The sequence below is a fragment of the Schistocerca nitens genome, chromosome 5, assembly GCF_023898315.1.
Source record: "Schistocerca nitens isolate TAMUIC-IGC-003100 chromosome 5, iqSchNite1.1, whole genome shotgun sequence".
In the NCBI taxonomy this organism is placed as follows: Eukaryota; Metazoa; Arthropoda; class Insecta; order Orthoptera; family Acrididae; genus Schistocerca; species Schistocerca nitens.
Genome location: NC_064618.1, coordinates 116,684,006 through 116,756,094, shown reverse-complemented (window position 1 = coordinate 116,756,094; position 72,089 = coordinate 116,684,006).

Here is a 72,089-nt window from a genome sequence, read left to right as displayed (position 1 = left end):
TAACTATCCCTATCAGTAGTTAGTGCCTTCCATAGTTTGAATCTTTTATTTAGCTGGCAGTAGTGGCGCTTGCTATATTGCAGTAGTGGGAGTAACCAAGATTTTTGTGAGGTAAGTGATTTGTGAAAAGTACAGGTTAATGTTAGTCAGGGCCATTCTCTTGTAGAGATTATTGAAAGTCAGATTGCGTTGCGCTAAAAATGTTGTGCGTCAGTTTAAGCACAGTCTCGTAAAATTGTTCAAATGGGGACGTTTCATATGTCGACCCTTAGCCGAGGATACCTCACTGGAATCTCCTGATTTTTTTCTTGTAGTTTGTGTAATTAGTGTAGCTTTTGTTTATTGGCAGCGCGTAATTATAGAGAGAATTTCCATTGTAGTTGTAGTTTTTCATTGTTGTACAGTAAAACAGTTGTGGCATGCATGTAGATTTGCACCAAGTATTTCGCAGCTGCAATTAACTAGATATTATTTTCAGTGTTATGTTAATGTGTTCTCTTATTTTTGCTCTTCAAATTGTGTTTTTCTGTGTTGTCGTGTGAAATTCTGTGACAATAATGGCGTGTGAAAAACGTAATACTAGGCTCCGAAGTAAACTGCGAAATGACAGTGAAAACGAAAGCAGTGTGTTAGCGCCACCGAGTAATGAATTAACTGATGTTCAAAGTAGTAATTTGGTAATTGTGCATAGGGAAATGGAGCGGGCGGCAAACAATGGCGTAGACAGTGAAACAAATAGTGAACAGGGAAGGATTATAGATCGATCGGTCGGCAACAGCTCGCCTCAGGAATCGGGAATGACAGGACACAATCTTGCAAATACTGTAGATTCAGGTTTTGCGTCCTCGCCGTTTTCTCAAATAAGTCAAGACACATTTTCTGCTTGTCAAAATGTGAATGTTGCCGGTGAAAATGCACTGCCAAAAAGCATAGAGAAACAGATTCCAGACACTAATACATTATTATTGCAATTAATGCAACAAATGGAACAAAATCAGAGACAAATGGGACAAAATCTCAAAAAGTTAGACACAGTGGAACAAAATCTCAAAAAGTTAGACACAATGGAACAAAATCAGAGACAAACACAGCAACAGTTAGACACAATGGAACAAAATCAGAGACAAACACAGCAACAGTTAGACACAATGGAACAAAATCAGAGACAAACACAGCAAAAGCTTCAAAAGTTAGACTCATTGGAACAAACTCTTGAACAAACACGTGAAGATTTAACTACTGAGTTACATAACATTGAATCGAAATGTCAAAAAGTCTGTAATGACGTAAAAACACAAATTTGTGAGCATTTCCAACCTATTTTTTCGCGGCATGAAAATGCACTGCAGAATCACGAAGCAGCCATAAAAGAACTGCAAACTACTGTTCACGAAAATCATGAGACCTTGCAAGCTAAATTTGACTCAGTTGCATCTACCGATTCGGTTACGCAACTTACGAAAACTCAGGAAAACTTAAAGGACACAGTAGATACTCTGAAACTAGGTTCAGAAAAACACACTGAGGAAATGTGTTCACTATCGGAGAAAGTAGCCGAACTTTCGGATCAGTTCACTAACTTATCTACGAAGGTAGATGATAATCTGAATGACACAAAACCGGTAGTCTTTAATGACACAGAAGAGAGCGAACAAATTAGGAAACTGAAACAAAATCTGAATCAAATTAATACGCAACACCAAAGGGAAATCCGCGAAGTACAAGATCAGCTGACACAGGTAATACAAGAATTACGTATTTCAGAGGACACTTGCGCCCCAACACGGGAAGAGGGACTTAGAAATACGGAAAAGACGCAAAATAATAACACAGGGCATTTCGGAAGTTATGAAAGAAACTGGCAATGTGCACCGAATTTTGAGATGCAACGGCCGACACGACCTAACAATGACCGATATTCGACTCGCCGACATGATGATTTTGACTATAAGCTGTTCGTTACTACACGTAAATTCAAAACGTTTAAGAATTCTGCCAACGACATTCATCCACAAGCGTGGCTCCGTCAATTCTCTCATTGTTTTCCTCCCAACTGGTCGTTAGAACACAGATTAGAATTTATGTGTGGCTACTTAGAGAATGAACCAGCTGTAAGAATGCGATCGGTCATTCACGATTGCCACAGTGAAGGAGAATTTTACCATGCCTTCCTCTCAGCATATTGGTCTCAAGCCACGCAAGACCGAGTAAAACACAGCATCATAATGATGAAACATTTGGAACAATCTGAATTCTCCAGTCTTGTGAAATATTTTGAAGACATGTTGCACAAGAATCAGTACCTGTCAAACCCATACAGCCCCTCAGAACTCATCCGCATTTGCTTAATCAAATTACCTGAACATTTACGACACATTATTTTGGCAGGACGTTGCAAAGACGACATTGAAGCTTTTCAGGGACTGTTGCAAGAACTGGAAATTGACACTGACAATCGCGGAATGCGAGAACAGGAGCACAACAATTACAGGTCACATCTGTCACAATTTCGCGATGACAGAAATAATACACGACAAGGCTGTACTTATAACCTAAATCGTGACCAAAACAGACACCACCCGTATGACAACCGTTGGCAGAGTAGTAATAATTACAGGGAAAGATCACCTCTCCGCGGTAGTGACTATCACAGAGCTAATCGGAGAAATAGACAATATGGGAACCAAAACAACTATTATCACGGGAGACAGAATAACTTTAGACGCAACGGTCCAGCGCGCAGTTACGATTCAGGGAGAAATTCTCCACCACTTAACCGACAAGAAAGAACCTACAGGAACTACCAACATGACGACAGACGATGTGATCGTAACGACAGACCTAAATTGCATCAGAACTGGCGGGATTTAAACAGGGCAGGGCCCTCTCGTCACGGTGAATTTGTAGAAGTTAGGTCTCCAAATCCCAATAACGACGCGCGCCAACAAAGAGACAGTAGGCAATGACTCATACCGCAGGCAGCCACAAAACGTTCGTATGAGACTAACGACGCAGCTGCCGTAGCTAGTAATTACGTAAAAATGGAAGACATTAGGGACATCTTACTCCAAGAACACGACGTAAAACATAACAACATTGCATATCCTGTGATTCACATTACAGTAAATGACGTAAAATTTACGGCAGTACTTGACTCTGGCAGTCCCATTTCAGTAATTAGTGAAACAGCCTTTAGCAAATGCAACAAATCGAACGATTGCCCCACACTTCCGTTACGTAAGATTAAATTACGAGGTGCAATCTTTGGAAAAAGTGTAGATGTACGCCAACAAACCAACTTAGAATTCTTTTGTCAAAGCCACAGTTTCTCTACGAACTTTCTTATTGTTCCATTATTGTCGACGGAAATTATACTGGGAGTAGACTTTTTGAATGAATACAAAGCAATCTTAAGCTTTCACGATGCTGAAATAAGTTTAGAAAAAGAAGTCACTAGCTTTGAAATTTGAAGATTGGCTCTCAAACCATGACGAAGAAATTAATCGGCTTTACCTCCTGTTAGACAACAGTTCGGAATTTTCGACGGAACTTGACACTAACAATCTCTTTGCAAGTACTGACAGGGGTGATATCGACGGCGCATTTGATACTAATGAGTTAATTCAGAATAAAATTCAAACAATTGAGAATTGTAATGACACTGATAGGCAGGACCTTTTTGAGATTTTACAAGCACATTGCACAGTTTTTACTCATAAAACAGGAACAATCAAGGGATTTCAATACCAATTTCGTGTTCGTGAGCATACTAAATTTTGTGTTAGACCATACGTAATTCCGGCGCATTGTAGGGACCGTGTTAGAACAGAAGTACAATCTATGCTTGACGAGGGCATTATTGAACCTGCAGTAAGCTCATACAACAATCCATTACATGTTGTTGAGAAGAAAAATGGATCGATCAGGCTTGTCTTAGATTCGAGACAAATCAATACTATCATTATTCCTGAAACAGACAGGCCGCAAACGTTGGAAGAACTTCTTCAAAATTTTAATGGTGTAAACGTGTTGTCTTCCATTGATCTCAGATCCAGCTTTTATCAGATCGAACTTCATCCAGAATGTAGAAAATACACAGCTTTCCTTTGCTTCGTCGTTTGTTATCAGTTTCGGAAACTTCCTTTTGGTTTGAACATTTCTTCAGCAGCATTCATTCGCGGGCTAAATTCCATATTACCTGAGTTCTTAAAACGTCACATCACCTTATATGTGGACGATATTCTAATAGCAGAAGCTTCATGGGAACAACATAATCGCATCCTCAACAGTTTGTTACGTATTTTTGCAGAATCTGGAATTACAGTTAACTTGGAGAAGTCTGAATTCGGTAGGTCAAAGGTGAGATTTTTGGGACATATTATTTCTTCTGAAGGCATTCAGCCGGATCCTGAAAAGTTAGAAGCTATCAGAGCCATTCCAGTTCCATCCACAAAAAGACAAGTCCGCAGTTTTCTAGGTCTCGTAAATTTTTACCGTCGTTTTCTGAATATGCAAATTCTTGTTACACCAAAACTTTGTTCTCTCACTGGAAAAAATACTATTTGGAACTGGGACGAAGAAGCACAGTTGGAATTCAATTCTTTGAAAGAATCTCTACTTAACGCGCCAATACTAGCTCATCCAGATCTGTCACAAGATTTCTGCCTTAGCACGGATTCTTCTAAAGTCGGACTTGGTGCCCATTTATTTCAAGAAGCCATAGAAAATGACACTACTGTTCAGAAAACCATTGCTTTTGCTAGCCGAGTGCTAACGAAATCTGAAAAAAATTATTCCGTTACTGAATTAGAAGCTTTAGCTATCGTTTGGGCATTTAACAAATTCCGTTTCTTTCTTTCTGGTAAGCACGTAAAAGTATACAGTGATCATCGTGCATTACAATTTCTTATGTCTTCAAAATTAAATCATGACAGGTTAAAACGTTGGGCATTGTTTCTGCAAGAATTCCGCTTCACAATAGTCTACATTCCCGCCAAGGAGAACATTGTTGAGGACGCGCTGTCACGCGCACCGGCTGAGCTTGAGAAAAGTAACACAGAAGGCAACATTGAGAAAAATTTCAGTATTCTTTACATTCAGAAAGTCGCCTTTGAAAACTTCATCACCACATCTTTAAATGACATTGCTCATGAACAAGATAAAGATCCGATTTGGAAAGACATCAAAAGCAAATGGCATGAAAACACACACACACAGATTCGGCATTATTATCTGGTTAGAAACAACATACTGTTCAAACGCTGCACTGTTGATGACAAGCTATGGGTACTTTGCATTCCTGACGATTTTGTTAATAAGCTCATTTGGTACATTCATTTCAGCTACGCACATTTTGGCCCACGAAAATGTTATCATATTCTTCGAACGACTTGTTATTTTAACAATATGGAAAAGAGAATTCGAAGAGTCTTGTCTATTTGTAAACTTTGTCAAAAGGCGAAACCATCTACTATCTCCCATCGTGCTCCGTTGTTTCCTATCATTCCTTCTAAATTAAAAGAATTTGCTGCTGTTGATCTCTAGGGACCCCTTTTCAGAACATGTAATGGATTTTCGTACGTTCTAGTCGCTGTTGAACTTACTTCAAAATTTGTTTTTTTCACGCCGTTACGTAAAGCCACTGGACGGTCTGTATCCAACGCCTTCGTTAATAATTTCTTACGTGCAGTTGGACACGTTAGTAAAGTCATTTCAGATAACGGACCGCAATTCAGATCTGCTGTTTGGTCACGCATGCTTCGCAACCATAAAATCAAACCTGTTTTTATTTCATTGTACTTACCACATTGTAACCCCTCCGAACGGATTATGAAAGAAATCAATAAGCTTTGCAGACTTTATTGTCACAGAAAGCATCAGCATTGGGACAGATATTTACACTTATTTCAAAACGTGCTGAATGAAATGCCTCATGATTCCACGGCTTTACCACCTACTCTTGTACTGAAGAATAAAAAACCACCGAACAGAATCAGAGAGCTTGTACCTTTCCCGAATACACGTAAACTTCGACACAAAGACATAATTGATTTGGCTCTTAAAAATATAAAATCTGCAGCAGACAAAAGGAGAAAACTACACGGTAAAGCAAATGCAAAGAAATTGTATATTGGTCGGAAAGTTCTCATTAAAGCTCATTCATTGTCACATAAGAAGAAACACTTGAGTCACAAATTCTTTCTAGTTTACAATGGACCTTACAGAATCCGACGTATACCACATGAAAATTGCGTTGAAGTTGAAACTCTGCGTACTAGGAAGAGTAAAGGTTTACACCACATTTCACATGTAAAACCGTTTATTGAAAGATAATCTGCTTCTTAACTTTGTCTTTGCCATATAACTTTTCACTTTACATTGCTAGTAAGCTTTGTCAGACTTAAGAAACTGTTAACATGCAACAATGTTTTGAAGTTAAATATCCAGTCAAGAATCAAGAGAACTTATTTAAACAGAAATTAAGAATGCATTGTTATTGTGAACAGGCGACACACTGTTGTATTTGTACATTCTTGCTTGTTAGTTGCACGATTACGTAACGACTATAAGACTTACTTGCTTAGAACATATACTGGTACTGCTAATGAGATTTTAATGCAACATTTTGATTTACTTGAATATACATTCTGGATTTAAAGTACTTTATGTGAGATACCAGATGACACAGTGATTAGTTTATGTAACAGCTACACGATTTTATCACGATGCTACTAATGAGTGACAATTTACAATGTTGCTTTTGCGGTGTTTCTGTTTTATGTCTGCACAGTTTTATGTATTATTCTGGAAAGGAAAACATGTTTTAGTAGTAACTTTTGTGGTATAGCAACAATGAGACAGCCTTTTTCGTGGCACAACAAACGTTACAGTACAGTACTTTCTTCATCACAACAATAAGTGTAATAACTAAGATATCTATACACAAAGCATTTCACTTTTGTTTATCATCAGGTAAGTACATTGACTTCTGCAGAACTTAGCTTTCGGAGGACTATAACTACGAGACTTCCACAGAGGTTATCTTACAACATGACGCACAGTTTAGCGCTACAGTACACGTATTTGAGTGATTAATTTTGCACTTAAAACATTTATTTTTTAAGATATTTGAAGTACAATGATACAAAGTTCTTCCGTGATACATTTCATTCCATTGCTGTAATCTGTAACACCTGAGGGTATAATTACATTAATCCTCAGGGGGGTACATGCCTACTTTGTGTACCATGTGTTTGGAAAGCACAAGGAGCCCTAGCTATTATGGTATTTGCTTATACAACTTTACACATCGGTACCATATTTCTCTAACACATAAATTACACAGCTATCTGATTATTTAACAAAGAAACAAACATTTTCTTACTAATTAGTGACATATGTTTACGTAATTACACAGTTGACTAACTTCACACTTATGAAATGGCATTTTGTCAGTACTTTGTGAACTGTTCATATTTTTTTCGGAACCATTGTGATACTATGAGAGCTTTGAATGATGTATTTGGTATGGGATCATGATTTTTTAAGTACGTTTGAGGTAGATGACACTATTGAAATGAGCAGAGAATATTTTTTTAGGGTTTGAAATTATTGCAGAAAGCTACGACGTTTTTGAGATTTGACTGAGGTGTTATGATGTTATTTTTACGACGACGATGTGTATTATGCTGTTGAGGTATGTTTATGATCAATAAGCTGATGCTATATAAGGAATGTGATTACGTGTTTATATGTATATGAATAATGAATAGAAGTTAGGGACTATGGTTTGTGAAAAAGGTTGTTGGAAACCAAGAATCGTACTTTAAGAGTTATGAAATGTGTGTATATGCGTGAATGTATCACAATGCTGGCGAAAATTTTTTGGACACTGTTATATTTATAGGATTTTGTTTCTACAGATTTGTAACCCAAATTCTTGACCTGTGAAATATTTTTATATGAGACTGTCACTGTAGCGGAAACTGGTGTCGTAAATATTTCGGTAAGAAAGTTCAGTGACCACCTGCACGTAATGCGTCGTGGGCACCCAGCTGAGCGGCCAGGTGTGCCAGATGCCTGGAGAAAAAGCCATTATTGCGAGCCCTTTTCAGCGGCACAGGTAGAAAAAAAAAGGGAGGCCATTATCCTCGCTATTGACATTCCTTTGTAGAAAGCATCGTAATTACGACATGCTAATAATAACTTGGAAACATTCTTACATCTGCACACCTGATTAGGACAAGTGTCTATCTACGAGAATTGAGAGAATTTCTACTAACTTATGAAATGCCTCATGACTACTGAATGATTATTTTATGCTTTACTTTGTACATAGTTGCTTATTTCATTTGATATCTGGTTTCCAGCTGTCTTGCAGCACTGGTTTCATAAAATAAAATTAAATGCATTTGCTAATGTGAACACTTTCTGTCAACAGATCTATTAAATTATTACTTTATGATCCACATTCTTCGAAAAAGGAGCTCTTGGAATGGAAAGAACAATAAGAAGGGGCTAGTAACAGGAACTGCATACATAATTTTCTTTTCAACTACTTGGTAATTTTTTTGGTAGAGTAAGTTATTGTGATGCATCACTCTAGTGTTAAGATGTGACATAGGTATTAGACATGGCCATTTTTAGTGTAATATTTTTTCTGCTTGAGCTATGTCATGTTTAGAGATAAGTTTTTTTTGCTGCTGCTGTTTGCCATGCATAGTGCTACTAAATTTCACTTTTTATTATTCTGTTAAGCTAGTTTTACGACTGATTTATTTTTTTTTTGTTTGCTGCTCATTGCCTTATATTAGTTGTAATTTATGCTGCTTGCTTTGCCTTTTGTATTTTTTATCATTGCTGTTTGTGTTAATTGTTTTCTGCTGCTGCATTGCCTCGTTCCTTAGTTTAGCATCTGAGCTCAGTAGATTTAAGTTAGCTTAAGAGGGGGTAGACTATATAAGAGAACAAGTTGTGATGAATTGGAAGAAATACATTGAAAATCTATAAGAAAATGGTTTGGCCAAAACAGTATTTTGAAAGAGGATATGAACCAAAAAAAAGTAGGGTTTAGGGACAACAGGTTTAGGTAGGATTTTCTTGGAAATAAATGATGAAGTATGATAATGGAAAATAAATAATGAGGTAAGAAATATGTGAACATATATATATACAGAAAGCATGCTTGAATAGGATTTTTTGGTGGAAACAAATGTTGAAATAAGACGAAAGATCTATGGAATGAAGTTTTGGGTTGGACTGCAGTACCAAATGCTACACTGAAAACAAACCCTGTCCTTTCCTTTTTTGTTATCCCACTATGTGTTTGTGTACCCTTGTGTATTTGTTTTCTTCCTGTCTGTGTAGTTCCATAGAATTTTTTCTTCTTCTAATACTAAGCTACATTCACTATGTTGAGGAATACTGTTATCCTCAAATATAATTGGTATTAATAATATGTTATTTACTTTGTAAAGACGTTTAGACATTATTTATTCTGTTTTGTTTTAATGCTCATGTGTGAAGTTGATGTTTCATTAATTATTCTGATCTTTTATGTATCTAATTATCTCATAATTCCTGTAACATTGATGTGTATGTTTATTTCGATTCTTTTGTAAAGCCTGTATTTAAAATGTTCTCTGTATTGTTATGTTCTTTAATGATGTATTTTGTACCTTTGTAATTGTATTCTCATGTTATAAAATTGTAATTGACACCAGTTTATCAAACTAAGTAACTTGTAAGCATTCATTTCACTGCACACATTTCTGTTGGTCATAGTATATGGACAATATGTGAGAAGTAGGGACTGTTAGTGTTTGCACGTGTGTTAATAATTCAGCAAGGGACTGGTTAACAGCATTGCTGGTTCTCAGGACAATTCAAAAACTTTGTGAGTGCACAAGTGGTGGTTATGGACTTGATATATTATCCGCAAGACTCTTCAATGGTGATTGTGCACCTGCACAGTCACAACAGATGGCTGCTGGCCATCTCTACAAGGACTACTGTGGGTCTGCATCTTTGATGACCCACCAGTACCATTATCTCTACAAGGACAACAGAGGGTCTACTGATGATCCATCAATACCATTATTTCTACAAGGACTGCAGTGGGTCTGCACCTCTGGTGGCCCACCAATACCGTAATCTCTACCAGGACTACAGTGGGTCTGCTCTGTGATGACCTACCCACCAATACTCTTCAAAACTTCGACTGACTCCACTGTGGGTTTGCTCTGTTGTGGCCCATTACCTGTCAGCATGTCAAGAGTCAGCACTGTCTTTCCGTTGGAAGGACAACGCTACTTCTTCAAGACTGCATGGAAATCCACTACTTCCGTGTGCATTTTCTTTTACTGCTCAGACTTTGAGAAAAACACTGCAATATGATGAATGATCAGGACTGTCTTTATGGACTGTGAGAAAATTTTAGCTTTTGACCAACATTGTATCAATAAGTGTGTGCATTTGATTTCTTTGTTATTGTAATTACGATTATGAAAAATTTTAACAAATATGTATTGCCCAGTGCCCAAACCAATTTGTAAAATTTTTTGTGGGGAGCATGGGGGCTATGTAAGTAGGCTGTTCAGGTTTTTTTGGTAACGCCACCTCTGTATGAAAATCACTGGCTGTGCTGTGTGCAGTCTGTGGCTGCTTTGCATTGTTGTAATACTCGCCATTGTAGTGTTAGGCAGTTGGCTGTGAACAGCGCATAGCGTTGCGCAGTTGGAGGTGAGCCGCCAGCAGTGGTGGATGTGGGGAGAGAGATGGCGGAGTTTTGAAATTTGTCATAAACTGCTATATATATACATATATACATATACATATACATATACATATATATGTGTATATATATATATATATATATATATATATATATATGATGATATCAAGGTAAATACATTGTTTGTTCTCTATTAATATCTTTCATTTGCTAACTATCCCTATCAGTAGTTAGTGCCTTCCATAGTTTGAATCTTTTATGTAGCTGGCAGTAGTGGCGCCTGCTGTATTGCAGTAGTGGGAGTAACCAAGATTTTTGTGAGGTAAGTGATTTGTGAAAAGTACAGGTTAATGTTAGTCAGGGCCATTCTCTTGTAGATATTGAAAGTCAGATTGCGTTGCGCTAAAAATATTGTGCGTCAGTTTAAGCACAGTCTCGTAAAATTGTTAAAAAAGGGGACGTTTCAAGAGATAAAAATTGACACACATGCTTGGAATGACATGGGGTTTTATTAGAAGCAAAAAAAAGAAAGTGTTGCTAGACGCGTGAAAGATCTCTTGCGCGCGTCGTTTGGTGATGATCGTGTGCTCAGCCGCCACTTTCGTCATGCTTGGCCTCCCAGGTCCCCAGATTATTGGCTTTGGGGTTACTTGAAGTCGCAAGTGTATCGTGATTCACCGACATCTCTAGGGGTGCTGAAAGATAACATCCGACGCCCAATGCCTCACCATAACAGCGGACATGCTTTACAGTGCTCTTCACAACATTATTCCGCGACTACAGCTATTGTTGAGGAATGATGGTGGACATATTGAGCACTTCCTGTAAAGAAAATCTTTGCTTTGTTATTCTAATTATTGCTATACTGATCAGATGAAGCGCCATCTACATCTACATCTATACTACGCGAGCCACCTTACGGTGTGTGGCGGAGGGTACTTATGTACCACTATCTGTTCCCCCCTTCCCTGTTCCATTCACGAATTGTGCGTGGGAAGAACGACTGCTTGTAAGTCTCCGTATTTGCTCTAATTTCTCGGATATTTTCGTTGTGATCATTACGCGAGATATATGTGGGCGGTAGTAATATGTTGCCCATCTCTTCCCGGAATGTGCTCTCTCGTAATTTCGATAATAAACCTCTCCGTATTGCGTAACGCCTTTCTTGAAGTGTCCGCCACTGGAGCTTGTTCAGCATCTCCGTAACGCTCTCGCGCTGACTAAATGTCCCCATGACGAATCGCGCTGCTTTTCGCTGGATCATGTCTATCTCTTCTATTAATCCAACCTGGTAAGGGTCCCATACTGATGAGCAATACTCAAGAATCGGACGAACAAGCGATTTGTAAGCTACTTCTTTCGTCGATGAGTCACATTTTCTTAGAATTCTTCCTATGAATCTCAACCTGGCGCCTGCTTTTCCCACTATTTGTTTTATGTGATCATTCCACTTCAGATCGCTCCGGATAGTAACTCCTAAGTATTTTACGGTCGTTACCGCTTCCAATGATTTACCACCTATGGCATAATCGTACTGGAATGGATTTCTGCCCCTATGTATGCGCATTATTTTACATTTATCTACGTTTAGGGAAAGCTGCCAGCTGTCGCACCATTCATTAATCCTCTGCAGGTCTTCCTGGAGTATGTACGAGTCTTCTGATGTTGCTACTTTCTTGTAGACAACCGTGTCATCTGCAAATAGCCTCACGGAGCTACCGATGTTGTCAACTAAGTCATTTATGTATATTGTAAACAATAAAGGTCCTATCACGCTTCCTTGCGGTACTCCCGAAATTACCTCTACATCTGCAGATTTTGAACCGTTAAGAATGACATGTTGTGTTCTTTCTTCTAGGAAATCCTGAATCCAATCACAAACCTGGTCCGATATTCCGTAAGCTCGTATTTTTTTCACTAAACGTAAGTGCGGAACCGTATCAAATGCCTTCCTGAAGTCCAGGAATACGGCATCAATCTGCTCGCCAGTGTCTACGGCACTGTGAATTTCTTGGGCAAATAGGGCGAGCTGAGTTTCACATGATCTCTGTTTGCGGAATCCATGTTGGTTATGATGAAGGAGATTTGTATTATCTAAGAACGTCATAATACGAGAGCACAAAACATGTTCCATTATTCTACAACAGATTGACGTAAGCGAAATAGGCCTATAATTATTCGCATCTGATTTATGACCCTTCTTGAAAATGGGAACGACCTGCGCTTTCTTCCAGTCGCTAGGTACTTTACGTTCTTCCAGAGATCTACGATAAATTGCTGATAGAAAGGGGGCAAGTTCTTTAGCATAATCACTGTAGAATCTTAAGGGTATCTCGTCTGGTCCGGATGCTTTTCCGCCATCTGGCGGAAATTTTTTTAACGTTTGTATTTTTTTGGTTCTAATAAAACCCCATGTCATTCCAAGCATGTGTGTCAATTTGTACCTCTCTATCTATATTATCACGTGATTTACTCAGTTTTCAGATTGATACTGACTTTTTGATCACCCGGTACATTCGACCTGGAGAGAAAATACTTATAGCAGATTGAACTGAGGAAACGAAACACTTGTCTTCATCGCAATTTCAGAGACTTTTGTTATTGACACAATTCTAAATACATAATCTTCAAATAGAAAACAGAAAGAAAAAGCTATAAAATTAGCAGAGGAGATATCTACTTGAACGAAGATATGAAACATAAGTGTTGTATTGCAAACGCTTCGCATTGCTGTATCCTTTCCGTTCCTTTTCTTTATTCCCCAATATAAATAAATAAAAATAATTTGGACATTTCTCTTGTGCTCTTATAATTACGTGATTTTAAATTATAATTACAGTACTTATACATTCCTTATTACATCTCAACAGCACACAATTAAACCAAGAGGAAAAAACCTAAATAAATCCAAACATTTGCTATCGCTTGTGTTAAGAACGAAATATGTTTCCATTGCTTTCCACTTGTCTGTCAGTAGGCTTGTGTTCATCATAAATCTCACTTTCGTGTTCGTCTTTTTCTTCTACTTCTTCACCTCCTTCTTCTGCGTCTTTCCTCTCCTTCAAATGATAATGGAAGCGATCTTTCAGGTACATACAGTTGTTGTGCAGTGCTGCGCACGTTACTACAGCTCTTTTCTGGTATGTGTCAAATTTAATCGTCGCTAATCAACGTTTCTTACTGGCTTCAATGGAGTGTCTAACCATGGAGAGGTTACCATACACTAAATTATCAGAAAGGAAGCATGCCCGTTGTGTACTGAAATTATATTTATAATTGGGCTATGTCTCCATATGCCAGCGTCAAGGACGCTTCCATACATTCTGCACTTACGCCAGTAAATTTATCACCAGCGTACGGTGAACTGCACAATAATACGGACTTAGTCCTTGCGACCTATGTATTCATCGTCATGTAATGCTCGTCTTCTGCTTTCTGTTTGGGTACAATCCAAATACCGTATAAAAGTTGACAGTAGAAATGTTTTTCGCCATTCTAACTTAGCCGCATTAATTTCCATCATTGGAAACGGGAAATGAATCCGGTTGTAAGCTTTTATAACTATCTGAGCCATCACATCGTTCACTTTTTTACATACTGTTGTCCAGTCAACCCTAAAAGCCTCGGCCATATCAGTCTAAAATGCATACAACGAAAAAGTATCTCCATCCGTTTTCGGAAAATGAAGGTTCTCCGCGTGTTTAATCACATCCTAGCATAAATCCAGAAATTGAAAAGTCTGTATTTTCAGTTTCAAATCGTAACACTTCTTTACATTAATTAACATCCCTCTGAAACTGGTAACGTTTCTCCTGTCTGACCGGCAGCAACATCGCCATGGCGCGAAGAGTGCCCCAGTACCGTCTAACGAGTAATCTAGAAATATCTCAGTGTGAAAACTAGATTCTAATCTTGAGTCACAGCTTATATCTGGCCCACCAGAAAAAGACAAGACATATCTTGGCATATTAGAATCTACAACGATTATTCACAAACAACTTAGATACAACTCGTTTTTATTCATATCAGTCAACAGACAGCTGACGGAGGAAATATTAGTCGATCTGTGGAACTACTTATTCCGCTTCAGATGGACCAGAGTGGAGGGGATGCTATAAACAGATTCTATTTTCAGATATGTAACGTAATATCTTTGATTGTAGAAGTAATAATATAGCTATAACAATATACATGTGGTGACGTATGCACGAATCCACGATGTATGACAAGGATACATACGTATTCTAATTAGACTATTTCAAAGTGTCTGTTACATCCTTAGCTTACTTTGGTATAAGACTACGACGAGGGCTATTCGAAAAGTGATTTGACCGGCGCGAAGTCGAAACCACAGTGAAAATCCGATGAGGCTTCGCACAGATGTGTTGGGCAGTGTCTCTACTATGGCTGTCGATCGCGTCTCGTCGTTCTTTTCAGTTCTGAGCGCATGGTGAGCACTTAAAAATGCTTACATAAATATTGTCTGCCGCTAAGTGTGAGGGCCTCCTGAGAGGTTTCGCCTTATGTCATTCAGCCCACATAACGTGACTGTTAGGCGTTTCCTTCTATGTACCAGTTGTCGGCGCCACATTGAAAGGGTAATGAGGAAACTCCTGCAACGTTCGCAATGCGAACTGTTTGATGAACCACAAAACAGCAGGTAATTGGCTTCCCTTTAGTTTCATCTCGGCTCACGTGAACCACTGGCCATGAAGACCACATTCTCGCACAGACAACACACTGTGGAACAGCGTAGAGAATTACCGGAAAGCACAACCAAATGCATTCTGTCACGAGGATATTGGAAAGTTGGTAGAACGCTAATTCGAAGCGGTGACTCTGTAGAGAAGTAGGTGGAATGTGTAGCTAACTGTTGGAAAAAAATTCAAATTGGTTACCATTTCACGACCGCTCGGGTCTTACTTTCCGAATAGCCCTCGTATAACCAGGTGCATGCAATATTTATTTTGTCTTTCTTAATGTATCTCAAGATCAATACGAATTTGTCGCTAGTGTCTACTCTAAGACAGGAGTCTTTTTAAGAGAACTTAATACATCAGCTAGAAGGAAACTTTGGTCGCAGAAGAAGTACTACAAGTCACAAACAGAAAAGGAAAATATAGAAATCTTCGTGGAGAGCTAGAAACAGAGCAATGTAAGTCACTCAGACATAAAGTAAAAATTCGAAACTTACCTACAATGAGTGCCTGATCGCGCCAAACAAATGAAAACTACACATGCAGATAACATCACATTTCGAGTCATGAATGTGCCTTCAGCCACTCACGAAAAACGTAAGATTTATGAAACCCACTTGAACTGAATGACACGACTACATGTGTGATCAAAAGTAGCCGGACACCTGGCTGAAAATAACTTACGAGTTTGTGGCGCCCGCCATCAGTAATGCTAGAATTCAATAGGGTGTTGGTCTATCCTTAGCCTGATGACAGCTTCCACTCTCACAGGCATACGTTCAGTCAGGTGCTGGAAGGTTTCTTGGGAAATGGCAGCCCATTCTTCACTGAGTGCTGCACTGAGGAGAGGTATCGATGTCGGTCGGTGAGATCTGGCACGAAGTCGGCATTCCAAAACATGCCAAAGGTGTTCTCTAGGATTCAGGTAAGGTTTCTGTGCAGGCCAGTCCATTACAGGGATGCAGTGTGTTTGCATTAGGAGGGCCTGAAGATAGGCGAAAGTATCACACTTGACAATAACGCTGGAGGTAAGCCTTCAAATCTGTCTTGGTTTCTGGCTTCAGCTACAGAATCTCCTATGATTTGCGATGTAATAGAATAGAGGGTTATCAGATTACGGTTTTTATTTCAGTGAGTGAAGTAGAAAAGTGTGTTTCTTGTTAAAAGAGGAGTATTTCCATTAATATGGGAAAAGACAGTATTTAGTAATGGGAATAACAGCTGCTAATAAATAATTTGATTTGGAAGTTGTAGAATTTCAACTGGCAAATTAAGCGTGAGGGATAGTTGTACTGTGAATACGTTTTTCTGCAAACCTTTCAATGAGGCTCTTTAGTTATTACAACTGGAAAGTCACTCAAGGCTTTGGTTTTGAGTATAAGTGATAATCATCATTGATAGTCATTGGCGTTTAAGACACAGTAGGGCACAGTCTGACGGTTGCCTTCACTGAAACAATACTTACGGTCCGAATATCACATCTCAACGTGAACAATTAATGACTGAATGCCATATCGACCACTCAAGCCAATAATGAAATATAGCATTCCTACGTAATTCCACCTGTAAGTGTCCCATTTGTTTCCAAGTAGTAACTAATATTCAAGACAATGACCCCTAAGAAACTATTGATAGCATGAGTTTACTCTTTTCTTCTGAATCATTCTGTAGCAGCAGTGTAAACTGCGATTAGTTGTGCTGTGGTTTTGTTCAAATAAAAATTATAATTGATGTGTCGACAGAAGTGCCGACACAGTGTGGTTTTAGGAGACCGATATGCACGCTATAAACACACGAAGGATGGTGTGAGGCCTGAAAACGGATACGTAATGAATGCTATAAAGAAAAGTATGTGTCTTCTGGAATACTTAACTTTAATCCATCCTTGTTGTATACATCGTTCTTGATGAGACAAATGAGACTCTGTAGATACATGAAGTTAGTAATGGCGCCTTGCTAGGTCGTAGCCATTAACTTAGATGAAGGCTATTCTATCTGCTCTGCAAATGAGCGAGGCTTCGTCAGTGTGCATCGCTAGCGACGTCGTCCGTACAACTGGGGCGAGTGCTAGTAAGTCTCTCGAGACCTGCCGTGTGGTGGCGCTCGGTCTGCGATCACTGATAGTGGCGACACGCGGGTCCGACATGTACTAATGGACCGCGGCCGATTTACGCTACCACCTAGCAAGTGTGGTGTCTGGTGGTGACACCACATTCCTCCCCCGCAAATAGGCGAACGGTCGTGGGATAAGGCTTCCGCCCGCCGTGGGGAGGACCCCATGTTGACGTATTCGATGAGGTGGGGAGCCTAACAACAGGCGAGGCTGTGCCACCCGCACCCGGCCATTCGGTCCGAGGGGAGCTAGGAAACGCCTGGAAACCTAGTCCAGGGTGCACGTCAACGTGCGGAGTATGCGCCCGTAGAGAGACAGGAGGGGCCGAAGGGTCGACCTCCATGTGGACGGGGTACCCGACGGGCGAAGACGACATCTGCTCCGGAGCGGGCAAGAGTTCCATGGCGGAGGACATCTGGTCACGGGAAGCGATCGGCGGCGCGTGACCCAGGGAGGCGCCATGCGGTTGCAGCGACGCGTCCTCTGCGGGCGGCGCCGGCGGGAGAACAGGCGGCGGCGGCGGCGGCGTCGGCGGCGCGTCGCCATGAGGCAAAATGGAAGGCAGCGTCGGTAACACCTGGGGATGAGGCGAGCCAGTAGATGGGTCCCCAGGGCGCTGACCGGACGGCACCGTCGCTGAAAGCAGACGGGGAGCGGCAGAACCCGGGCGACGACAGAGGCGCAGCTGATTGAGATGCCGACGCACCTCACCAGAGGCCCCCAAAACCAAATACATCGCGCGGCCGAGGCAGCGATGAATGCGCCCTGCGAGCCAACGCCGTGAACCGCGATAGTTGCGATAGAATACAACGTCGCCTGGAGCAAAAGCAGGCGTCTGCCGCTGCACAGGAACCTGATGCGGCGGATGCAGCAAAGACATCAAGGTTCGATAAGGACAACCGTGGAGCAACTCAGCCGGCGAGCGACCATCTCTGGGCTGAGAGCGATACGAAGACAAAAGGAGCAATAACGCGTCCTCCCGAGAATGCGACTCTTTCAACTTCAACATCTGTGACTTGAAAGTCCGGACCAATCGTTCAGCGGCACCGTTTGACTGAGGCGATAACGCCGTGGATGTCAGATGTTGAATACCATTGGCCCTGCAGAATGACAAATTCTGTGGACATGAAGAGTGGGCCATTGTCGGAAACAATAGTCTGTGGGAGACCTTCAATGCAAAAAATAGCAGACAACGCTTGGATGGTGGCAGAAGACGTCGTGGAAGACATCCGGACAACAAAAGGAAAATTACTGAAAGAATCGACCACAACCAACCATCGAGCATTCCAGAATGGACCAGCAAAATCGATGTGCAAGCGTTGCCAAGGGGAAGTGGCGTTCGGCCATGCAAAGAATTTCTGCGGCGGTGCGGATTGTTCGGCACACGCCATGCAAGAAGAGCACATATTCGTAATCGCAGCATCGATTCCGAACCAAGTACAGTGCTGACGAGCAAGTTGTTTCGTTCGCACTATACCCCAATGTCCTTGGTGGAGAAACCGTAAGACAGAGGACTGTAACGAACGTGGGACCACGACTCTGGACTGATCATTATCAGAACGCAACAACAAAACACCACGTCGTACAAAAAGTCTCTCCTTGTGAGGAAAAAATCGGCGAACCAACGGATCCTCGATCCGTGACTTTGACAAGGGCCATTGCGTAGCAAGAAAACGCAAAACGGTAGCAAGGACAGCGTCAGCAGATGTGGCTGTAGCGACACGACGAAAATCAATCGGAAACGATTCGACCACGACATCGGTTTCCGCATCAATGAACATGCAAGCAAGTTTGGAAGAATCGAATGCTTTATCCTCAGCAACAGGCAAACGGGACAACGCATCAGCGTTTCCGTGCTTAGCAGTGGACCGCTACAAGATATCGTAGCGGTACTGCGAGAGGAAAATAGACCAGCGAATGAATTTCTGTGCTGTACGTGGAGGTACAGGCTTGTTCGGATGAAAAAGCGATGTCAAAGGTTTGTGGTCTGTGATGATGGTAAAGTGACGACCATACAAGAAATCATGGAACTTAGTAACACCAAACACGAGAGCCAAAGCTTCTTTCTCTATCTGTGAATAATTTCTTTGCGCAGACGAGAGCAATTTGGACGCAAAGGCGATAGGGCGATCATGCGATCCATTTTTGTGCACAAGCACAGCACCGATCCCGAAATCCGATGCATCTACCATCAACAAAAGGGGTTTCTGGGGATCGAATGGCGTAAGGCAAGTATTGGAAAGCAACGCCGATTTCAACTGGCGAAAGGCGTGTTCGCATTCCGTCGACCAGACGAACGGAACACCTTTACGGCGTAAGCGATGAAGTGGAGCTGAAATGGAAGAGGCATGCGGGATAAACCTGGCATAGTAGTTAATTTTTCCCAACACACTCTGTAGCTGCTTCAAATTCTGCGGCGAAGGCAAGTCTTGAATGGCACGGAGGTGCTCCGGACTGGGATGTATGCCTTGGGCATTGATGACATGTCCCAAATATGGTAAGTCACGAGCAAAAAACACACATTTGTCCTTCCGCAAGCGAAGACCATTTTGCCGCAATACCTGAAATAATGTGCGGAGGTGGGCTAAATGTTCCTCTTCTGTCTTTCCGGAGATCACAATATCGTCCAGATAGGTTGCTGCTGTAGGGACCGACGTACAAACAGGTTGCAGATATTGCTGAAAGAATGCAGGGGCAGATGCGCACCCGAATGGCAGTCGTTTGAAGCGATACAACCCAAGATGCATGTTAACCACCAAAACGCGCTGGGAGTCTTCGTCCACAGGTATTTGCAAGTACACATCTGCGAGGTCCAACTTTGAAAAATATTTACCCAGGCACAGTTTGTCAAAAAGATCTTCCGGGCGGGGTAAGGGAAAAGTTGCTATCACTAGTTGTGGATTCACTGTGGCCTTGAAGTCCACACAAAGTCTCAATTTTCTGGAAGGTTTTGACAAAATTACTAATGGTGATGCCCAGAGAGAAGCTTGCACACGTTCAATGACACCTTGTGATTCTAAGTCGTTTAATGTTCTTGCGACCTCATCACGCAATACGTGGGGAACATCGCGCGCTCTGAAAAATTTCGGTTGCGTGTTGACTTTCAGTTCCAAATATGCTTCATAGCGCAACCAAGGCCCGGTGCAAAAATGTCTACAAATTTGTCACACAGACGAGAAACACTGTCTGAAGGCACAGTCTCGTTCACTGATAGGACCTGATTTACGATTGACAAGTTAAACAACTGAAATAAATCTAAACCAAACAAGTTCACTGCAGTAGAAGAACGAATTACGTAAAATGACACAAGTTTCGTTTGTCCCTTGTATGTGGCAAGAAGAGTGCGCTGTCCTAACACAGGGATATGCTGTCCTGAATAACTAGTGAGCTGAACATTTGCGGCACGCAACGGAGGTGTGCCCAGTTGTTTGTACGTGTCGTGATTGATCAATGAAACAGCAGCTCCGGTATCGCTTTGGAATGGGATCACTTTGCCTTCAAAGTCCAAGTCTACAAAAAGTTTATTGTCCTGCCTACGACAAGAGCGACTTTCTCGTGCAATTTGAACGGACACTGGTACAGAAGCACTTGCGACTTGACGGGATTTCCGGCGACGTCGACGCACACTTTGTGTGGGACGAACACTGTCATTGTTAGAGAAAGTGGCACTGGACGGGGTGGAATGAACTACATGAATGTCCATTGGCGACGGCTCACGAGCCTGAGTATACTTGGTTCGATTCCGGTGCGAAGCAAAGGGCCTGGAATGGTCGTGATTGTCTGCTCGGAGCTTTTTCTGGCAAACACTTTGAACATGTCCATTCTTATGACAGTAACAACAAATAGCTTGGCGTGACGGGAAATTGTCACGCGAATGTCTAGTTGCACACCGCGGGCATGATTTGAGAACTGCATTGGCATGCTTACGCGGCACACGTGTTTGAGAGCTAGGCTGCAGCTGCGCGGACGTGCGCGAGGGCTGTTTATCGTTCCGTGCAGCGCGACTGGCGGGCTAGTTAATGTCACACACGGCTGGCGAAGTTTCAAATGATTCCTGAGCAAAGTCAAGTGTGCCTTGCCTATCCAATATGTCTATCACTTGTTGAAAGGAGGGATTAACTAGTTTCAAAATCTGTTCCCGGATACGAACATCAGAAACGTTCTGTGCAATTGCATCACACACCATAGTATCTGAATAAGGAAGTCCACATTCACACTCAAAAGCACAATCCCTAGTAAGGCCTTGCAATGTTGCAACCCACTCCCTATTAGTCTGACCGGCCGTACGTTTTGTACGATAGAACTTATACCTTTTTGCAACGACATTTACTGTTTCTTTGAAATAGGCATCTAACGCCGACAAAATTTCTTCGTAGGACAGAGTTGCTACGTCGCGTCGGGGAAATAATTTCACTATCACACCGTACGTTTGCACCCCTACACACGCCAATAAATGAGGCTGCCGATCGTTACCTTGAATTCTGTAGGCGGTGAGATGGAATCCAAATTGGCGTGACCACTCCGTCCAGGTTTCTATGGCTGGGTCAAAGGGCCGGAACGGGGGTGCAACTGCATGTTGTGGCTGCGGTAGCGGTGAAGTGGCGGCCGCCGCATCGGTTTGCATTGCACGCTGACCCTGGACGAGCTGTCCAAGGGCATCCAATGACGCCTGCGTCTGCTGATTCTGCAAGCGATAAAATTCGGACAGTACATCTGGAGATTGTGGCGAAGCCATGACACAAGCAAAGGAATACAAACTCTATTGTCTCGTCGCCATATGATGTGTCGACAGAAGTGCTGACACAGTGTGGTTTTAGGAGACCGATATGCACGCTATAAACACACGAAGGATGGCGTGAGGTCTGAAACGGGATACATATAAATGCTATAAAGAAAGGTACGTATCTTCTGGAATACTTAACTTTAATCCATCCTTGTTGTATACATCGTTCTTGATGAGACAAATGAGACTCTGTAGATACATGAAGTTAGTAATGGCGCCTTGCTAGGTCGTAGCCATTAACTTAGATGAAGGCTATTCTATCTGCTCTGCAAATGAGCGAGGCTTCGTCAGTGTGCATCGCTAGCGACGTCGTCCGTACAACCGGGGCGACTGCTAGTAAGTCTCTCGAGACCTGCCGTGTGGTGGCGCTCGGTCTGCGATCACTGACAGTGGCGACATGCGGGTCCGACATGTACTAATGGACCGCGGCCGATTTAAAGCTACCACCTAGCAAGTGTGGTGTCTGGCGGTGACACCACAATAATCAATTACTTTACGTATATTTCTGCAGGTGGAACGTCGTATCCTTTTACTTGATATTGATTGCAACACTTGAAACGTTTTTATCATTTATGAAATGTAAACATAATAAATTCATCGAAACAGAAGCACCACTACAAAAATTAGCTTCCCACAATCGGACTGACAACAAAACCATCATTACCGAAAAGATAGCAAATACTCAGTAATCACTTTTACCAAAAAATGAAAAGAAGAAGCACATAGAATTCTCCACTTACATCATTTAATGATTCCCCAACACATACCTGCATTCTAGGTTTTGCACTGAATGCTCTACGAACTTGTTGCGGGGAAAATCTATTCTATTTAAAAATGCTCTTCAGGTATGTGACATCTTCTTGCAAATTATCTTAATCAGATATACAATGCGCCCTATGCACTAAGGTCTTAAGGACACCTATGGTCTGTGAAGGGTGATGGCAGCTAATGGCATATACATATAGATTTGTTTGAGTTGGTTTCCGATACACGACATGTCCTAATGTGCCATCAACTTTACGGCGAACGAGAACATCCAAAAACGGGAGGCAGCCGTCTTTTTCTAATTCCATTTTAAATTTGATACTGGCATGGATAGAATTCAAACGCTCAAGAAATCGTTGTAATTCATCCATGCCATGTGGCCATATCGCAAATGTGTCGTCCACATACCTACAGAAGACCCATGGTTTAAGACTTGCTGAGTCCAGTGCCTTGTCCTCGAAGTCTTCCATGAATAAATTAGCTACCAGAGGGAAGAGGGGGCATCCTATAGCAACGTCATCGGTCTACTCATAAAATTCACCATTAAACTGAAAATAAGATAATAAAAGCACATATTCAAATAAGGCAGTAATATTCTTATCAAAATGTGGTCCGATAAGAGATAAAGAGTCCTTTAAAGGTACCTTGGTGTACAATGATACCACGTCAAAACTAACAAGCATATCTGTACTATTTAGGCAGACATTGCTATGTCTCTGAATAAAATCCATAGAATTACGAATGTGGTGACTACATTTTCCTACCAGTGGTTTCAATAAAGAAGCTAAAAATTTGGCAGAATAATACACTGGTGAACAAGTGCTCGTTATAGGTCTCATAGACAAGTCCTCTAGACGCTCATCCTTACCCATCTTGTGAACTTTAGGAAGACCATAAAATCTCGGTGGTACTGCGCCTCGCACTTTCCAACTTCTTTGGTAGTGATGAAGCGTTCAGCAAGGCAGCATTCCTTATTGTCACCTTGTTAGTAGGATCTTTGTTAATCTTCCAGTATGCACCAGAACTAAGCAGACTACGTATTGTAAGTAGGCTGTTTAGGTTTTTTTATTGGTAACGCCACCTCAGTATGAAAATCACCGGCTGTGCCGTGTGCAGTCTGTGGCTGCTTTGCATTGTTGTAATACTCAACCATTGTAGTGTTAGGCAGCTGGCTGTGAACAGCGCGTAACGTTGCGCAGTTGGAGGTGAGCCGCCAGCAGTGGTGGATGTGGGGAGAGAGATGGCGGAGTTTTGTAATTTGTCATGATATCAAGGTAAATACATTGTTTGTTCTCTATTAATATCTTTCATTTGCTAACTATCCCTATCAGTAGTTAGTGCCTTCCATAGTTTGAATCTTTTATTTAGCTGGCAGTAGTGGCGCTTGCTGTATTGCAGTAGTGGGAGTAACCAAGATTTTTGTGAGGTAAGTGATTTCTGAAAAGTACAGGTTAATGTTAGTCAGGGCCATTCTCTTGTAGAGAATTTTGAAAGTCAGATTGCGTTGCGTTAACAAAATATTGTGTGTGGAAAGTCAGATTGCGTTGCGCTAAAAATATTGTGCGTCAGTCTAAGCACAGTCTTGTAAAATTGTTCAAAAGGGGACGTTTCATATGTCGACCCTTAGCCGAGGATACCTCACTGGAATCTTCTGATTTTTTCCTTGTAGTTTGTGTAATTAGTGTAGATTTTGTTTATTGCTAGCGCGTAATTATAGAGAGAATTTCCTTTGTAGTTGTAGTTTTTCATTGTTGTACAGTAAAACAGTTGTGGCATGCATGTAGATTTGCAGCAAGTATTTCGCAGCTGCGCTTGCAATTAACTAGATATTATTTTCAGTGCTATGTTAATGTGTTTTCTTATTTTTGCTCTTCAAATTGTGTTTTTCTGTGTTGTCGTGTGAAATACTGTGACAATAATGGCGTGTGAAAAACGTAACACTAGGCTCCAAAGCAAACTGAGAAATAATAGTGACGACGAGCGTAGCTTGCCAGCACCACTGTGTAGTGAATTAACAGATGTTCAAAGTAATAATTTGGTAGCTGTGCATAGGGAAATAGAGCAGGCTGCAAACAATGGTGTAGACAGCGAAACAATTAGAGAACAGGGAAGCATTATCGATCGATCGGTCGGCGACAGCTCGCCTCAGGAATCCGAAACGACAGGAAACAATCCCGCAAATGCTGTGAATTCAGGATTTGGGTCCTCAACGTTTTCTCAAATGAGTCAAGACACATTTTCTGCTTGTCAAAATGTGAATGTTTCCGGTGCAAATTCACTGCCGAAAAGCACTGAGGAACATGTTCCAGACACCAGTGCATTGTTATTACAATTAATACAACAAATGGGACAAACACAACAAAAGCTTCAAAAGTTAGACACAACGCTCGAACAAAATCAGAAACAAATGGGACAAAATCTTCAAAAATTAGACACAATCGAACAAAATCAGAAACAAATGGAACAAAATCAGAAACAAATGGAACAAAATCAGAGTCAAACACAGCAACAGCTTCAAAAGTTAGACTCATTGGAGCAAACTCTTGAACAAACACGTGAGGATTTAACTAATGAGTTACATCACATTGAATCGAAATGTCAAAAAGTCTGTAACGACGTAAAAACACAAATTTGTGAGCATTTCCAACCTATTTTTTCGCGGCATGAAAATGCACTACAGAATCACGAAGTAGCCATAAAAGAACTGCAAACTACTGTTCATGAAAATCATGAGACCTTGCAAGCTAAATTTGACTCAGTTGCATCTACCGATTCGGTTACGCAACTTGCAAAAACCCAGGAAAACTTAAAAGACACAGTAGAAAGACACATGGAGGAAATTAGTACATTATCAGAGAAAGTAGTTGAACTTTCGGATCAGCTAAATAATTTATCTACGAAGGTAGATGATAATCTGAATGACACAAAACCGGTAGTCTTTAATGACACAGAAGAGTGCGAACAAATTAGGAAATTCAAACAAAATCAGAATCAAATTAATACGCAACACCAAAGAGAAATCCGCGAAGTACAAGATCAGCTGACACAGGTAGTACAAGAATTACGTATTTCGGAGGACACTCGCGCCCCAATACGGGAAGAGGGACTTAGCAATATGGAACAGCCACAAAATAATAACACAGGACACTTCAGAAATTATGACAGAAATTGGCAAGGCACACCGAATTTTGAGATGGAAGCGCCGAAACGACGTGATAATGACCGATATGCGACTCGCCGACATGATGACTTTGACTATAAGCTGTTCATTACTACACGTAAATTCAAAACGTTTAAAAATTCTGCCAACGACATTCATCCACAAGCGTGGCTCCATCAATTCTCTCATTGTTTTCCCCCTAACTGGTCGTTAGAACACAGATTAGAATTTATGTGTGGCTATTTAGAGAATAACCAGCTGTAAGAATGCGTTCGGTCATTCACGATTGTCATAGTGAAGGAGAATTTTACCATGCCTTCCTCTCAGCATATTGGTCTCAAGCCACACAAGACCGAGTAAAACATGGCATCATAATGATGAAACATTTCGAACAATCTGAATTCTCGAGTCTTGTGAAATATTTTGAAGACATGTTGCACAAGAATCAGTACCTGTCAAACCCATACAGCCCCTCAGAACTCATCCGCATTTGCTTAATCAAACTGCCTGAACATTTGCGACATATTATTTTGGCAGGACGTTGCAAAGACGACATTGAAGCTTTTCAGGGACTGTTACAAGAACTGGAAATCGACACTGACAATCGCGGAACGCGAGAACAGGAGCACAACAATTACAGGTCACATCTGTCACAATTCCGCGATGACAGAAATAATACACGACAAGGCTATTCTTATAACGTAAATCGCGACCAAAACAGACACCACCCGTATGACAACCGTTGGCAGAGTAGTAATAATTACAGGGAAAGATCACCTCTCCGCGGTAATGACTATTACAGAGACAATCAGAGAAACAGACAATATGGTAACCAGAACTATTATTATCAAGGGAGACAGAATACTTTCAGACGCAACAGTTCAGCGCGCAGTTACGATTCAGGGAGAAATTCTCCACCACATGACCGACAAACAAGAAACTACAGCAACTACCGACATGACGACAGACGATGTGATCGTAACAACATACCTGAATTCCATCAGAACTGGCGAGCTTCAAACAGGGCAGGGCCTTCTCGTCAAAGTGAATTTGTAGAAGTTAGGTCTCCTAATCGCAATAACGACGCGCGCCAACAGAGGGACAGACAATGACCCACACAGCAGGCAGCCGCGTGCGCCAGCTGGCTCAGGGAAAAATAACATAGACGCTAACCTTGAGAAATATTCCAGTATTCTTTACCGACGTATACTACTTGACAATTGCGTTAAAGTTGAAACTCTGCATACTAGGAAGAGCAAAGGTTTACACCACATTTCACACATAAAACCGTTTATTGAGAGATAATGTGCTTTTTTAACTCGAGATTTTAATGCAACATTTTCGTTTACTTGAAAATACATTATGGATTCAAGGTGGTTTCTGAGAGATACCAGATGATACAGTGGTTAGTTTATGTGACAGCTACACGATGTTATCACGACGCTAGTAATGAGTGACAATTTACAATGTTGCTTTTGCGGTGTATCTGTTTTATATCTGCACAGTTTTTCTCAATTCTTCTGGAAAGTAAAACATGTTTTAGTAGTAACTTTTGTGGTATAGCAACAATGAGGCAGCCTTTTCCGTAGCACAACAATACGTTACAGCACAATACTTTCTTCATCACAACAATAAGCGTAATAACTAAGATATCTATACGCAAAGCATTTCACTTTTGTGTATCATCAGGTAAGTACATTGACTTCTGCAGAACTTAGCTTTCGGAGGACGATAACTACGACACTTCCACAGAGATTATCTTACAACATGACGCACAGTTTAGCGCTACAGGACACGTATTTGAGTGATTAATTTTGTACTTCAAACATTTATTTTTTAAGATTTTTAAATTGCAAAGAAAGTTTTCCGTCATACATTTCATTCCATTGCTGTAATTTGTAACACCTGAGGGTATAATTACATTTATCCTCAGGGGGGTACACGCCTACTTTGTGTACCATGTGTTTGGCAAGCACAAGAAGCCCTAGCTAATATGGTATTTGCTTATACAACTTTACACATCGGTACCATATTTCTCCAACACAGTATTACACAACTATCAGATCATTTAACTGAGAGACAAAATTTTTTTTTACTACATCAGTGACAGATGTTTACGCAATTACACAGTTGGATACCTTCACACTTATGAAATTGTATTTTGTCTGTACTTTGTAAACTGTTCATATTTTTTCGGAACCATTGTGATACTATGAGAGCTTTGAATGATGTATTTGGTATGAGATCATGATTTTTAAGGTACGTTTGAGGTAGATAACACTTTTGAAATGAGCAGAGAATTTTTTTAGGTTTTGAAATTATTGGAGGAAGCTACGACGATTTTGAGATTTGACTGAAGTAATATGATGTTATTTTTACGACGACGATATGTTTTATGCTGTTGAGGTACGTTTATGATTAATAAGCTGATGTTATATGAAGAATTTGATTATGCTATGTATCTTATGAGGAAGTATTGAAGAAACATCGACGAATTTGTATATGTGTAATAAGGTAAGGAGTAATGAGTAGCGGTTAGGAACTCTGCCTTGTGAAGACGTATGTTGGAAACCGAGAATCGTACTTTTAGAATTATGAAAGGTGTGTAAATGCGTGAATGTATCACAATGCTGACGAATATTTTTTTTGGACACTTACATTTATAGGATTTTGTTTCTACAGATTTGCAACGCTAATTCTTGACCTGTGAAATATTTTTAGTGGAAACTGGTGTCGTAAATATTTCGGTAAGAAAGTTCAGTGACCAACTGCAAGTGCGTCGTGGGCACACAGCTGTGTCAGACACCTGGAGAACAAGCTATTAGGGTGTGCCTTTCCGGAAGCACAGGTAGAAAAAAAAAAAAAAAAGGAGGCCATTATCCTCGCTTTTGTAGAAAGCATCGCAACAGTTCACGGCTATTGTCGTGCTAGTTGAGAGAAATGCCATATGGCGACAGAAATGCCTAATGAAATGGCGAGAAATATTTTTATGTCTATACACCTGATTATGACTACTGTCTCTCTAGTTGAGAGATTTTTCTACTAACTTATGAAATACCTCATGACTACTGAATGATATTTTTATGCTTTGCCTTTCATAGTTGCTTATTTCATTTGATATCTAGTTTCCAGCTGTGTTGTAGCATGGGTTTTATAAATATATATATATATATATATATAAAAAAGATATAATTCATTTGCTAATGTGAACACTTTCTGTCAACAGATCTATTAATAATTATTTTATGACCCACATTCTTCGAAAAAGGAGCTCTTGGAATGGAAAGAACAATAAGAAGGGACTAATAACAGGAACTGCATACACAATTTTCTTTTCAACTATTTGGTAATTTTTTTTCGTAGAGTAAGTTTTTGTGATGCATCACTCTAGTGTTAAGATGTGACGTAAGTTTTAAACATGGCCATTTTTACTGTAATATTTTTTCTGCTTGAGCTATGTCATGTTTAGGTATAAGTTGCTGCTGTTTGCCAGGCATAGTGTTATTGAATTTGATTTTGTATTACGCTGTTAAGCCAGTTTTACTAATGATTATTTTATTGTTTGCTGCGCATTGCCTCATATTAGTTATAATGTTGAATTGCTTGGTAATTTAGATTTACTGTAGCTTGCTTTGCCAGTTTGAAATATTTGTCATTGATGTTTATTGTTTTATGTGATGCTGCATTGCCTCGTCCCTTGGTATATATATCTGAGCTCAGTAGATTTAAGTTAGCTTAAGAGGGGGTAGACTATATAAGAAACTAACTATGATGAATTGGAAGAAATGCATTGAGAAGCCGCAAGAAACAGATAGGGCCAAAATGAGTATTGTACAATGAGTCATATTTATTTTGAAAGAATTATGGTTGGAATACAGAAAAGAGGTACAGATAGGACTTTTGGAAATAATGAGGAACGAAGGGAGATCTCCAAGAACAAAAAAAGTTTTGTTCGCAAGATACTGCAGTAAAAGAAACCCTGTCCTTTCCTTGTGTTATCCCACTATGTGTTTGTGTTCCCTTGTGTATTTGTGTACTTCCTGTCTTTAGTTGTTTATCTGATAAGACCTATGTTGTAGAATTTTTCTAATACCATGTTATTTACTTTGTAAACATGTTTAAACAGTATTGTTCTGTTTTGTTTTAATGCTCATGTGGAAGTTGATATTCCAAAAGTTATTCTGATCTTTATGTATGTACTTATGTCATTATTTTTGTAACACTGATGTATTTGTTTATTTCTATTCTTTTGTAAAGCCGCTATTCCTACAAATGTTATCTGTATTATTATGTTTTTAATGATGTATTTTATACCGTTGTTATTGTATTCTTATGTTATAAAATTGTAATTGACACCAGGTCATTAAATTAAGTAACTTGTAAGTTACATTTCACTGCACACGTTTTTGTTGGTCATAATATACGGACAATATGTGACAAGTAGGGACTGTTAGTGTTTGCACGTGTGTTAATAATTCAGCAAGGGACTGGATAACAGCATTGCTGGTTCTAAGGACAATTCCAAAAACTTTGTGAGTGGACAAGTGGTGGTTTATGGACTTGCTATATTAGCCGCAAGACTCTTCAATGGTGATTGTGCACCTGCACAGTCACAACAGATGGCTGCTGGCCATCTCTACAAGGACTACAGTGGGTCTGCATCCTTGATGACCCATCAATACCATTATTCCCACAAGGACTGCAGTGGGTCTGCGCCTCTGGTGGCCCACCCGTACCGTCATTTCTACCAGGACTACAGTGGGTCTGCTCTGTGATGACCTACCCACCAATACTCTTCAAAACTTCGATTGACTCCGCTGTGGGTTTGCTCTGTTGTGGCCCATTACCTGCCTGCGTGTCGAGAGTCAGCACTGTCTTTCCGTTGGAAGGACAACGATACTTCTTCAAGACTGCATGGAAATCCACTACTTCCGTGTGCATTTTCTTTTACTGCTCAGACTTTGAGAAAAACACTGCAATGTGATGAATGATCAGGACTGTCTTTATGGACTGTGAGAAAATTTTAGCTTTTGACCAACATTGTATCAATAAGTGTGTGCATTTGATTTCTTTGTTATTGTAATTACGATTATGAAAAATTTTAACAAATATGTATTGGCCAGTGCCCAACAAAATTTGTAAAATTTTTTGTGGGGAGCATGGGGGCTATCTAAGTAGGCTGTTTAGGTTTTTTTATTGGTAACGCCACCTCAGTATGAAAATCACCGGCTGTGCCGTGTGCAGTCTGTGGCTGCTTTGCATTGTTGTAATACTCAACCATTGTAGTGTTAGGCAGCTGGCTGTGAACAGCGCGTAACGTTGCGCAGTTGGAGGTGAGCCGCCAGCAGTGGTGGATGTGGGGAGAGAGATGGCGGAGTTTTGTAATTTGTCATGATATCAAGGTAAATACATTGTTTGTTCTCTATTAATATCTTTCATTTGCTAACTATCCCTATCAGTAGTTAGTGCCTTCCATAGTTTGAATCTTTTATTTAGCTGGCAGTAGTGGCGCTTGCTGTATTGCAGTAGTGGGAGTAACCAAGATTTTTGTGAGGTAAGTGATTTCTGAAAAGTACAGGTTAATGTTAGTCAGGGCCATTCTCTTGTAGAGAATTTTGAAAGTCAGATTGCGTTGCGTTAACAAAATATTGTGTGTGGAAAGTCAGATTGCGTTGCGCTATAAATATTGTGTGTCAGGTTAAGGACAGTCGTGTATATTGTTCAAAAGGGGACGTTCCAGTATCTTTTCCTTGTAGACTCTCTGAGGCAAAAGGACGGTAGCATTACCTTTATCAGCACGCAGGATGACTGTGTCAGTATCCTCACCAGCTTTCGTACCGCACATTTTTCTTCCTTGGAAACTTTGCTTCTTTGTGGATGAAGTTTTTTAATTGCTCATCAGGTTTCTCGTCTGATTACTTCAGCAGAGTCCTCTGATAGTGGTCGGACATCTTCTTCAATGGCACTGATGAAAGATGTTATCGGCAAAGTCTTTGGCGTAGGGGCAAAATATAGCCCTTTATTTAATACAGATAACGTAGCTTCGTCCAAATCCTTATCCGTCAAATTTATGACAGGACGTCTAATAACAGAGTCCACCTGAGAAGGCTGGTCCAATTGGATATATTTGGCAATCTGTCTTTTTGTAGCTTCTTCGCGAACCCAGTCAGACTTGGCCCATGTCGTCCCATTAAATGGTTCAAATGGCTCTGAGCACTATGGGACTTAACATCTGAGGTCATCATTCCCCTAGAACTTAGAACTACTTAAAGCTAACCAACCTAAGGACATCACACACATCCATGCCAGAGGCAGGATTGGAACCTGCCATTCAGGCAGATAAAATTAAAGCTGTTGTAATTAATGCATCTAACTACGTTCAAAATGATGAACAATTCTTTGCTGAAATTTCGGTGCAAGGAAGATTTCACTTCCAAATATTTGGCTGTTTTAGAAAGTTTTCTCAGTAAGACTTATGTTTTCAGTAACAAGCTTAGAGAATAAAGAACATCATTCCAATGTAGCCTTTTACTGTGAAACATAGAGTATTTACTTTCCCCTTTCCAGATTTTGTAGCACCGTGCATACGCCATGACACTGGAAGCTAAGAAATTAAGCATTTACATTGAGTTCCTTATGGTTCCAGTTATCAGCTGAAGCTTCTGTATTACATCGAGACTTCTGACATTTCACGCTGCAACTCGTAGCATGCGACCATTACTTTTTTTTCCGAAGTCGTGATCCATTTGGCAGTACTCTACTGAAGTTTTCGAATGGAAAACTAATTAAGAATCTTTTGTCAATGCAGAGATCATAGTGATAGTTTTTTCAGTAACTGGCCACATATTCTGTTCACACACATTATGTACTTTTAATTTAGTGGTTCCCGTTACAACCCGTATTCTCATGCCTTTGATCAACACTCCCTAACTGGCCTTTAAGTGAAAGTTTTCCAACACTACCCTTCTGTCCTTACTTTCATAAGATCGTTAGCAGAACGCGGATGACTTCATATGCCGGTAGTCGAAGCCGTCAATCTCGACGATATTTTTTCTTAAAATTTAATTCTCGACTCGGATTGAAGCATAGATAAGATATAATTCTGCTTTGCAGCCAACGACAATATTCCTAGATAACAGAAAACCGTTACATCCCGCTCAGGTACTAGTTTCAATTTGTATTTGTAAATAATAAATTTGATAAATCCAAAGTACGTGGATTCCAAAAGCTTCATCAATAATGTGAAGAATTGTGATCCAGATGAAGCGCTCAGATGCTAGCGAAATGAATTCGACATCTCTGGATATTATATAGCCTGTAAGTCGTATGGCGTGGACGGCGGCCTACAACCAAGCTATGAGGTTAATGAAAAACTCGGTGAAAGGACCTCAGACTCAGGAGTTTCAAAGCTGGGAGGGGGGACGACGGGGGGGGGGGGGGGAGGGAGCGGAGACTGTTAGTGATCAATCAACCTTTATGTTTCCGAACTGACTGAGAGCTGGGCGACGGTGGACATCTCGATCTCGGAGATTCCTCCCCCCCGACCCCCCTCCCCCACACGTAGTTGTGCAGTAGTATGATTGTTTACCAAGTGACATGTAGCTCTGTAAGTTAACACACACTTGCTGTCTAAACACATATGTATGATTTTAATGTGAAAACTACAACAACATGGTTTCCTGCAGGGAAAAGAGAAAATTGAAACGCCGTTTTATAGACAATGTAATGCAAATTAGCCAAATTAGGAATTGAAATTCAAATAAACACACGCTGGGCACTAAAACGTAATAAATTCAAAATGATAAATGAAGAAAACATTAACATTTATTGTAATGTGTCACATACCTTCAGTATGAAAACAGAAAGAGGAATCATCTGACTACGCATGGATACGACTCATAACTGTGCATGTATGGGGGTGGGGGGATTCTTCCGTCTTTAGAGGCAGTTTCCTTCCTTCCTCCCCCTCCCCCCCCCCTAAAGGCAAGGGAGTGCTCTGAGCCTCTGTCCGCTCCTGCGCCCTATTTGACAAGGCTGTTGGCAGAACGATGGTGACTTCTCATGCCGTAAATCTTCGACCACCCACTGCTCATGGCTTTATTCAAAATTTAAGCAGCGGTGAACCTGTGACCCAAAACGTATTGATTGCAACTAAAAGACGATACAACAAGACCACAAGTGACATTCAGCAACAATCAACGGCATGAGGATGATGACAGCAATGTAAACCACTGCATTAAAGAGACATAATGTGTATCCACAAGGCATTTGGCGTGTAACTGAAAAGAGTCGTGATGATCTCCTCATTGAGAGAAGATCCAGGAATACTGCCTCATTCGGATCTTCGGGAGGGACGGCCAAGGGGGTGAAGTGACCATGAGAAATAGACTGAATAACCAACGAAAGGATCGAAAGGATAACGTTATACAAGACGAGACGGGGAAATTCGGATGTTTGGACGTTGCAGGGGAATTGGAATATCTGAAAACAGAAATGCAAAGGCTCAGTCTAGACGTACGGGGGTCAGTAAAGTGAAATGGAAAGAAGTCCAGGCGTTCTGGTCAGATGAGTATAGGGTAATATCAGCAGCTGCAGAAATTGGTATAATGGTAAACGGGTTTGTATGAATAGGAAACTAGGGCAGAAATAGAGTTACTGTGAACAATTCAGTAACAGAGTTGTTCTCATCAGAACCGACACCAAACCAGAACCTATAACGATAGTTCAGGTATCCATGCCAAGGTATCAAGCCGAAGATGAAGAGACAGAAAAAGTACATGAAGATATTCAATGGGTAATTCAGGCGATCAGGTGGTCTAGGGGTAGCGGCTTTGATTCATAATCAAAACGACTTCGGTCCCGGGTTCGATCCCCACCACTGCCTAAATTTGAATAAATAATCAGCATTGGCGGCCGAAGACTTCCGGCATAAGAAGTCAGCCTCATTCTGCCAACGGAGGAGCGGATAGAGGTTCAGGGCGCTCTCTTGTTCTAGGGGTGGGAAATTGCCCCTAAAGGCGGAAGAATCAGCAATGATCAACGACATGAGGATGCAGAAGGCAATGGAAACCACTGCATTAAAGACACGTAACGTGTATCCATAGGACATGTGGCCTGTAATTGAAGAAGTGTCATGATGATCTCTCCATTGGCAAAAGATTCCTGAATAGTCCCCCATTCGCATCTCCGGGAGGGGACTGCCAAGGGGGAGGTTACCATGAGAAAAAGATTGAATAATCAACGAAAGGATAACGTTCTACGAGTCGGGGCGTGGAATGTCAGAAGCTTGAACGTGGTAGGTTCAAATGGTTCAAATGGCTCTGAGCACTATGGGACTTAACATGTATGGTCATCAGTCCCCTAGAACTTAGAACTACTTAAACCTAACTAACCTAAGGACAGCACACAACACCCAGCCATCACGAGGCAGAGAAAATCCCTGACCCCGCCGGGAATCGAACCCGGGAACCCGGGCGTGGGAAGCGAGAACGCTACCGCACGACCACGAGATGCGGGCGAACGTGGTAGGGAAACTAGAAAATCTGAAAAGGGAACTGCAAAGACTCAATCTAGATATAGTAGGGGTCAGTGAAGTGAAGTGGAAGGAAGACAAGGATTTCTGGTCAGATGAGTATTGGGTAATATCAACAGCAGCAGAAAATGGTATAACAGGTGTAGGATTCGTTATGAATCGGAAGGTAGGGCAGAGGGTGTGTTACTGTGAACAATTCAGTGACCGGGTTGTTCTAATCAGAATCGACAGCAGACCAACACCGACAATGATAGTTCAGGTATACATGCCGACGTCGCAAGCTGAAGATGAACAGATAGAGAAAGTGTATGAAGATATTGAAAGGGTAATGCAGTATATAAAGGAGGATGAAAATCTAATAGTCATGGGCGACTGGAATGCAGTTGTAGGGGAAGGAGTAGAAGAAAAGATTACAGGAGAATATGGGCTTGGGACAAGGAATGAAAGAGGAGAAAGACTAATTGAGTTCTGTAACAAGTTTCAGCTAGTAATAGCGAATACCCTGTTCAAGAATCACAACAGGAGGAGATATACTTGGAAAAGGCCGGGAGATACGGGAAGGTTTCAATTAGATTACATCAGACAGAGATTCCGAAATCAGATACTGGATTGTAAGGCGTACCAAGGAGCAGATATAGACTCAGATCAGAATATAGTAGTGATGAAGAGTAGACTGAAGTTAAAGACATTAGTCAGGAAGACTCAATACGCAAAGAAGTGAGATACGTTTGAAGTTCTCTAACGCTATAGATACAGCAATAAGGTATAGCGCAGTAGGCAGTACAGTTGAAGAGGAATGGACATCTCTAAAAAGGGCCATCACAGAAGTTGGGAAGGAAAACATAGGTACAAAGAAGGTAGCTGCGAAGAAACCATGGGTAACAGAAGAAATACTTCAGTTGGCTGATGAAAGGAGGAAGTACAAACATGTTCCGGGAAAATCAGGAATAGAGAAATACAAGTCGCTGAGGAATGAAATAAATAGGAAGTGCAGGGAAGCTAAGACGAAATGGCTGCAGGAAAAATGTGAAGACATCGAAAAAGATATGATTGTCGGAAGGACAGACTCAGCATACAGGAAAGTCAAAACAACCTTTGGTGACAATAAAAGCAACGGTGGTAACATTAAGAGTGTAACGGGAATTCCACTGTTAAATGCAGAGGAGAGAGCAGATAGGTGGAAAGAATACATTGAAAGCCTCTATGAGGGTGAAGATTTGTCTGATGTGATAGAAAAAGAAACATGAGTCGATTTAGAAGAGATAGGGAATCCAGTATTAGAATCGGAATTTAAAAGAGCTTTGGAGGACTTACGGTCAAATAAGGCGGAAGGGATAGATAACATTCCATTAGAATTTCTAAAATCATTGGGGGAAGTGGCAACAAAACGACTATTCACGTTGGTGTGTAGAATGTATGAGTCTGGCGATATACCATCTGACTTTCGGAAAAGCATCATCCACACAATTCCGAAGACGGCAAAAGCTGACAAGTGCGAGAATTATCGCACAATCAACTTAACAGCTCATGCATCGAAGCTGCTTACAAGAATAATATACAGAAGAATGGAAAAGAAAATTGAGAATGCGCTAGGTGACGATCAGTTTGGTTTTAGGAAAAGTAAAGGGACGAGAGAAGCAATTCTGACGTTACGGCTAATAATGGAAGCAAGGCTAAAGAAAAATCTAGACGCTTTCATAGGATTTATCGACCTGGAAAAAGCGTTCGACAATATAAAATGCTGCAAGCTGTTCGAGATTTTGTAAAAAGTTGGGGTAAGCTATAGGGAGAGACGGGTCATATACGAATGTACAACAACCAAGAGGGAATAATAAGAGTGGACGATCAAGAACGAAGTGCTCGTATTAAGAAGGGTGTAAGACAAGGCTGTAGCCTTTCGCCCCTACTCTTCAATCTGTACATTGAGGAAGCAATGATGGAAATAAAAGAAAGGTTCAGGAGTGGAATTAGAATACAAGGTGAAAGGATATCAATTATACGATTCGCTGATGACATTGCTATACTGAGTGAAAGTGAAGAAGAATTAAATGATCTGCTGAACGGAATGGTCTAATGAGTACACAGTATGGTTTGACAGTAAATCGGAGAAAGACGAAGGTAATGAGAAGTAGTAGAAATGAGAACAGCGAGAAACTTAACATCAGGATTGATGGTCACGAAGTCAATGAAGTTAAGGTTCAAATGGTTCAAATGGCTCTGAGCACTATGGGACTCAACTGCTGAGGTCATTAGTCCCCTAGAACTTAGAACTAGTTAAACCTACCTAACCTAAGGACATCACAAACATCCATGCCCGAGGCAGGATTCGAACCTGCGACCGCAGCGGTCTTGCGGTTCCAGACTGCAGCGCCTTTAACCGCACGGCCACTTCGGCCGGCAATGAAGTTAAGGAATTCTGCTACCTAGGCAGTAAAATAACCAATGACGGACGGAACAAGGAGGACATCAAAAGCAGGCTCGCTATGGCAAAAAAGGCATTTTTGGCCAAGAGAAGTCTACTAATATCAAATACCGGCCTTAATTTGAGGAAGAAATTTCTGAGGATGTACGTCTCGAGTACAACATTGTATGGTAGTGAAACATGGACTGTGGGAAAACCGGAACAGAAGAGAATCGAAGCATTTGAGATGTGGTGCTGTAGACGAATGTTGAAAATTAGGTGGACTGATAAGGTAAGGAATGAGGAGGTTCTACGCAGAATCGGAGAGGAAAGGAATATGTGGAAAACACTGATAAGGAGAAGGGACAGGATAATAGGACATCTGCTAAGACATGAGGGAATGACTTCCATGGTACTAGAGGGAGCTGTAGAGGGCAAAAACTGTAGAGGAAGACAGAGATTGGAATACGTCAAGCAAATAATTGAAGACGTAGGTAGCAAGTGCTACTCTGAGATGAAGAGGTTAGCACAGGAAAGGAATTCGTGGCGGGCCGCATCAAACCAGTCAGTAGACTGATGACCAAAAAAAAAAAAAAAATGATATCCTGAATCATGTACCGTAAAGATCGACGTTCACCATTAATGGATTAAAGTTAAGTATTCCACCAGCTACGTCCGTTTTTCTAAATTCAAATTTTCTTGTCCTGTTCCAGACCTCACGCCAGCCTGCGTGAGCTAAAATGCGTGCCTTTCGGCCTCCTTCTAGTAACACGGTGTTGGCTCTCCTGTCAACCACAACAAAAACTTTTGTAATCCAAAAGCCGTTCCACTTCACATGCAAGTTGTTTGGTCTGATGCCATTCACAGTTGATATTAATACTGGACCAAGGAAGAGATTAAGATCGGATTTGGTTACTGCTACCCTCGCCAGCGTATCACATCTGATTTCTGCGTGTATTTTGATGGCCTTCTATTTTAGATCATTGCATCCATTCTCTACAATAAACGTTATCTCAGTTTGCAATGTAATGAGTTTGTCAGCACTGGCTTTTCTTTTCGATTGCATCAAATTTCTTCTACAATACAGAAAAATGTGTGAAAATGCTTAAGCTCATAGCGTCATGTGACAAACTTCTGAGGACCCATATTGGTCCTGTGACTGCATGTGAGGGAAAGACAGTGAAGATACAACTAGTTTTAGTTCTTTTTTATGTCTGTTCAATATATGCATACGTTTTTAAGACTACAGGACAGGACGGCAAGCTTTTAGTGTGAGCAGCTTTGTTGCAACCTCTTTATCTCTTTTGAGGTTTGCGAATTTACATTTAGTGATAAAGCACAGAGTTTCCCCTCTAAATGTTTATGTCCACGATATAAGAAACGATGTGCTATCTACATGCTATGGTAAAGTTTATGGACTGAAGCGATCTCTGCACAGAGGGAATCTACAGTCACACAGGAGAGAGGTTTGGCAAGTATCAGCGTATGTGGCAGTACCACGGCCCGTACGTCAACAGACCAGAGGCGGCGGCAACTGAAACCATAGAGCCTCAGCGCCAGACAAACCGACAGCGGCACCGACAACCAGGTCAGCACACCAATACGCTCGCACATCTACGATCTGCCCTAACTATTTCAGACTTCCACAGAAATCGATTTTTACCCGTCATGACTGCGCGATATAGGCTCGCCCACGCTCCGGCTACAGACGTCAGTTTCAGCGCAGCGAGCAACCCCAGATAGACTTCGCCACGACATCACCTACTTCAGTGCGGACACCTCTTCACTTTGTACGTCATCAGGGCGGGACTTCGTCACTGTAATGGTGGCGTGCAAAAAGCCATTGGTATATTCTGCTTTATTACTTAAACCGATATGGTGGCAGTATTTCTACAGACGTAGACAATTCCTCTGGTTCTCTCGTTGGGACTTAATAGCAAAGTACAAACCAAGCAATTTCAAGTGTTGTGATCCTGCTACAGCTTTTGTGTTTCAAGATGTGCCTAAGCCTCCAGACTACAATTTGCTGTTTGCATTTAAGAACTAAACTTGCTAAAGAAGTTGAGAACTTTTCGTTACATTTCAGACTTTAATTTTGTCAAACTTATGAACTTACTCTGAAGTTGTTGTGATTGTTGATCATTCACTTCAAGAAGCTCCAAGTTTGTTTCTGTGGAAGTCACTGTGTTACGATAGAGACAGTGGCATTATCAGTGTGACATATACTTTGTTTACAATAAAACATTTTAATGGTGTGTCAGATGTATTTTATTGCGTTATCACACAGTTTATTGCCTTTTAAAATTGATTTTCGTTGTAGGTCACATCTAGTTACGTAAGGATTTTGTACAACTAACATAAAATCATAACAGTGGGGCAAAACTTTTACCATGTAGACAATAAAAACCCCGCAACGTGATAAAGTACTCATGAACATATAAACAAAGACATATGCTTTTCGCCGGCCGCAGTGGCCGAGCGTTTCTAGGCGCTTCAGTCTGGAACTGCGCGATCGCTACGGTCGCAGGTTCAAATTATGCCTTGGGCATGGATGTGTGTGATGTCTTTAGGTTAGTTAGGTTTAAGTAGTTCAAGTTATAAGAGACTGATGACCTCAGATGTTAAGTCCCATAGTTCAAATGGCTCTGAGCACTATGGGACTCAACTGCTGAGGTCATTAGTCCCCTAGAACTTAGAACTAGTTAAACCTAACTAACCTAAGGACATCACAAACATCCATGCCCGAGGCAGGATTCGAACCTGCGACCGTAGCGGTCTTGCGGTTCCAGACTGCAGCGCCTTTAACCGCACGGCCACTTCGGCCGGCTTCCCATAGTTCTCACAAGGGAACCTCCTCATCGCACCCCCCCCCCTCATATTTAGTTATAAGTTGGCACAGTGGATAGGCCTTGAAAAACTTAACACAGATCAATCGAGAAAACAGGAAGAAGTTGTGTGGAACTATGAAAAAAATAAGCATAATATACAAACTGAGTAGTCCATCCGCAAGATAGGTAACATCAAGGATAATCTGGGACCAGGAGCCCCGTGGTCCCGTGGTTAGCGTAAGCAGCTTCGGAATAAGAGGTCATTAGTTCAAGTCTTCCCTCGAGTGAAAAGTTTAATTTCTTTATTTTCGCAAAGTTATGATCCGTCCGTTCGTTCATTGACGTCTCTGTTCACTGTAATAAGTTAGTGTCTGTGTTTTGCGACCGCACCGCAAAACCGTGTGATTAGTAGACGAAAGGACGTGCCTCTCCAATGGGAACCGAAAACATACTGCCCACGAAATACGTCTCACGTATTTAATGCACTCTCGTCCAAAGTAGCCAACAGTCAACTGCCAGCCAGGGAGCCTCGTTAGCAGGAATACTCTCTGTTCCGTGCGCTGTAATCGACTGACGTCGTGTGTTTCGATGTTTGTTTAGGTGTAGCGTCCCCACACTACGGCGCAGTTACCTCGAATCGGACGGACGGACGGACAGATAATAATTGTCTGAAAATAAAAAATTAAAGTTTTTCACTCGAGGGAAGACTTGAACCCAGCACCTCTCATTCAGCATGTGCTGACGATAACCACGGGACCACGGCGCTCCTGAGCTTATTCTATCCTTGTTGTTGCTTATCTTCTGCATGGACTACTTAGTTTGTATATTTTGCTTATTTTTTTCATAGTTCCACACAACTTCTTCCTGTTTTCTCGAGTGATCTGTGTTCAGTTTTTCAAGGCCTATCCACTGTGCCAACTTATAACTAAATCTGTGAGGGGTGCGATGGGGAGGTTCCCTCGTCAGAGCCATTTGAATCATAAGCTTTTCTTATTACAATTGATCAGTTAGTAATTAAATTTCAGTGGTAGGTTTGCAACATTATAGTGCTGGGTACCATTCTTCATCATAATTTAAATATTTGACCTGTAATATACAAAGACATGGGAATTATAGTGATTTACATGAGCCTCATTTTAAGTAGTGACAAGATAACAGTACTACTTTCAGACTATTATGGCTTGGCTCTGAGCACTATGGGACTCAACTGCTGAGGTCATTAGTCCCCTAGAACTTAGAACTAGTTAAACCTAACTAACCTAAGGACATCACAAACAACCATGCCCGAGGCAGGATTCGAACCTGCGACCGTAGCGGTCTTGCGGTTCCAGACTGCAGCGCCTTTAACCGCACGGCCACTTCGGCCGGCAGACTATTATGTTTGTTCATATGGTTCAAATGGCTCTGAGCACTATGGCACTTAACATCTGAGGTCATCAGTACCCTAGAATTTAGAACGACTTAAACCTAACTAACCTAAGGACATCACACATATTGATGCCCGAGGCAGGATTCGAACCTGCGACCGTTGCGGTCGCGCGGTTCCAGACTGATGCGCCTAGAACCGCTCGGCCACACCAGGCCGGCTATTGTATTGGTACGGATGTCATATGTGGATGGCTAATGAATTAGTGTGTTAGTTAAGTAAGGAAGTTTGTTGTAAATGCTTTGATGATATGGAGTGGTCGTCTTCTGAAACAATTTTAATTTTTACGTCATTGACTTGTTGAAATTCTAACGAACAAAGCTACTATTAATATTACTCTCAGGGGTCTTAATTCAGGAAAACCTCAAGTTTGTTATACGCAGATGCCACACATCCTCATATAAGTATATATCATTACTGGTGTTGTTATCGATTTGTAATATCAATATAAACTTATTTGTCTAGATCGCTAGCTTAAAAATGATACAACCGATTTCGATTATGTAGCAATCATCTTGAGATCTCTCTAAAATAAACAGAAAATATTTTGTTCTTAAAAGTTGCACTACTTACAATATATACAATACAAACAGAAAAGAAAGTGACAGAGATCGTTTTGTAGGGCCCCGGACTGAGACATCTGCCGTTGTCGAGGTGCAAGAGCATTGAGTGGAGCAGGTCATTTGGTGCCATGGGTGTTAATGATTAGCGGAAGAAGACTTTACTCACTAAATTTTACAATCGCATATTCTCCTCTGTGTTGACGTCCAGTCCGGCAGCGGTGCGGCACGCCACGTTGGAGTTTGTTGACGCTGCCTCACCAAACTGCGGCGGACGACGCCCTCACAGTCTGGCTCACGTAAACACGGTGTCGAATAGGTGGAAAACCCCATGGGCGAACACTTTTGCCTTTACGACGGGGGTGACTTCCCAGGACGGAGACTGTTAATAACCACAGCCCTCTCGTTGACGTCGGATGGGGCGTGCTTTGGTAATCTCTCGACTACTCTGCATGCTATGTAGATGGACAATAGCGTAGTTCTTTCCCCAAAGGAGGCTGGGGATATCGATGATTGCTTACAGGTGCTGGCCGGCGGCAGCAGCGTTTGGTGTGTCTCCTAAAACTGTGACAGGTGGACGGTATGCCAAGCACCATAATTTCAGCTCATCAAGCCGTAGGTAGAAGTGTCCAAGTCGCCTCATCAGTGACTGCGAGGTCGGCAGCTCGCAGTTCTCGTGTCTGGTAGATTACACAGGTGGCAGTCTCAGAGGCGACAGTAATTTTGACGACGAGTCGCGGTGTCACAGGTGCAGCTTGCGTACTGCGACGTAAAGATTGCCACAAGGGGCCGGAAGCATCAGTATTTATTACCACTGGTCTGAGACAGTGATATGTCAGCCTGGTGACGACTCAATGGGGTCTACTTTTCCAGCGGACTTCACCACCCCTCTGTTTCGTAGCAATAGCTTTTAGATCTTGAGCTTGTTGCTTTTCAGCTATATCAGCTCCACGCTTACTTCACGTTGTTCAGTTGACGATTCAAGCCTGTCCTCACGCCAGGTGCGGCAATCTCTTCTGGATTTGTTCTGCTTTCCCCAGTATTGGCTTTCTGCCAGTTTGTCGTTTTCACTGCGACACGTGGCACTGTCCTGGCTTCCCCTGGTGTGCTGATGGCTGGAGCGGATTATCAAAAAAAATTATATTTTTGCATAATACATTTCTGATGTGTAACATTCCAATCTTCTTTAACGGAAATAGTCTCGAATTTTTCTTAGCTACCTCTGAAACACTCTCATGAAATTAAGTTTTGCGTAGGTAACTACACACTGTACAACTATGTTAGTTAAGCGTTTGAGAATCGTATTCACAAAAGTTTTTGACCCGTTCTTAAGGGCGGACGCTCATGAGAAACACACACTATGTAAGAGATTAAAATATCCACACTTTTGAAGATACTGTAATGAAATTTTGTACCATACTTTACATGAAATTAACAAGTTTGCTGTCATGCTCCTTGGATTATATATATTTAACATTTTTTTTATTTAAAAATATTATTTGTAAACAGTAATACATGTACCTGCTTCTCAGAAACTATTCAAAAAATTTTTACAAAATTTTCTAAGTTTAATCTCTTTGCATATAACAACCTTCCTTCATGAGTTTTTTTGAATATATCGAATATGAGAATTTTAATAACTTTTTAATTATGATTTTATAAGTGTAATTAAAAATTCATGCAAAATTCCATGCACTTTTCTCCATTCCTCAGCTTACACTCAGAATTTCAAAATTTACTGTCGAGACATTTACGATGTTGATAGAAATAAGTGTACAAAATTTCTTAATTCAACCCTTCAAAGATTATGAGAAAAATGTACACAGATTTTAAAAAACAAAATCTTCTGCAAATGCAATTCACGGTTCCACCTAACGTTTGATCTTATGTCATATCTTCAGAAGGCCCCACATTTGTACTCAGGATACTCTTTCCTTCAAGAATTCTCTTCTGGTTTCTTCTTTATCAGGTCTTCAATTGACTTTTCAGCAGTGGAGAGGTATTGTAAATCTATTTTTCTCATGACATAGTGAGTGATATTTTCTATCTTAAGGCCCATTCTCTCTAATACATTCATTCTCCGTACGTTCTCATCACTTAACGCAAGAAATGCATCATAAATTGTAATTCTTACAAGTATAACAGACGAAATTGTGGTTTTAGGGCATTGTTTGCTTATGACTGAATATAGAGTTTCGTTTTGATTCTGCATTTAACAATGAACGCACTGCTTTAGAAGTTCAAGATCGACCGAAAGCCTGTAAGCCTGTAAGTGACTCTGTTGTGGCCGACAATGTCCTTTCCATCACCCATATTTTGCCCTACCTATCACTGACAAGAGTTGCAGATGATGTATTAAACCAAAGAGTATATATCATAGAATTGGTTAAAAACAGTCTTGGTTGCAATTTTAGTTTTTTTTTTATTTTTCAACGACGCGTTTCGCCTTATGTAGGCATCTTCAAGTTATCTTTTCTAGAACGAGAGCGCGTAATGCAGATCTTGGTGCCTCTCGCGTCCATCTAGAAAAAATAACCTGAAGATGCCTAAAAAAGGCGAAACGCGTCATTGAATAATAAAGAAAAAATATAAAAAAACTAAAAAACTAAAATTTGCAACCAAGACTGATTTAACCAATAGTGTTAAGCACTCCTTTACTGTATGCCACATATGGATTGGAACAAGTATATATCATAGCCTTGTAGAAATATCCCCTGCTAGTTTGCCTGAATATAATCCACGGAATCGTTGTTCGCCGAGCTAATACTGAAGTGTTGCTTCAAAATGTGCGAGTGGTAAGAAGGTCATGTCGAATTATTTCTCAGGCACTTTGCATGTGATTTCGTCTTTGAATCTTATTGTCCATGCGTCCTAAGAATAAATAAAAAATAAATTGAAAATTGAAATTCTCGTTGAATTGGTCTAATAAGAGTGATAGGGGAGAGGTACATGGAGAAGAAAAGGAAGGAGTATGTTGTGTTCATTGATGTTGAGAAGGCTTTTGACTGTGTCAGATGGGACAAACGGATGGAAATCCTAAGGAAACATGAAGTTGACAGGAGGGATAGACGGCTAATTAGAAATTTATATTTCAACCTGAGAGAAAGAGTAAGAACAGGATGTGTGATGAGGGAAGAAATTGAACTGGGAAGAGGTGTAAGACAAGGTTGTTATTTATCACCAACACTGTTCAATATATATCTGGGGGAATTTATAAGTGAAAGTTTTGATGGAAGGAGAAGAGTTTGTCTAGGGTGTCGGAGAGTGGAGTGTATAAGATTTGCAGACGACAATGTTGCAATGGCAGAGAGTGCAAGAGAGATGGAACAATTGTTAGATGATGTAATCACAAAATTAGAAGAATATGAAATGAAGATTAACAAGGAGAACACTAAAAGCATGGTAACTGGAGGAAAGGGGAGAATATGCCGTATGAAAATAGGTGGAGAGGAAATAGAGCACGTGAATAACTTCAATTACTTGGGAAGTGTAACAAAGGATTATATGTATTGCTCAACAGAAGTTAGGGTAAGAATTGCAATGGCAAAAGAAGGATTCAAGAGGAAACAGAAATGACTTCGTGAACCACTAAACAAAGATCTGAGGTAAACACTTGCCAAATGTTACATCTGGAGCGTTGCACTATATGGTGCGGAGACCTGGACATTGAGGACGGAAGATGAAAGAAGATTGGAGGCACTAGCGATGTAGATATGGAGAAGAATGGAGAAATTGAAATGGGAAGACCGAGTAAGAAATGAAAAAGTATTAAGAAGAGTTGAAGAAGAAATAAACATGCTGAAAGTCATCAGAAAGAGAAAACGGAGCTGGACTGGACATTGTTTGAGGAGAGACTGTTTATTGAAGGAAGGAATAGAAGGAATGGTGAAGGGAAAAAGGGGAAGAGGAAAAAGAAGATATCAAATGCTGGACGGTATCAAAGGAGGCAAATATTCAGAAATGAAAAGACTGGCTATTGACAGACAAAAGTGGAAGAGGCTTAACCCACTACAAGACCTGCCGTAAGGCACAACAACATACTACTACTACTACTCACGAACGTCCCATCTGAATCATATGTTGTCTCTGTAGACTACTTATGGTCTAACACAAATTTACTATCTTAATCTACTTTTTACTTTTAAGAAATCCTTTTTGCTACTATTTAGAGACGTTAGAGATATTTCGTGGATTGGCGATAAAGGTGGATGAGTGGTTTTAGGCTACAAGCAAAGGTAGAACGCTGAAACTGTTAGCAGAACCATGGCAGAATTGGTAGTGGAAATGCTTGTGATAGAGGTAGAGGTCTCAAACCATGCACATACAATGTCACGAAATATCGTTACAGAGAGTAACACATCATGTGTTGTACACTCAGACACTGAGACATTGAAATTACTGTGTGCTCTGTGACGCTGCTGCTTAAGGTACGGACAAACATACATCTGCTAGAGAGCAGCACTGTATGTACAATTAAATAATTAAACTTTTCTTACCAAAACAAAATTGAACGAAATGCGTCAGAAAAAAAAGAATGTTTGCAGATTAACTTAGGCTGGTAAAAGAGCTCAACAACTGCAAATAATAAAATGTGGGAAGAGTGTATGAGAAGATAAAAAAGTTATTCCAATACAGAGGCTACTGACTGATAATGGTAGGTGCGCCTCAGTACATTACGAAATGATTTAACAAATAAAATGAGGACAGGTTTGGCACGTTGCATCACCGATATGTTCATTACAGCTGGCAGTGGTCGCTTCCTTCATGCGCGCTCTGTCTTGTTACAGCCAGTCACCGATGCACCACGGACGTGATGATGTCAGGCCTTATGAAAGAATAAAAGAAAACTGTTTTTACTATTTAGAGTGGACCTTCTGTTTACACAAAGCAGCCAATACAGTATTAGCTTTATTTGCTATGAATGCTACACAATCCTTGAAAGTAAGGCGTTTGTCCAAGTGAATTACAAGACATTTAGCGGATTCAACATCATTGAATATCTCTAACGGAGTTCTAGGAAGTCACCTACGTTTAATGGGACCCACCATTCCGTAAACCATTTTTCAAAAAAAAATGTTCAAATGTGTGTGAAATCTTATGGGACAACTAAAAATGGGCCAAATGGCTCTGACCACTCTGGGACTTAACATCTACGGTCATCAGTCCCCTAGAACTTAGAACTACTTAAACCTAACTAACCTAAGGACAGCACACAACACCCAGCCATCACGAGGCAGAGAAAATCCCTGACCCCGCCGGGAATCGAAACCGGGAGCTCGGGCGTGAGAAGCGAGAACGCTACCGCACGACCACGAGATGCGGGCATGGGACTTAACTGCTAAGGTCATCAGTCCCTCAGCTTACACACTACTTAACCTAAATCATCCTAAGGACAAACACACACAACCATCCCCGAGGGAGGACTCGAACCTCCGCCGGGACCAGCCGCACAGTCCAAGACTGCAGCGCTCTGGGACCGCTCGGCTAATCGCACGTGGCAACCATTTTTCAACCTGTAGTGCAGCTTGATGGATTTTGCCGTGAACTTGGTTACCCTACTGGCCATTAAAATTGCTACACCAAGAAGAAATGCAGAAGATAAACAGGGGTTCATTGGACAAATATATTATACTAGACCTGACACCTGATTACATTTCACGCAATTTGGGTGCATAGATCCTGAAAAATCAGTACCCAGTACAACCACCTCTGGCCGTAATAACGGCCTTGATACGCCTGGGCATTGAGTCAAACAGAGCTTGGATGACGTGTACAGGTAAAGCTGCCCATGCAGCTTCAACACGATGCCACAGTTCATTAAGAGTAGTGACTGGCGTATTGCGACGAGCCAGTTGCTCGGCCACCATTGACCAGACGTTTTCACTTGGTGAGAGAACTGGCGAACGTGCTGCCCAGGGCAGCAGTTGAACATTTTCTGTATCCAGAAAGGCCCGTACAGGACCTGCAACATGCGGTCGTGCATTATCCTGCTGAAACGTAGGGTTTCGCAGGGATCGAATGAAAGGTAGAGCCACGGGTCGTAACACATCTGAAATGTAACGTCCACTATTCAAAGTGCCGTCAATGCGAACAAGAGGTGACCGAGACGTGTAACCAATGGCACCCCATACCTTCACGCCGGTGATACGCCAGTATGGCGACGACGAATACACGCTTCCTATGTGCGTTCACCGCGATGTCACCAAATACGGATGCGACCATCAAGATGCTGTAAACAGAACCTAGATTCCGAAAAAATGACGTTTTGCCATTCGTGCACCCGGGTTAGTCGTTGAGTACACCATCGCAGGCGCTCCTGTCTGTCATGCAGCGTCAAGGGTAACCGCAGCCACGGTCTCCGAGCTGATAGTCCATGCTGCTGCAAACGTCGTCTAACTGTTCGTGTAGATGGTTGTTGTCTTGCAAACGTCCCCATCTGTTAACTCAGGGATCGCGACGTGTCCGCACGATCCGTTACAGCCATGCGTATAAGATGCCTGTCATCTCGACTGCTAGTGATACGAGGCCGTTGGGATCCAGCACGGCAATCCATATTACCCTTCTGAACCCATGGATTCCATGCGAGGAGCAATGTCTCTATACGATAAACTGCAATCGCGATAGGCGACAATCCGACCTTTATCAAAGTCGGAAACGTGATGGTACGCATGTCTCCTCCTTACACGAGGCATCACAACAACGTTTCTTCAGGCAACACCGGTCAACTGCTCTTTGTGTATGAGAAATCGGTAGGAAACTTTCCTCATGTCAACACGTTGTAGGTGTCGCTACCGGCTCCAACCATGTCTGAATCCTCTGAAAAGCTAATCATTTGCATATCATAGCATCTTCTTCCTGTCGGTTAAATTTCGCTTCTGTAGCACGTCATCTTCGTGGTGTAGCAATTTTAATGAACAGTAGTGTATATCGCTGCATCATCAGATAAGGAATTTATGATAACGGTGTGCATGACTGGTACGTCAGATAAATATATATTAAACAGTCTCTGTCCTAAAATGGAACCATCTAGTACCCAATGGCTTGCAGGGTAGAAAGCAGAAGCAGTATCACCAATACATATACACAAAAAAATACGATCTTTAATATGTGAACCAATTAATTCTACAACATACAACAACTGTTTTTTTATTTACTTGTACAATAAACCATTATGCGACTCTGTCGAAGGCTTCATCAGTACTGAGCCATATGAATGCCATGAATTTTCCATTATGATAGATACCTATGATTGCTTCCGCCAGCCGCAACAGATCCAGTGGGCATGAGTGATTCGGACGAAAGCCGAACTAAGTATTGGATACAATTGATTTATCACTGCTTGTTTTGTCGATTCAAAGAATAATCCGTAAAACAACTTTTGAAACTGATGATAAGGGGATGATTCGCCTCTAATTACTCGGATGCCTGTGGTCTCTCATGGTTTCGTTATAGTAAAGGTCTGTGGAATTATACCAACGGTGTTACGAGGACTGCAGTGAGGGCTGTGCACATCGCAGGACGCAGAAACATCGTAGTTATGTTCGTTAATCGCTGCGTTCGTGGAGAATATTATAAAACTAATCGTTTCACTATCAGCTACCAGGTGAAAACATCTCCATGTAAGCAGTGACACCAGAAATCTAGTGGTAGCGTATTTGTATAGTAACAGAAACTTGTCTGGCCGTAGGTTGAATTTTGAATAAAAATCACCAGAAATGACAATCGATGACGTCCACCACAAGAAGTGAACTTCCTTCTGCCAATGGCCTTGTCAAAGAAGGCGAAGGAGCGGACAGAGACACAGGTCCCTCTTTTGCCCTTAGACTGGTAAAGTGTCCTTAAAAGTCAGAAGAATAGTATTGACCAATTGGATAAGGATACAGAGGGCAATGGAAACCGCTGAGGTATAGACACGTAGTGTGTATCAACTGGACATGCGGCCTGTAACGGAAAAAGTTTCAGGCTGATCTCACTATTAGCAAATGATTCAATAGTCTCCCATTCGTATATCGAGTAGGGAACTGCCAAATGGCATAAGAAAAATATTGAATAACCAACTAAAGGGCGACGTTCTATGAATCGAAGCATGGAATGTCAGAAATCTGAACGTGGTAAGGAAGCTACAAAATAAGAAAAGTGAAATGCAGAGGCCGAGTCTAGGTGTAGTGGGCGTCAGTGAAGTGAAATGGAAGGAAACAAGCCCTGCTGATCATAGGAGTATAGACTAATATCAACAGCAGTAGAAATCGGTATAGCGGTAGTAAGATTAGTTGTGAATAGGAAGGTAAGGCAGAGTGCTACTTACTATGGATAATTCAATCATAGGGCTGCTCTTATAATAATCGATAGCAAAATAACACCGACAACAATAGTTCAGGTATACATGGCGACGTCGCAGGCAGAAGTTGAAGAGCTACAGAGCGTATATGGGTAGCTTAAATGGCTATGAAAATCTAATAATCATTGAGGATTAGAATGCTATTGTAGGAATGGAGTAAAGAAAGGTTTACAGAAGAGTACGGCTTGGTAGAGGGAACGAGGGAGGAGAAAGATTAATTGAACTGTACAATAAATATCAGTTAGTGATAGCGAATACTCTGTTCAGGAATCACAAGAAGAGGAGATATATTTGGAAATGGCTGGGAGATGCATAAAGATTTGAGGTAGATTACATCATGGACAAGCAAGGGTTGGTAAATCAGATATTCGACTGCAAGGTTTACACGGGAGCATATACAGACTTATATCACAATTTAGTATTGGAAAAGAGTAAGCTGAAGTTTAAGAGATTAGTCAGGAAGAACTAACGCGCAGTGAAGCGGGATACGGAAGTACTAAGGAATAACGGGAGACGCTTGAAGTTATCTGAGGCTACAGATACAGCTATAAGGAGTAGCTCAGTAGGCAGTACAGCTGAAGAGGAATGGACATCTCTAAAAAGGGCAATCACACAAGTTGGAAAGATAACCGTAGGTAGAAATAAAACAACTGAGGAAGAAGGAAGTTCAAAAATGCTCTGGGAAACTAAGGAACACAGTAATACGAATCGCTACTTAACTAAATAAATAGGAAGCGTAAGGAAGTTAGGGTAAAATGGCAACACGAAAAACGGGAAGCAATCGAAAAAGAAATATCAGCAGGATAGGCACAGCATATAGAACGGTCAAAATAACCGTTGGTGAAATTAAAAGCAAATATGATAACATGAAGGGGGCAATGAGAATTCGACTGTTCAAAAATGGTTCAAATGGCTCTGAGCACTATGGGACTCAACTGCTGAGGTCATTAGTCCCCTAGAACTTAGAACTAGTTAAACCTAACTAACCTAAGGACATCACAAACATCCATGCCCGAGGCAGGATTCGAACCTGCGACCGTAGCGGTCTTGCGGTTCCAGACTGCAGCGCCTTTAACCGCACGGCCACTTCGGCCGGCAATTCGACTGTTAAATGCAGAGGAGAAGTGGGCAGGTAGAACGAGGGGGACGAACTGTCTGATGACATTACAGAAGAAACAAGTGTCGCCAAGGATCAGGTAGAGTATTAGAAACATAATTCAGAAGAGCTTTGGAGGACTTAACATCAAATAAAGCAGAAGGGATGAATAGCAATCCTAGAATTGTTGGGGAAATGGCAACAGAACGACTCTTCACGTCGATGTGTAGAATTTACGAAACCGACGACACACCTGATACCTCATAACAAGAGTTTGGATAATTTTAAGGAAAAATACATGGTAGGTGGACCCATATATTTCGTCATTTCTGAATTCATGGAATACACTTTATTGCTTAACGACAATTATTATGATTACAAATTAAAAACCTTGTAAAAATATTAATAACAACGCTCACAGTAATTGAAAGAATTGAACAATATCAACACATTAATAAAAAAAATTACCGATTTTTATCATTAAAACCAGGAGTATACATAAGTTACCAAATACAAGTAAGAAATCATACCAATTGGGTGTGATCCCAAGCTGGTTCAACAAAATGAGTTTTAGCACTAAAATGGTTTACAAATGACAGTTCCTAAGCTTGGACAAAACTTTAAACAAATAGACAACGCCCACATACAGAAAGGTTAACAAGTCACACCACTGAGTGTGGCTCTTGGAAAGCACCTAACAACTTATAAGCCTTTATAAAATCCCTTAAGCAACAAATGAACAATCCCCATAATACTAGGAAAGCTTGAAAAGTATGCAATTTAAATGTGACTTAGAACTGGTACACACCAGCAAACACAAAAGTAACGGTCCTTAAATAAATATACAATCCCTCAGAATACAAGAAATATGTCAAATTACAGCAACGATGCAGGTTTGACAATGAATGGAGTTAGCTAGTGACTGCGGATAAAAAATTCAAAGTTCATACTGTTAAGTAAAAGCCTTTAAGACTTAACACGCTCTGGAACAAACAAGTTGAAACCAGTAACACTGACAGGTGACTGTCCACGCAGTTACTCAAGTCACTCAAAGGCGTAATGAACAAGACGAGTCCAATTCAACAGTAACACAGATGTGGGCTTACGATAACAAGTACCAAAAGAGGTCAACACTTTCGCATTCAGATGCGAAGAAGCCATGACATCCAGGATTTATAGCAGATGATCTGCAGGTGCCACAGTGTTTAAACCTCCAGAGTTGGCCCGGTGCTTGCTGACCTGATTGCACGCGGCGTTTACTGTCCCTTGCGGAACTCGCCGCTATCGTTACTAAATCCAGCCGGAAAACTTTGTCTGTTACCAACTTAACAACTTCCAGCTTCACAAACTACACGCCAGGGCAGCAGGAGTGCCGCAGAAACCAACTCGCCAGCCACGTGGCCTGCAGCTAACTGCCGGTACAACGGTCCGCCAAACCCAACAACACACCCCTCAACCAAAGACTCTGATATTGGCATATGACTAGAACAGATATCGGCTGTACAAGTAGCTAGTGTCGGCAATGGAGTGATATGCCCGCCAGAATGAAAGCCGCCACGGCTCAACACCACCAGATTTTCGAAAAAACATCATCAACACAGCCGGCCGGAGTGGCCGAGCGGTTCTAGGCGCTTCAGCCTGGAACCGCGCGACCGCTATGGTCGCAGGTTCGAATCCTGCTTCGGGCATGGATGTGTGTGTTGTCCTTAGGTTAGTTAGGTATAAGTAGTTCCAAGTTCTAGGGGACTGATGACCACAGATGTTAAGTCCCATAGTGCTCAGAGCCATTTGATCATCCACACAATTCTCAAGATTGCAGGTGCCGCCAAGTGCGACAATATCACACAATCAGCTCAAGAGATTATACATCCAAGTTGCTGAAAAGAATAAAAAACAGAAAAGTGAAAAAGAAAATTGAGGATCTGTTAGATGATGATCAGCTTCGCTTTACGAAAAGTAAAGGCACCAGAGAGGCCGTTCTGACTTTGCAGTTGATAATGGAAACAAGGCTGAAGAAAAGTTAAGACACGTAAATTGGATTTATCAAACTGGAGAAATCGATAGAGAATGTAAAACTGTGCAATATGTTCAAAATTCTGAGAAAAATAGAGGTGAGCTATTGGGTAAGACGGGTAATGTACAATATGTACAAAAAGAAAGAGGGTACAAGATCACTGGGAGACCTAGAAGGACGTGCTCGTATAGGGATGTAGTACTTAGTCGCTTCTGTTCAGACTACAAATAGACGAAGCAACGAGGGAAATAAAGAAATGTTTAAGAGTGGGATTAAAATTCATGGTGGAAGGATATCAATTGTAAGATTCGCTAATGACATTGCTGCCCTCACTGAAAGCGAAGAAGAATTACAGGATGTATTGAATGGAATAAACAGTCTGAGTGCAGAACATGAAATGAGAGGAAATCGTAGGAAGACGAAAGTAATGAGAGGTAGTTGAAATGAGAACAGCTAGATACTTAACAGGAAAATTGGGGATCACGAAGTAGGAATTCTGCTACCTAATGAGCAAAATAACCCATGACGGATGGAGCAAAAGGGACATAGAAGGCAATAAGCGCTTTCCTCAAAGCACAGGATTTTTTTGCAGTGAGGCATGGTCTGGGGAAAACCGCAACAGAAGACACTCGTAGCCTTTGAGACGTAGTGCTAAGGAGACTGTTGAAAATTAGGTGGATTTATAAGCTTGTGAAGCCACACAACACGGTCGAATAAGCTGAGCGCTGTGGATGTTGTGCCACAATGTGTGGGAGATTAGAACCCCATACGCGACAGTTCTCTACCTTCATGGCACCATGCAGTGTAAAATATGGGTTGTCCACCCAAAGAACATTTTCATGTGTGCCAAAAACCTGAGGGCAAAGCACTGCATTGCAACCTGCCTTAAGGCTTCATTTGCTGCACATTATGAATCTTTTAGGGATATCAGTGTCTAATGCGTCGCCAAATATTTTGAATTCTTGATCAGGAAAGAGTCAGTTCCTGTGTTGCAGCTGCCGTTCTGATAAAACAACCAGCGCCGTCTTTCTTCTCAATAGCCATAGAGTTTTTTACGGAGAACTGCAACCTCCTTAACCCTTTACGCCAACTGTCGTTTCAAACGAAACCACTATGGATTGTCAAGTGACAAACAGCATGAAACATTTGACATTCTGACTGATCACAGCGCCACATTTTCTCCTGGAAGCAGCGATTGATGAACATACCTACGACGTTTTAGTATCCTGTTATGTTCACACCCCACACTGCAACACTCAGAACACTGCCAGTTTAATTGTAATAACCACTCAGTATATCTCACTATATTTATTATCTCGTGTGGTGCTCCAGTTGACGACGATAATGCCGACACTTTGTTCGAATATATACCTTTCGATTATGTTATATTACCATTTTCTCCGGCAGTCAAAGTACCTATCCCCTAAGAGTCCTCACACAGTTTTTGTTTATGTCCCATGCGGATTTTCTACTGGCTTCAAGATAAGCATAACCCCACTGCCGTCGCAGATTAGTGGTTAATTTTTTCTGACGACGGGGAGATAACGAGTTCGATTCCCGATGATCATCTCAGATTTTCTGAGAACGTGGCCCATTCAATCTCATCAGACCAAATGTGGAGTTCTTGAGTATAGAAGTGGCGAAACTGACACAAAACTTGCTGACGTAGTGACACATCAAAACCCTTATGCTGGAGTCGGAGGTGGCATTTACTTACTAACAGCAAAAGTGCCAATCATCAGTTTTTCAGCTTCGAACGATTGCTTGCGACTACGATTACGGATCGTAGCATTTTCAAGAGTCCACACCAGTTCTAAAGGATTTAGGCGTATATTATATGGTAGCAGCAGGAAGGGGCCAATTTTCTTGAAAAATATTATCATTAAAATAAACAAGGACTGGGTGGTCCTTAATTAGCGCCAGAAGCTCGGCTTACTTGGTCTGCAAGTATGTTTCAATTATTTTTCTACGCATCCTTTATGCTAGTTATAAGTTTTGCTGTCATAGCCAAATAGGAAAACGTGAACTCGAAACGAAACGTTAGATGGCACTTTTGCTTCATGGTACCCTACGCTGACCGTCACTTTGCAAACACTTATTCACTGTGTGTTACGTATGAGTCACATTTCGTCTATATGAACCTCAAACCGCTCTAATATTGATACTCTTTTTCTCTGTAGAAATTTAATGTAGTGAAGGTAGGATTTCTAAAAGTGACTCCCTTTGAAACTCTATCTCATAGGCGGAACAGTTTTTCTGAGAGTTTCTTCGCCAGACTGGAAGTACATATCTTCACGACAAAAAGGGTGAAGTACCTGCAGATATGGTATCTCTTTGCATTTTCCATTATTTTGCAGATATTGTTGCTGCCAAGAACTTTACCCATATCAGCAATGAAAAATTTATTGTGTGTATTTCGCTTCTTCTGTTTTCGTCAGATACTGAGATATTGTAATACGCTCAATAACATAAAGTTGTGACATGCGAGAACATAGTTCCTACCGCTCTAAGCGCAAATACATGTGGTGGAGTGAATTTATCCACTGTTCCATACACCAAGCGAGCACCCATTAGATAGGTGATAAAACAGTAGCAGATTTGGAAAACAGTTAAATTAAAATCTCGTAGAGATGATTTACATTAGGGGCAAAGATACAAAGGTACAAGCGGTATGAGACCTAGAATGCAAAGATGCTAGTATATAGAGTTGATATGTTGGTAAAATCGGTGTGCAAAAAGGAAGAATGTGACAGAAATATGAGTTACATAAAAGCAGAATCAAAGAATGATACAGAGAGTGTTAACTGAAAGTAAATAAAGAGATGAAGTGATTGTCATGTAACAATAAAACAATATCCATTAAATACAAGTATTAATATAGGATCTACAATCTCAGGTAGAGACGGGAACAGTGATCCATACATGCAAAACAACGCAAGTACATGGAGTGTGATAAAATGTAAGTTATATACAAATATAAGAAAGAAACAAGTTTTATTTATTTATTTATTCATGTGACTCACATGCAGCTTAAAATACTGTTATATATCAGTAGCATATGGATATTACAAGAATACGGATAGACAAAACTACAAACATAAATAGATATGCGTGAATATGTAAGTTTGTAATCCATGTAAGAGCTGTATCGTTAGCTTTCTTGAGGTCCCATTAACTCTCCTTATCAGAGCGAAAGGGTTATTCATTTATAATGTGCTTGACTGTTTGTTTCGGAGCCCCACAGTCACAAACAGGAGACACTGTACCACCCTATTTTCAATAAGTTGACGGGTCTTATCCCATAGGTCTCTCACAGTTGCTAATTATAAATAGGCGTATCATAGTCCAAAGTATTTGCCAGGATGTGGCAAAGCCAACCATACCAGAAAACATCAGGTTATAAGATGTGCCTGAAGTAGTATTGGAATCTCCTAACGTTGGTCTGTTCATTCAAAATGTATTCTGGCAGGTCTCTAAATGCCATATAAATTTCGATCTTTCCTAATTAATTAAGGCGTCTTCCTTTTCCGACGTATGGAAAGTTTCGAAAGGGTTTTAGATGTTACCAAACTTGTCTTTACTCGTCCGAGTATGGTTAACAAACGAAAATCTACAATTACCACTGGGTTCATTGTGTACGCCAAAAATAATCTTAAAACTTCTACCTGCTTGTCCTTTATAAAAGTTCTTGCATTCTTCACAATCAATTTTATAAACGCCTGACTGTGTGTAAGGTTTATTGTGTTGGGTCCTGCGACGTATGGGCCAGACCTACCGAGTTGTCAGTGTCTAGTCTTACTTTGGTGTTACGAAATTGTTTAGCTATTCTTTCATAAATAGATCCGCTATGATGCCAACCCCCACCCCCCTTAACCATGGGCATTGCGGATGGTGGGGAGGCCTGCGTACCTCAGCGATACAGATAACTATACCGTAGATATAACCACAACGGAGGGGTATCTGTTGAGTCAGACAAACGTGTGGGGCATGAAAAGGGGCAGCAGCCTTTCCAGTAGCTACAGGGGCTACAGTCTGGATTATTGACTGATCTGGCCTTGTAACATCAACCGAAACGGCCTTGCTGTGGTGGTACTGCAAACATGTGAAAGCGAGGGGAAACTACAGAAGTAATTTTTCCTGAGCTCTACTGTATGGTTGCATAACGATGGGTAAAATATTCCGGAGGTAAAATAGCCCCCATTCGTATTTCCGGGCGGAGACTACTCAGAAGGACGTAATCAGGAGCCACAAAACTGGCGTTCTACGGATCGGGGCGTGGAATATCAGCTTTCTTAATGGGCCAGGTGGGTTAGAAAATTTAAAAAGGGAAATGAATAGGTTAAAGTTATATTTAGTGTTAAGTAGTGAAGTTCAGTGGCACGAACAGGACTTCCGGTCAGGTACATGCAGGATTATAAACATAAAATCAGATAGGGGCAGTGCGGGAGTAGGTTTAATAGTGAGTAAAAAAATTAGAACGTGGATAAGCTACTATGTACAGTATCGTGAACGCACTATTGGAACCAAGATTGACACGAAGGCGACACTCACCAGGGTAGTACAAGTTTATATGCCAAATAGTTCTGCAGATGAGAAGGAGATTGAGGAAATGTATGATGAGATACAAGAAATTATTGAAATAGTTAAATGAGTCATGGGGACTGGAATTCGTTAGTAGGAGAAGGAAGAGTAGCAGGCGAATGTGGACTTGAATGAAAGAGAAAGCCACCTGGTAAAACAATGCATTATTTAATCATTTAAGAAGCATCGTTTAAGAAGCATGAGAGAAGGTTGTATACGTGGATGAGACCTGGAGATACCGGAAGATTTCATATTTGTTACATAATGATTAGACAGAGATTTAGCAACCAGATTTTAATTTCTAAGAAATTTCCAGGGGCAGATGCGGACCCTGACCAAAATTTTTTGTTTATGAACTGAAAAAAAACTGTAAAAAGTCTGGAATTTAAGTAGATGGAACCTGGACAAACTCAAAGAGCCACAGGTTGTAGAGGGTTTCAGAGGGAGCATTAGGGAACGATTGACAAGAACAGGGGAAAGAAATATAGAAGTAGTAGAGTAGTAGAGTAGTAGAGTAGTTTTGAGAGATGAAATAGTGAGTACTGCAGAGGATTAAGTAGGTAAACTGACGAGGGCTAGCAGAAACCCTTGGGTAACACAAGAGCTATTGATTTTAATCGTTGAAAGGAGAAAATATAAAAATGCAAAAGTGAAGTAGGCGAAAGGGTATACAGACCTCTAAAAAAATGAGATTAACAGGAAGTGCAAAATAGCTAAGCAGGAGTGGCTAGAGGACAAATGTAAGGTTGTAGAAGCATATATCACTAGGGGTAAGATAGATACTGCCTACAGGAAAATTAAAGAGACCTTTGGAGAAAAGAGAAGCACATGCATGAATATCAAGAACTCAGATGGAAAACCAGTCCCAAGCAAAGAAGGGAAAGCAGAAACGGGGATGGACTACATAGGGGAATATAGAAGGGAGATGCACTTGAAGGCTATATATTGAAAATGGAAAAGGACGTAGAGGAAAAAGAGAAGGGCGATACGATACTGCGTGATGATTTTGACAAAGCACTAAAAGACCTAATTTGAAACAAGGACCCGGGAGTAGACAATATTCCGTTAGAGCTACAATAGCCTTGGGAGGGCCAGCCATGCCAGACCCCTTCCATGTGGTGAGCAAGATGTACGAGGCAGGCGAAATACTGTCAGACTTCAAGAAGAATATAATAATTGCAGTTCCAAATAAAACAGTTACTGACAGGTGCTAAAATTACCGAACTATCAGTTCAATAAGTCACGGCTGCCAAATAGTAACACGAATCATTCACAGAAGAATGGAAAAATTCGTAGAAGTCGACCTCGGGAGAGATCAGTTTGGATTCCGGAGAAGTGTAGGAACACGTGAGGCAACACTAACCCTACGACTTCTCATTGAAGGTAGATTGAGGAAAGGAAAACCTACATTTATATCGTTTGTAGACTTAAAGAAAGCTTTTGAGAAAGTTGCCTGGAATACTCTCTTTCAAATTCTAAGGGCGTCAGTGGTAAAATACCAGGAGTGAAAGGCTGTTTACAATTTGTACAGAAAGCAGAGGGCAGTTGTAAGTGTCGAGGGACATGAAAGGGAAGCTCTGGTAGGGAAGAGAGTGAAACAGGTCTGTAGCCTATTTCCAATGTTTTTCAATCTGTATATTCAGCAAACAGTAGAAGAAACAAAAGAGAAATCTGGAGTAGGAATTAAAGTCCAGTGAGAAGAAATAAAAACTCTGAGGTTTGTCATGGCATTGCAAATTTTGCATAGACGGTAAAGGACTTGGAAGAGCAATTGAATGGATATGAACATCAACAAAAGCCAAACGAGGATGATGGAATTTAGTCGAATTAAATCAGGTGATGCTGAAGGAATTAGATTAGGAAATGGGACACTTAAAGCAGTAAACTAGTTTTGCTATTTAGGAAGCAAAGTAACTGACGATTGTCGACGTAGGGAGGATATAAAGTGCAGAATGGAAACGTTAAGAAAAGCGTTTCTGAAGAAGAGAAATTTGTTTATATCGAGTATAGATTAAGTGTCAGGAAGTCCGTTCTGAAAGTATTTGTATGAAGTGTAGCCATCTACGGAAGTGAAACATGGACGATAAATAGTTAAGACAAGAAGAGAATAGAAGCTTTTGAAATGTGGTCCTACAGATGAATGCTGAAGATTAGATGGGGAGATCACATAATTAATGAGAAGGTACTGAATATAACTGGGGAGAAGAGAAATTTGTGATACAAACTGAAAGACGCGATCGGTTGGTGGGACACATCCTCACACATCAAGGGATCATGAATTTAGCACTGGAGGGAAGCGTTTGGGGTAAAAATCGTACAGGGAGACGAAGAGATCAATACAGTAAGCATATTAAGAGCGATGTACGTAGGTTGCAGTAGTTACTCGGAGATGAAGAATCTTGCACAGGATAGAGTAGCATGGAGAGCTGCGTCGAACCAGTCTTTGGACTGAAGAACACAACAACAACATATGGTGTGGGCAAATATTTAAGTTTAGCTTCCTCTGCTTTCTGCAGTGTGGTCTCATCAGTAATATTGCTACTGAATAATTCTGCAGCAAACATTTTATCGGCCATTTATGCAATGAAGCAGTCATTCAATGTTACATGTCTGACCCTATTTCTTTTTCAGTTTCCGTTTGCTTCATGGGAAGACTGCTTTTGAATCGTAAAATAGAAAAATGTCTTCTTGGGAGGGGAGTGAGCATGAATTTTTGTGGATAACATTGTCAGTGGTAGTGGGTTTACTACAGGTATCTCGGTCGCTCAAGAAAACCCCCTATATTTGAGTGGGTTTGCATGCCTCATTTAAAATTCTAGTGTTTTTTCCCTTTACGTTACTATCCTGTAAAAAACATAGTTTTCATAATACCCAAGCGGCACTAGAAAGGTTTGCTTCTTGACCGTAACTAAAATCGACTCAATGTTACTCATAATGCGTCTTGATTGCAAAAATGTTTATTCACATGACCGGTTTCGATTCCTCTAGAACCTTCTTCAAATCTGAAACGGTAGTGATACTAATTTACTATTTCACAAATGCAAACCTTTTTCATCCTATCCGATCAACATCAAATGTACCAGAACGTACCTGCAATTTCGGTTACAGGAGTAACCCGTCCACACACAGCAACCTTCACATGCTGCGTCACATACAATTGTTTGGCAGAATGCACGTCATTTATATTAATTATAAAACTATTACCGACAGATGGCGTATGGTACATTTGTTATATTACATATGCGCGTACTGTATTAAGTAGATTTTTGTAATTTACTTTTGTCTCTAAAAATACACTCCTGGAAATGGAAAAAAGAACACATTGACACCGGTGTGTCAGACCCACCATACTTGCTCCGGACACTGCGAGAGGGCTGTACAAGCAATGATCACACGCACGGCACAGCGGACACACCAGGAACCGCGGTGTTGGCCGTCGAATGGCGCTAGCTGCGCAGCATTTGTGCACCGCCGCCGTCAGTGTCAGCCAGTTTGTCGTGGCATACGGAGCTCCATCGCAGTCTTTAACACTGGTAGCATGCCGCGACAGCGTGGACGTGAACCGTATGTGCAGTTGACGGACTTTGAGCGAGGGCGTATAGTGGGCATGCGGGAGGCCGGGTGGACGTACCGCCGAATTGCTCAACACGTGGGGCGTGAGGTCTCCACAGTACATCGATGTTGTCGCCAGTGGTCGGCGGAAGGTGCACGTGCCCGTCGACCTGGGACCGGACCGCAGCGACGCACGGATGCACGCCAAGACCGTAGGATCCTACGCAGTGCCGTAGGGGACCGCACCGCCACTTCCCAGCAAATTAGGGACACTGTTGCTCCTGGGGTATCGGCGAGGACCATTCGCAACCGTCTCCATGAAGCTGGGCTACGGTCCCACACACCGTTAGGCCGTCTTCCGCTCACGCCCCAACATCGTGCAGCCCGCCTCCAGTGGTGTCGCGACAGGCGTGAATGGAGGGACGAATGGAGACGTGTCGTCTTCAGCGATGAGAGTCGCTTCTGCCTTGGTGCCAATGATGGTCGTATGCGTGTTTGGCGCCGTGCAGGTGAGCGCCACAATCAGGACTGCATACGACCGAGGCACACAGGGCCAACACCCGGCATCATGGTGTGGGGAGCGATCTCCTACACTGGCCGTACACCACTGGTCATCGTCGAGGGGACACTGAATAGTGCACGGTACATCCAAACCGTCATCGAACCCATCGTTCTACCATTCCTAGACCGGCAAGGGAACTTGCTCTTCCAACAGGACAATGCACGTCCGCATGTATCCCGTGCCACCCAACGTGCTCTAGAAGGTGTAAGTCAACTACCCTGGCCAGCAAGATCTCCGGATCTGTCCCCCATTGAGCATGTTTGGGACTGGATGAAGCGTCGTCTCACGCGGTCTGCACGTCCAGCACGAACGCTGGTCCAACTGAGGCGCCAGGTGGAAATGGCATGGCAAGCCGTTCCACAGGACTACATCCAGCATCTCTACGATCGTCTGCATGGGAGAATAGCAGCCTGCATTGCTGCCAAAGGTGGATATACACTGTACTAGTGCCGACATTGTGCATGCTCTGTTGCCTGTGTCTATGTGCCTGTGGTTCTGTCAGTGTGATCATGTGATGTATCTGACCCCAGGAATGTGTCAATAAAGTTTCCCCTTCCTGGGACAATGAATTCACGGTGTTCTTATTTCAATTTCCAGGAGTGTACTTAATTAAAATCTGTAGATGTCAAGGTTAAAATCTGTACTTGTCAAAATTAAAATACACAGTAAAATTATCGTTTTTGTACGATCTAAAACAAAGGGCGATTTCTATATCCATGGCACTGGTGTAGACGTGCTTTCCTCCATGGTCTGCTTCCGTGGTTCCCGCTATTTCGGTGTTGTGCCGCGAGCCGTTCAGACGTCTGATGTCCATCGCCTTGGGTAAGAGGGCCGTGCAGGAGATGGGAAGCATGAATTTATCATATTCAGAAAACAAACTTGTACAGATGTAGTTATTAATGAGCACTCTTGTCACCCACCGCGATACAAATGGGCATATTTTGCTTCGATGGTATGCAGGCTACTAAGATTTGCCACTAAGCCAACAGGAAGTAGATAAAGAACTAAGGATTTTAAAAATGTGGCCACAGCGAACGGATACATGTGTAAGGAGGTAATAAGATAAAGAAGAGGCAAGTGAAACAAATAAAAGGAAGTCAAGTCGCAGTTAGAGGAAGAACAAGGAAGGCTGGATTGAGTGAGGCCAAGAACCGGCTGCATTTTGTGTGGCCAGTATAAGTAAATAAGTAAGTAGGTATGTGAATTTATAGGCACCCTTTATAGTCTTCCCTTCCGTTTTACATATTATGAAGGCAAGCATTGTAAAGTGATTCAGGTAGATCTGACGTGAACACCAGTGGACGTATTTTACCCACTGCAGTCCTCATTCCCTAAAAACAAGCGCAGGGAAAAACCTTGTCTCATGCAGGATGGCATAAGATGTGTTATATATTCAAAACCACAGTCATTTCCCCCATGGCTTCCACTGGCGCAAATGCAGCCACTGCCATATTTTTCTAGTATTTCGTATTGCGCAAAATTGATTATAATGAACGCAAAATCTTCGCCTGTTAGGAGTGGATGTTGTTGACTGCTTACATCTTATTGCTTCAAGAAAACGGAACCGGCGTAACTTTTCTTTTGTAGCTATTTTGTTCTTTCTAACCTAGAATCAGTCAACGTGTCCATTATTTTGTGGAGTGTCTCACAGAATAGTGTTCTGTCTGAGTAATTAGTAGCCAGTATATATTTTCCGGCTTCCGTGAAGCCTAAGAGACAATATATTGTGATGATCCACTTCAACAAGTATGTAATTTATTTTGCAGCTACGATATCCAGCGTAAATAATTTCGACGCTGACTAGAAATTCCCCTCTTCGCGGTGTTATGAAGCGAAGGCCGTTAAAATTCAGACACATAGTACCACGAACGATGAAATTCGAAAAATGTAATCTGACTTTCTTTTTTTTTTAAAACTAATATAAAATTTTACAGGGAATATTTTCTTTCCTTTACTCACGATGCTGTCATCATAGACATTACTGAAGAAAAGAAACTGCAGTCAGTCAAACTTTTTTCAGAATGATTTATTTCGCCGTAATAAATTTCGTGCCTGAGCTCATCATCAGAGGTCAGCCGGGGTTTCTTGTAGAAGTTTCACATTCCTGTCCTAAAACAGAAAAGAATGCACATGATTTTCTTGTTTACAGCAGTTTTTCCATTATATATAATGTTTCTATTTTTTAGTTGCTTCAGAAAACATTTATCTCCATACTTTACAGCATAGCGGGTCTACGTCATCTGTAAGAATCACGTCAAACATGAACGTGACTAAGGACAAGATGGCGGACGCGTGCGTTTACATGTAATTTTGTTAGTTGTATTAGACTCCAAGATCATACAATGACGTAACCATTGTGTATTTCTTCTTTACGATATAATTTTTTTAAATAAATGTGAAGGTTAGCATTAGTAAAAAAATGGTGCAAATGACCCTGAGCACTATGGGACTTAACATCTGAGGTCATCAGTCCCCTAGAACTTAGAACTACTTAAACCAAACTAACCTAAGGACATCACACACATCCATCCCTGAGGCAGGATTCGAACCTGCGACTGTAGCGGTCGCGCGGTTCTAGACTGAAGCGCCTAGAACCGCTTGGCCTCACCGGCCGGCCATTAGAAAAGGTTATGGGACACAGGTGAAGCAGAAAATGAATTCAAAAGGTTTATAACTACACACAATAAAAAGAGAGAAAATTTTGGTGCAATTTGTCCGTTCTAGAAACTGCCACAAAACCATTTCTGGATTCAATGACATAACAGCTCAACGGCTTACCCGTAGTTAGAGATCGGGACAGTAAATATGCTTACACGGGTCAAAATGATCTCAAAATTTACAAAGCTCCCAATAACGACGTCACAGCACGTTCTTAGGATGTACTTACACCGCGAAAGAGCGCAATAGGAGAAAGTATTTGCGTTAACACTTTATCAAGAGACACACGGGAGACACTGACTCACTACATAAAATACGTGAAAAGAAAAATTCTCAATGTGTGAAGTTTGAGACGCATGAAATTACAGTTAGTAAATTCTTGACCCTGTCGTTTAACGACACGGACATTTTTATCAGATGTAGACATTTTTATCAGACGCAGTGAATTCAATTAGGGAATGAATAAAGTGCCTATCAAATATATGAACTACAGGCTGAGGCGCGTATCGACAACGTACTGCGCGAACGCTGTTGCATGTACTCTGAACCACTTTTCTTTATTATAGCAGATCTGTCCACATCAGTTTCACTGTATTGATCGTCGTGTTATACTAACGGAAGGGTATGACTCGTAGTTGAAGCCTGGGAAATTACCGCAAATAGCCGACGGTGAGTTTTCTAATATATTGGTGCAGATTTGTTTAATAATTTTATGTTCTATAACAACTAGCACTTTTAGATAGACTTAAATAAATGTCTAGATCCACGATATTTAAATCATAACACTACAGTCAAAATATTTTGTGCATCAAGGTTTTGTGTTAAATCTTATTTTTTCTAGAAGCATCATTTAAACGAATAGTAGAATTTATTCCATATTACGTCGTCTGTAACAAAAAAAATTTTGTACTTCGGTCTTTTCACACTGTCTGTAGTCCAGAAGGACAGTCTTTCTACCTTGTGTGTCTTATGATTCAATAACTTGCTTTTAACTCCAGAATACATTCCATAGGCTGGGTATCTCAAATTTAGCGCACAATGTGCAATCTTCATCAGTAGGAAACTCATGACTCATAAAGTCTACTGATGCAAGATAGGTAGAGGAATATTACAAAAATGGTTCAAATGGCTCTGAGTACTATGGGACTTAACATCTGTGGTCATCAGTGCCCTAGAACTTAGAACGACTTAAACCTAACTAACCTAAGGACATCACACACATCCATGCCCGAGGCAGGATTCGAACCTGCGACTGTGGCCGTCACGCGGTTCCACACTGAAGCGCCTAGAACCGCACGGCCACACCGGCCGGCTGGAATATTACATTGGACGTTCAAGAGTCGTGACCTAAGAAAGAGTTTCGGGTCTCAGTGTTGCGGGTGTCTGGTAGGCACCTCCCTCTTAACATAGGTACTGTCCTCTGTCCCAGTTCCAGTCCGCTATTTGCTGATAACCGAGCAGCTGTTATTTAAGTATTACCCTCACAGCGAAGGAAAATTAGACTTGCTTCTTGACAGACATCTCCACATTCAATCCGCAGCTTCTCTTGTTGAATATTTGCTCGTGGATCTTAATAATACGAGTACAAATACGCTACACGGATAGTGGAAAGCGGCCTACTCAGGTAGTCTGTTTGCAAGCGCCACTAAACACGAAATGCCATCAACTTCTGTAACAGGAAGCGATTACATATAAACAACAGAATCTGGACCCTTTGTGAAACATTTTTGGAAATTTGTGGTAAATTCCTATTGGAGAAAATTGCTGAGCTCATGGGTCCCTAGGCTTACAAATTACTTAATCTAACGTAAACTAACTTACACAGAGGACGACAACACACACACCCATGCCAGAGGGAGGACTCGATCCTCCGACGGGGGGGAGCCGTGGCAAAACACCTGAGACCGCGCGGCTACCCAGCGCTGTTACCCTTAGTGAACTCCTACTACTGTTTTGTCATTCTTTCCTCGTGGTCGCTCATGCAACATTTAATGTACTGGGTGAGTCACTAACTCATACGAAGAGATACTTGATGGAATGTTTTGTGTATCGCATAACAAAGATAAGTACTGTATTAAATACGAACATCAGTAGACAGGGTGAGTCACCAACTATTGCCACGTGGAATAACTCCGAAAGTATGATAGGAACTGAAAAGTTTGTGGGACAAATGTTGCATGGGGCAACGGGGGCCATAATATGACGTTGGTTTTTTGTTGCTAGATGGGGTCCCTTCAGAAATATGAAGGTGAACTTGTTTTCTTTTTTTTTTAAAAAAAATGGAATGCTATAGTTTGGTATTTATTTTGTGATAGCGGTTGTCGAGACGAATCCAATGATGTGTAACATTAAGATCTTTGAAGGTCAACGAAGGTCAAAAGGTCGCATTAACGTCCTTTTACAGAAGGTGTTCGAAGTGATGACCATTGGTATCAATGCAGTGCTGCAATCTTCTTATCATGTACTGAGTGGTTTCACATCAGCACTTACCGAAGCTCATGCTCTGACGATTCCATCTCTTATATATTCAGGTGTAGTTGGAACATCTTTACAAACAATGTTTTTTACGAATCCCCACAAGAAAAAATTCAGCCCAACGATTTGGGAATTGTATCTGTAACTCATTTCTATCCATTAGCTAAAAATTTGCCGGACACCCATCGTGTTGCTACAACATTCTCTTCCTTGTTCCTAAAGATAATTGTTCCAATAACCGACCTAATGATTCTTGCAGGAAAGTGGTGTACTTCCTACCATTAAGATTTCTGTCGATGATACAGGGGACTATAAATCTGTACTCCTGAATCCCACACCATACATTCACCGACCACGGTTTTTGGTGTGCAACATGCCGCAGTCAACATGGATTTTCATTTGCCCAATAACGTATGTTATGCAAATTAACATTTCCCTGGTTCGTCAATGTAGCCCCGTCAGTAGATAAAATCCAATTAATAAATTTGTCATCCCTCTGAATCCGAAGTTGAGCCCGTTTGCAGAATTCAATCCGACACATACAATCCGTACCAGTTAATTCTTGATGGAGACAGATATGATAAGGATGATATTTTTGACGATGCAGAACACGAACAACACTACTTTGGTTCATGCCAGATTCCTTTGCGATCTGACGCGAACTAACACAAGGATGGTTCATGCCAGATTCCTTTGCGATCTGACGAGAACTAACACAAGGATCTCGAACCACAGTGGCAAGAGTACCAATTTCCGTATCCTAGTAACTTTCATTTGCCGGTTATGTTTCCGATGCGGTATAGTTATACTTGTACTTAATTTATCATAGATTTATTTAATTGTACGACGTTTAGGGTGAGTACGTTGAGAATATCTTTCAGTGTATGTCTCTCACTGAATTTCGTTGGCGTCCTCCGTAAATGAGAAGCATATAGACTTGTTCTCTGAAGAAATACATCATTCACATTCGCTTCATTAGACGATACTAGTCTTACCATTTCTATCAGTGTTGTATTGAGAAACCGTCGAATGGTGTTTACATGTCAATGGCACGTTAGATGGACACGCCGTATTCGGCAAATATTTACTATTTGCACGATATACGAGAGAGGATTGTCAGAGCATGTGCTTCGATAAGTGACGAAATGATATGGAATATCACTCAATCCATGATAAGAAGATTGCAGCACTGCATTGATACCAATAGTCATCACTTCGAATACCTTCTGTAAATGGACGTTCATGCCATATTTTTGATCTTCGTTGACATTCAAAGACTTTACAGTTACACACCATTGGATTCGTCTCGATAGACTATCAGAAAATAAGTACCAAACTATAGCATCCCATTACAAAAAAGAAAAAGAAATGTTGACCTTAGTATGTCTGAAGCGACCCCACCTAGCAACAAAAAATCAACGTCATATTACGGCCACCGTTGTCCCATGCCACGTTTGTCCCAAAAAAGTTTTCAGCAACTATCATACTTTTGGAGTTACTCTACGTGGCAATAGTTAGTGACTCGAGGAAATCTGTCAAATTGTTCTGAAATAGTTGTTTAAGAAAATTACTTGACGCTGTCTTGCTTTAGTTTATAGTTCAGTCACAAGAAAGTCGCGAGAAAAGCACTACATATCAGTAAGACCATCTCCAATACAACGTACCCCAAGGGTTGTCATGAATTTCTGCACAAAGGTGCTTTCGAATAATCTCCATGGTAGTAACCACTGCGACGTGTGTGTCGGCAGTATCGAAGAGTGGTGATGCAGACTTAAACCCCAAAGTTTCTTCTGTTTTTGGCTGGTAAATACGGTGTTACGCTAGTCTCAGTCAAGTAAGACCGAACAAGCGATGGGTGTACCCGAGAGCTAATGACAATACCCCTTTGTCATTGTAGAAGGGCGCGTAATATCATCATGTGAATGAGTTTGGAATGAACTTAAAGTCCTGTTGTAGCAATAATACGTGGCTCGTGAAGTGTATGCTTGCTTCGAGAATGGCGCAGGAGAGGACGCAGCAGATAGAGGAATGTACGCGGCGACGAGGACGCACTGTAGAACTTCCACCAATAATATTAATGTCATATGGGCCAACGGAAACGGGTTTGATCAGGTGATCACCCTTCCAAATACTAACCAGGTCCGCCGTTGTTTAACTTCGAAGAGAACGCAAAAAATAGTTTGAAATGTGACGCTAATGATGAAGGAGGAAAATTAGTCTTCTTTCGACGACGAATGTGTCTTTGGATGTGGAGCACGAGCTCGAAAAGTGTAAATACTGAGAGAGAACTTGGTCGTGTACAGTGTGTCCAGCGGTACGACCTTATACTGCTGCGATAGGCGAGGTCCGCCGTCCACTGTGTGTTATTTGTCACACAATACATGAAGCAGAAAAATCACACGATAGACCTTTTTATCTGTAATATTACAACATTAGAGAAACATCAATTATCTCAATTAACTATCTCAATATTTCACTTTAAGATTTTAGGAAATTAATTAAATTACAGGTGTTCTATCGCTTAGATTTGTTACGTATCAAGGTACATGCACTACTACTTTGATTTGAGAACCTACCGCGACTTATTGAAGTGCATCACATCAGATTCTGTAACAGGCCCTTACTTCCTTATTTGTGATGCGTTTCTATGGCTTTGAAATACCACTTGTCAAGATAATTCATTTTAGTGAGTCATTTCTTTAGACCTTCTTTATTCTTATACTTTAATGTAATTTAATTATGTGCATTTGCTGCATGTTCGACTTCATAATTTCTTTGCTACTTCTTTAGCTGTTTACAACACAATCATTGTCTTTCGTGTCACCTCTTGCCATCTTTAACTACCCATCTGAACTTGTGGTTAATGTATCACTTTAGTAGACTTTAGAACATCATAAGCTTGTGATTAGGTCACAGTACTATCTCAACGAGTCGGCCGAAATGGCCGAGCGGTTCTAGGTACTTCAGTGTGGAACCGCGCTACCACTACGGTCGCAGGTTCGATTCCTACCTTGGGCATGGATGCGTGAGATGTCCTTAGGTTAGTTAGGTTTAACTAGTTGTAAGTTCTAGGGGACTGGTGACCTCAGATGTTAAGTCACATAGTGCTAAGAGCCATTTGAACCACTTTTTATCTCAACAAAAATATTCTAATTTCTAAGTATTGTCATTGCTCTTCTAGTGGAACTAATCATTCATTAATCAATATGCTATTTTCTACTCAAATTTAGTCCTGTATCACAATTTTAATTTTAATCCGTAATCATTCTCAAGTTAGTATGCCACATACATTTCTCTTTTCAGCAGACTGCCGGCCTAGCTCCATCGATAGTGATTTCTTTGCCAAACTTTGCTTCATCTCCCTCATATTCAACTAAGGCATACTACAAGTTAGAGGAAATATATGTAAGTGATCTAGTCCTCCCTTCCACCAACCTAAACTAAATTATTTTCTCGGAATGTTGTCTTGTCCATGCAAAAATACATACACTATATGGTCAAAAGTATCTGGACACCTTGTTGAAAGTGACTTCGAAGTTCGTGGAACCCGCCATCGGTAACGCTGGAATTCATTGTGGTGTTGGCTCACCCTTAGCCTTGATGACAGCTTCCATTCTCTCAAGCATACGTTCAGTCAGGTGCTGGAAGGTTTCTTGGTGAATTTCAGCCCATTCTTGAGGAGACTTATCGACGTCGGTCGATGAGATCTGGCACGAAGTCGGTTTTCCAAAACAACCCAAGTATGTTTTATAGGATTCAGGTCAGGACTTTATGCAGGTCAGTCCATTACAGGGACGTTATAGTCGCGTAACCACT